This window comes from Lathyrus oleraceus, chromosome 1 (genome assembly GCF_024323335.1).
Source record: "Lathyrus oleraceus cultivar Zhongwan6 chromosome 1, CAAS_Psat_ZW6_1.0, whole genome shotgun sequence".
Classification (NCBI taxonomy): domain Eukaryota; kingdom Viridiplantae; phylum Streptophyta; class Magnoliopsida; order Fabales; family Fabaceae; genus Lathyrus; species Lathyrus oleraceus.
The window spans coordinates 422,784,797-422,856,885 of NC_066579.1; the positions used below are offsets into that span (position 1 = coordinate 422,784,797).

Consider the following 72,089-nt stretch of genomic DNA (forward strand, 5'->3'; position numbering starts at 1 on the left):
TAGAATGATGTGAAATTTTGCATGGATGTTCATTAACATGTTAAGATGCTATGTGTATTTTTCTGGATTTTCCATTGCATTTTCAATTTGATTGCTATTTTTCATCTCTGTTGGTCAAATGTGCAAGCTTGTGTGACATAGGTTGGGATTATCTTTGTGAAATCTTCATGTGGTATTGAATGAATATGAAATTTGGTAGGATGGTTGTAGACACATTGTATGACATCCCTGTTTTGGTCCCATTCATTTCTTTTTTGTTTTCATGAACTTATGAATTTTTGAAGTGAATGCATGTGTTGATGTTGTGATTTGGAGCATGTAATTGTGTCTGTTTTTTGATTTTCATTGACATGGTTCCCTTTGCCCAAATGAGCTAAAATTTGGCATGCTAGACCTAGGATATGTCCTGTTTAGGTGTAATTTATTTGAGATTTTTTGGATTTGTTTTGATATGGATTTGAATGCAATAGTTCTGTTTGGATGTTTGGTGTTCCATTTGAACTAGTTTGACTTGTTTTATGCATAAAATGAACATGATGAATGATATGAACATGGGATTAATTGTGTTGGCTTTTGTTTGACATTAATTTGACTTTGGTTAGAGATCCCTTGCTGTTTAGACATTTTTGTCACCTTTGGACCCTAGGCTTGGCCTAGTGGTCTAGTTGCTAACATTTGATTGAGTTTTCAGGATGAAAAGGTGCAATGCTTATGGAGAATGATCCAAGTCAATTCAATTGATGTTGTTTGATGTTTGTACACTAACCTAACTTTGTTTTGTAGGTTGTGAAGCTTGGGCTTGAGCTCATAGCTTGCTTTGTTGTGAATTAGTTTGCATAGTCTGATTGACTGTTTGCTGTTTATGGTTGTCTGTCTGAGTACTGATGATACTTGATTGATTTCAGGTACATTTAGTTGCTTATAGTTCTTTTAAGAACTTGCTTGCTGCTGCTTGGTTGTGTAAACCACTTGAGGTAGGACTTCTGTTCTTCATGTAGTCTGGAGACCCGGTCTGTTATTTGGCCGGGCAAATAAATGTCTGAAGTCCTCCTTAAGAGGCGATGATTGTGATTGTTTAATTTTGTGCCTAAGCAGGTAAAGTCCTTAATCAAGGCAATTGGTGGAAGGTAGGGATATGCAATCTATCCCCCACTATTCTGTGAGTCGTCCCTCTGCTCACACGGCTGTGTGTTGATGCATTGGGGCACAAACCCAAGATCTTGTGCTGTTGCACAATCGAGTCAGAGTCTTTGAGCGTAGAAGGGTCCCTCCATTCTGGACCCACGCTCCCTTGTCTGAAGCTCTCCCTGGTCAGGGATAAGAGCTGTGAGGTCTGATCCTCACTTCACCTTTTCATCTGCTTCACCTTAGCCTCGTAATGGCAAGGTTAAGAGCGAATAATACCCATGTACAGACGACTTGCTTCGGCAGTCAAACCCATTGTTTGAGCCCACTTGATTGGTTATAGTGTGTGCTTCGTGAATATTTGTTTGACATGGTTGCTTGAATTGATTGATGCCTGTATGCTTGTATGCTTGCTTTCTTCCTGGATAGGAGTAGCTTGCAGTTGTGCAAGTAGGTAGAAACCTGAACGTAGGGTAACGATGCATGACAACACTAGGCTCGAGTCCAGCTCCCTGGTAGTGCGTCTTCCCGTGGTTTCTGGTTAGATTTTCTTTCCCTTTAGGGGGAACTACATCGCCCTGATCCTTGTTTCAGACGAGGTATGTAGGCAGGTGGTCGTGCGAGACCACTCCGGGCAACCTTTTTCTTTTTTGTGTGTGTTTACTTGTTATCTGATTGTGTGTTTGGTTCGGATGCCGACGTAAGTCCAGTAATTGGCTGTCGGGCTCCACGTTTGCCGTGTTGTGTGTGTTTTGGTTCGGATGCCGACGTAAGTCCAATGATTGGCTGTCGGGCTCCACGTTTGCCGTTTTCTGTGTTTTGGTTCGGATGCCGACGTAATTCCATCAAGTGGTTGTCGGGCTCCATGTTTGCCATCTGTTTGTGCGTTTTGTGTTGTTTGGCGTGCGTAAGCCGAACTACAGTGGCTCTGATTCTCGTTCCAGACGAGATATGTAGGCATAGGACGCGATGTCCTATCGAGCTCCCTTCTCCTAACCCCACCTGCGTTCCCTGTGTGTGTGTGATGTTTAGCAACCTATTCTTTATTTTAGAACGTGGATCCCGTCGAGTACGACGGACGTGAGGGGTGCTAATACCTTCCCCTTGCGTAACCGACTCCCTTACCCTTTCTCTTTGGTCGCAAGACCATTTCCTTTCCAGGTTTCTCTGAGCGTTTCCTTTCCCTATCTTGGGATAAATAACGCGCAGTGGCGGCTCTGTGTTGTGTCTTTATTTGAGCTTCGCCGGTTGATTTTCGCGGATGCGACAGCTGGCGACTCTGTTGGGGACTTAGGATGTAGACCTATGCTGGTCCATCGTCCCTAAGCGAGTCTCTCCTAGCGTTCTAGGATTAGTTTAGGTTGCTAGTTGTGTGTTATTTATTGCATTTATTATTCTAACCAGTGTATATGTATTTGCATTAATGTTTGCATGCATCATTCTATCATGTTGTCGTCCTCTGTGCAGGTGGTTCCTCTGTGTTAGGGTGGGTGTTCTGAGTGGGGCTAAAACCCAGGCCCGAGTATACACCTAGGATTAGTGTGGTCTCATGTTGCCTCTTTCATGTTAAGTCAACATGTGCTTGGCAGCATGATGCACCACAAGCCGGACGAGGCTCATTTGATAGTGCTCTTCTCTGTGGATATTCCGCTTTGTTTGAGTCACTTCATTTGAGTTGTTGACTCTGGTGACCGATCTTTCCCGGATCTTTGGTTTAGACGATCTTAAGGGAGCTACAATGGCACACCCGAAAGGGCAAACCCATTGAGTATCTCCGCCCGATTGTCGAGACTATTATCCGCCTTAGGATGACCTGTTTAGAATTTACCTGTGAGGGGAGGGTGGTTCTTTCAGATGCATGTTCAGATGGTGACTCAGATGGTGACTATTTGTTCCGTGGGTCTTATTTATAAGTCGGATTTATGGTCATTTATTGCCGTGACGCCGGAGTGTTGTCCGTGATTTATCAGTGGGGATCCGTTTATTTCAGGATTCCCTGGGCCGAGATGTTTATCAGTGGGGATCCGTTTATTTCTGGATTCCCCGGGCCGTTTCAGATGGTCGCGAATGTCTGCTCAGAGATTGATGATGATGATGATGATGTATCTTTCTTCCGTTTATTTCGGAACCCGTGGGTCAGATTTGTGATGGTACATTCCCCAGATGGTTATGATCAGTTCAGAGATCCGAGCCAGATTCAGTGCAGATGATCAGAGGACTTGGAGGATGGCAATGCATTGCATTCATTCATCTGCATCATTCTCATTTTGCATTCATCTGCACCTAAACCACGTTTAGCCATATGGGGAGTATTATCGATTGAGAATCTGGTTGAGAGACATCCTGATGTCAGAATGTTATTGTCGAAATTTTATCTGTCTCGATGAAGCCAGAATCAAAGGACAAAAGCTTCCTCATATGGATAGACGTTGCATTCATGCATATTAACCTGTTTGCTGTTTTGCAGGAATCATTGCTCGTGCTCGCAGAGCTGTACCTTTGCACTCAACCCGACCTCACAGATATTTCACCAGGCGCAATACTCCCAGACTCATGGATCTTCCGAACACAGATGTTCTCGAGCTGAAAGAGAAAATGAATGAGCTGATCAACATCATGCAGGGTTTTGCAGTTGGTCAGAAAGCTTTGGCTGACAAGGTTGAAAAGCTCGAGCGGGCTTCAGCAGCAAATAGTGGGGTTAACCTGGATGGTGTCTCCAACCAGGGGCTTGGGGGATCCAGAGACGGTGAAAAAAGAGCGACCGTAGGTATGGTGAACAACAATGCTGGTGGGTTCGGCACTGCTACCGGTGGTGGGCCCGGTCTGGGGCATAATCTGAAGGATAGTCTGTTCCCACCATTCTTTGGGGTTGACGATGACAGGGAGGAGGACCGAGAAGCTGATCAGTTCTCGATGCACAACGAGCCATTCGGTCCATATGGTGCTCAGCCACAAAGCAAAGAAATTCAGTTACTGGCAGAGAAGGTAAGGGTTCTGGAAAGCCATGCTACTCCCGGATTTGTCAACATGTCGAATATGGGATTGGTTGAGGGGATTGTGATCCCACAGAAATTCAAAGCGCCCGCATTTGATAAATACAATGGCAATTCCTGCCCAGAAACTCATCTGCAAGCCTTTGTCCGCAAGATCTCTGCATACACAACAGACCAAAAGCTTTGGATGTACTTTTTCCAAGACAGTCTGTCTGGAGGATCCTTGGAATGGTACACTAAGCTGAAATCTTCTGATATCAAGAGCTGGCAAGATCTTGGCGACGCTTTCTTTAAACAGTATCAGTTCAATGCTGATATGGCCCCGAGTCGTACCCAGCTGCAGGGTATGTCTCAGAAGTCAAGTGAGGGGTTTAAAGAATATGCTCAGAGGTGGAGGGAGTTGGCTGCCAGAGTACAACCTCCACTGGTGGATAGAGAGATGTCTGATCTCTTCATGGGTACCCTGCAAGGGGTTTTTGCTGAAAGAATGGTGGGTTGTCCTGTAACCAATTTTGCTGACATTGTGGTGGCAGGGGAGAGAATTGAAAGTTGGCTGAAAATGGGGAAGATACAAGGTAATGCTTCGTCATCAGGATCGAAGAAGCCCTTCGGAAATGGCCAAAGGAAGAATGAGGGTGAATCGAGTGCTGTGTATGCCCAGAGGGGATACAGTAGGGATCATTACTACCAGCACACTGCTGCAGTAACCATCCCTGCTGGTAACCAGTCGGTCCGACAGCAACGTCAGCCACCTCAACAGAGAGCTGGATACCAGGTGAGGGGAAAAGGGGTTGATCGCCATTTTGACAAGCCGCCTGTGACATACGCCGTTCTGTTCAAAAAGTTGATGGATCTTGGGTTGGTACAGCCGAGGGCGATGGTTCCGATGAGATCAGATCAGAGGCCTCCTAATTATGATGAGAACGCCCAGTGTGAATTTCATTCTGGAACACCGGGGCATAACATTGAGGGCTGTAGAGCATTCAAGAATGTTGTCCAGGATCTGGTAGACTCCAAAGCAATCAACTTTGCTCCATCTCCGAATGTTAATGCCAATCCCATGCCGGCACATGGTCAGGCAGTGGTGAGTGCAATTACTGAAGATTCGGATCACGCCTATGCAGTGGGTGAAGAGAATGACAGTAACTGCAAGTTTGATGGTTGGATAAAGTCGGGCGTACCAGGGAACTGGAAGGCCTAAAAAGATCAGCACTGTCACTCGTCCGGAAGAGTAATATTTCTTGTTTTCAGTCTTTATTTGCATGAAAGCCATACGTGTTGCCCGACACGTAATGGTTCATTGTAAGGGCCACCTCATGTTCATAATTTGCAATTCTGCATCATTAATAAATGGATGTTTTTCAGTCAAAAAACGGTGTTCCCTGTTTTTCATTTATTTTTGCAGTTTAAAAACAAATAAAAATGGCAATGTTTATTTTCATTTTCCTTTTTTGATTTGTCTCGTTCCGACTTCAACAATAATTCTCCGGATCTCGTTGATAACAATTTGGTTACATCTCTGTATGACTTCGACGAACCGATCTTATGCCGAAGAAGAAGGTGAAGAAGATTGTGATCTGTTGGAATTAGCCAGGTTGTCGAAACAAGAGGAGAAGGTGATTCAGCCGCACATGAAGCGAGTTGAGGTTGTTATTCCAAGCACCACCGAGGTCAGGAAGGAAATAGGAAAATGAGGCCGCTTCAGAGGCGAATCGAGAGCAACATGGTAGCCTTGTTAAAGGAACATGTGAATACCTTTGCCTGGTCATGTCAGGGTACGCCAGGGACGGATACCGATGCCGTTGTGCACAAGCTGCCATGGAGAGAAGACTGTCCTCTAGAGAAGCAGAACGCCAGTGCCTATATCAGAGAGCCGTGGTGACTTTGTTTCATGATACGATTTATCATGAAATCGAATGCTATGACATGATAGCAAAGTCCCAGACAGAAGAGGGGCATCTGGTTGAGATAATTCAAACTGAGGTTGAATTCAGATAAGTGCACTATCAGAGTGCGGTCCGGTAAGATGTTGGGGTTCATCATAATTGTAAGAGAGGAATCGAGGTTGATCCTGCTAAAAAAAAATAATAATAAATAAATAAATAAAAAACGACGAAAAATGCCTGAACCGAGAATGGAAAGAGAGGTTCGTGGTTTCCTAGATGGATTGAACTACCTGTCATGGTTCACATCTCATCTAACGGCCACGGGCGAACCTATATTCAAGCCATTGAAAAAAATTTAAACGGTCAGGTGAAATAATGATTGCCAAGGGGCATTGAAAAAATAAAAGAAAAGTTGCAGGAACCTCTGATTCTGATACCTTCCGTGGAAGGAGCGACTGTTAATCTGGTACTTGACAAGCCTTCGAGGGGTCTACGAGGTGAAGTGGGTCAGCATGACTAGTCTTGTCGAAAAGAGCATGCAATTTACCTTAGCAAAAAGTTTACCGACTGTGAAACAGTACATTCACTGCTCGAGAAAACTTGATGTACTTTGGCATAGGCTGCTCGCCGACTGAGACAGTATATGCTGATTCATACCACTTTGTGGATTTCGAGATGGATCTGATCAGGTAGATTTCTGAAAGAGCCAGCAATGACCGGACGGGTTGCGAAAGAGCCGATAATTTTGATTGAATGCGATATTCAGTACACCGTTCAGAACATAATCAAGGGGAGTGTATTGTCTGATTACATCGCCCCGCAACCCGCGGAGGATTATCAACCGATGAAGTTTGAATTCCCTGATGAGGACATCTCGAGGTGCTCTAATCGAAAGATTGAGAGTAACCGATCCCGGAGGAGGGGCCTGACCCTGAATCCGAACGGATTCTGATGTCTGATGGGGAGGTTAAGGTGAATGAGCTTTTGTTGCCCGGATAACGTCTGAATGCACCGACGGTGTGGTTGAGCAGAAAATGGTGGTGACCTACGGAGACTGGCATGAGATATTGCTGTTTGCGTTGCATGGGTATCGAACGTCGGTGCGTACATCTACTGGGGCAACACCTTTCTCATTGGTATATGGAATGGAGGCTGTATTACCTGTTGAAGTTCAGATTCCCTCTTTGAGAGTCCTGATGGACGTGAGATTGCAAGAGGCTGAATGGGTAAGGACCCGGTATGAAGAGTTGAGCCTGATTGAAGAAAAGAGGCTGGCAGCCATCTATCATGGGCGGTTATACCAGCAGCGGATGAAGCGTGCTTTTGATCGAAAGGTACGACCTCGGGTATATCACGTGGGTGATATGGTGCTGAAGAGGATCCTTCCTCCTCAAAACGATCGAAGGGGCAAATGGACACCGAATTATGAAGGACCATTCGTGGTTAAGAAGGTTTTCTCTGGTGGAGCCTTGTTGTTAACGACCATGGATGGCGAGGATTTTCCATCCCCTGTGAATGCGGACGCAGTTAAAAAATACTTCGTGTAAATTGACCCGCTGGACGGAAAGAATAAGATAGTCCAGGAAAAAATGGGCATCCCGGCGAACCAAAAACAGAAAGAAAGGTTCGGGCAAAAATTAGGGATAAAAATGAAAATTGTACACCCGGCAAGTCGAAAACCTGAAAAGGCGACTTGGGCAAAAATGGGTATCCCGGTGGACTGAAAACCTGAAAGGGCGGTCCAGGCAAAAGAGGGATTGAAACGAATGACTGCGTCTAGCATGATCGTTTGCGCTTTGGTTAAAGCATCATGGATAATACCCGATAGGGATCAGTTGGAATCGTCTTGTTCAGAAAGCAGAAAGCGTGGAGAGTCTGAGGACATATGGGGTGTAACCGAGTTGGAACTCGATGAGATCATGGGTTTCACATTGCCATTAGGATAGATTTTTCCTTTTGTGCAATTACCTCTTTTCAGGAATTGCTTCCTTTTGTATTGCTCACTTGAGCCACACTTTTCCAATCAATAAAATGCATATTCAGTCAAATAATTTTGTTTTTGTTTTTCACTACCGCTTTGATTGCAAAAACATCCAGATATTTTGATAAAGAATCTTGCATTTTAAAACATACAGGTTTCCTTCCAATGCATGTTTATAAGATTGAAGCTTGAAATATTATTTGGAAGGTTGAGTGACCCAAGTGTTGAAATCTTGACACGCCTGTGGCATGGTTTTATCTGACGGTTTATTTTGCAGGAACTGTTAGATATTTTTCACTCACTTGCAGGTTGTGATGTGGAAGCTTTGTAACAAATCCCCAGGGAGTTCGCTCAGGAACGAATGTATGAAGGGATGACGAGACGACGTCGAGACGTCCGACGACCTTTGGAATTAATCAGGAAGACTCTTCAAAAGTCGAAAGATCGAAATTTCGGTATAACTCCCAGGAGTACGCTCTCTCGTCGAGCGCGGAGTACAAGATGATGGAGCAGAAAAGGTCCAGACGAGTCTGGGAGTTCTCCAAGGTGGAAAGATGACACGAGATTTGGAGGTGGATACCGTGGTTCGACGAGTCGACGGGTGTTCTATACCAACTTTTCTCATTTCCTAGCTAAGTCCCCAAGCAGAATTATAGGACTAGCTCCCCAGCAGATCCAGATCTGGGACTTCCCCAGCCGAGTCAGGATGGTTATACCCGGCAGGTAAAGCGATGTTTCCTCAGCAGCCCGGCCAGAAGGTTGCTATTTCCCCGAGTGGAGCGGGTTTCAATGAAATATATCTCCAGCAGTGTTCATCCTACCAGTGGATGGGATGAGTTTCCATAGCAGACTGATATCTGCATCCCCAGCTGAGTTGATTCTACCTACGGATTGCATGGGTAATCCCCAGCGGAGTAGCATTCGTTTCCCTAGCAGGGTCAAGATGGTTATCCCCCAGCAGGTGTCAGATAGATGCTTCCCCAGTCGTCAAGCCTGGAGATTGCTATTTCCCCAGCGGAGTATCTGCGAGCATTTCCCCAGTGAAGTCGTCAGGTATTTGTGGGGGTTTCCCGAAGCAGAATCGGGATTGGTTTCCCAGCAAGTCAAAGACTGTTATATCCCCACAGAGTGTTGGTGGTGCTTATCCCAGCAGTTTCCCGAGCGGATTGGGTGCAAAGGAGGTTCTTCCCCAGCAAGGGTTGCCTTTTCCCAGCAGCAGTGTTATTCCCCAGCAGGGCGAAATCGGAGTATTGGCGAGTTCCTCAGTAGAGTGTCTCGTGCTCCTCAGCAGAATCCCTTGAAGGGGATACTTTTTATGCATTCATCATGTAAAAATAGCATAGCATCTTGCATAGAAAAAATAATAAATCGCGTAGTATTTCCATAATTATGGAACATTACGTAGAAAAAGATCATGCATCATATTGCAGGCATAGAGCTAGTCTCAAGCCGTGGTGACCGTTTGAGAGGTGGTTTTACCAGAAGTAGAGGTGTTACTCCAAGGAGTTTGGCCTCATGACTTGATCAAAGGTATTTCCCCAGTAGTGCGATACTGGAGGAGTTTTTCCGTCGGGCAGAGATGGAAAGGTTACGCGATCAGCGCGATTCAAGCCGTGGTTATCGCTTGGGATTTGGTTTTGACAGAAGTATGAAGACGACACTCCGAGGAGTTCAGCACTGTGAGTTTGGAGCAACAGTTTTCTCCCAGTCATCAGTAAGTGTCTGGTTGAGTTTTCTTTGATGTCCTGTTAACATCATCGTTCGATGTCCAGTAAACGTCGAGTTATCTCCCAGCCATCAGTAAGTGTCTGGTCGAGTTTTCTCTGGATGTCAGTCAACATCATCGTTCGATGTCCAGTAAACGTCGAGTTTCTCCCAGTCATCAGTAAGTGTCTGGTCGAGCCTTCTTTGGTGTCTGTCAACATCATTGTTCGATGTCAGTCAACATCATTGTTCGATGTCAGTCAACATCATCATTCGATGTCCAGTAAACGTCGAGTTTCTCCCAGTCATCAGTAAGTGTCTGGTCGAGCTTTCTTTGGTGTCTGTCAACATCATCGTTCGATGTCCAGTAAACGTCGAGTTTCTTCCCAGTCATCAGTCAGTGTCTGGTTGAAGGGGTTACTCTGAGGAGTTTAGCATCAGGACGTCAGATCAGCAATGTTCCCCAGTAGTGCGATATTGGAGGAAATGTTTCCGTCGGACAGAGATGGAGATAAAATCAGAAGACGTTACGCGATCAGCGCGATTTCGGGGTTCAAATGGAGAAAAGAAATACTGAGGTATTTTCTGGGGTTCAAATGGAGAAAAGAAATGCTGAGGCATGTTCTGGGGTTCAAATGGAGAAAAGGAGATGTTGCGGCATTTTCTGGAGAACGGGGTTCATATTGGCGATTGCGAGTCATCGTCAGGCGACTGGGGTTCAAATGCAGAGATCTGAGGATCGTTTGCGCAGAGAAAAATTTCGGGGTTCAAGAAAATGAAAAAACAGAGAAAAATTTCGGGGTCCAAGAAAAGCATAAAAAGAAGAGAGAATGATAATCCCGCGTGGATGTGTGGTGATCAGACCATGGTTATCCCTGTGTTACCATTTATTTTGGTACCCAGGTCGACGTTTCAAGATTGTTTCTTCGCCGATTCTGACAGGCGTTGTTAATTATTATCCCATCAGAGTGCAAATTGTTCGTCTGTTCTTGGTATTCAATCACTCTTCATCCTGATCATCTGAAAGTCGAGGCTATTCATATCGACAGGTTCTCATTACTGGTACACTCATGGATACGATGTCCAGCCTGACCACATCTGTAACACTTAGCAGGGGCACTGGAGTCTCCCCCACTAGGCCTCTTCATCCCACTCTGCCTCTGGAAACCTTTTCCAGCTGCATACGGTTTTCCACGATCATTCTGATTCTTGCCTTTCCTATCAACTCTCTGTTGATAGCTGTAACACCTCAAAATTTGCCCTCCTCTCTTGGGACTAGCATTAACATATTGCATATCATTTTTAGGTCATTGGGCATTGCATATTGCATATCATGTGGTTACATTGTGCAAGCTATCCTCCCAAGTCTTGATCAGAGGATGAGAAAATCAAAGTGCAAGCCTAGGGTTTATTGGCTGATCATTGGCCATCTGAGGATTGGGCTATGAATTAGGGTTTCATGATTCTCAATGGATGTTGGTCTTCATCTTGACTACAATGATACATCATCATCATCATGGATTGGATGTCATCAGGAGATTGAAGCTCATTCCTTGAGATTAGGGTTTTGACCACTGGTCAACCCTAACCAGTTGCATTGGGCCAGTCAGGGCTTAATCAGGAGATGGGGTCTATGATGGCTATGGGGTTCATTCTTTGGTTATTTTGATCTAATTGAGGCTAGGGTATCACCTTTGAGCCATTTCATCAGAGAGTTGGAGCTCAATTTGATCTATGCATTGCTAGATTCATCTATCAGCTGAAAAGTCAACTGTGGTCAATTGTACATGATCTGATGGATTTGGAGGTGGAAATGAGTTGGATGCACTTCATTCATGTTGGAACAAGTGTTATTTGACATCTCAAAGCTTAAGAATGGAGAAAATCAAGTCAGGACAAGAATTGCCAAAAATAGAAAGTGACTTGTAATTGAAGTTTCCAAAAATGGAAAGTTTTTGACCTCAAAATAAAATGTCCAAGGAAGCTTCAAATGAAAATTTGTTCAACATGAAAGTTGTAGATCTTGTTCTCACCTTTCCAAAAAGTCCAAGAACTTGAAAATACCATGTATGGTTGGAAAATTATGGCTCAGTGAAATTCAGAAATGACCCATAATCAGGAGGCCATAATTTCCACATGGTTTGTCCAAATTGCAAGTTCTTTATATGCACAAACTCCATTTGACATGTACCTTCATGGTGCATAATTGGATTTTATCAAAAGTGGCCAATGCAAAAAGTCAAATTTCAACTGGACAGTTAAAATGGACCAGGGGCAAAATTGTCCAACTTGTGAAATAATTGGAATTTTTGAGTGGGGATTGTTGCAACACCTCACAAATGGTATTTGAAAGTTGTTGGAATCATCATAACATGGCTAGGCCTTGTGGTTTGGAATTTGACTTGTAAAATGAAATTGCAAAATTGGACACATAACCATTCACATGTGATTTTCCAAAATACACATCCAATGAGAGTGAGACAAGTTGCAACAGCTCACACATGTCATTTAGAGAGTGTGTGAGCTGTCCATGAGGTGGCAATGAGCTGGCATGGGAAATTCCAATTTTGCCCTTACTTGAAATTAACCATTTTCACTAATCATTCCATTTGGCTAATTAGATGGTTTAAGCATGGATTAAGCAATCATATATATTCTTAATCATCATCTAATCATAACAGAATAACACACTTCCCAAAATCAGATCCAAATTCATCAAATTCTCCAAGAACCTCTCAAGAACACATTGAACAAGAATTCATCAAATCTTCTTCAATTCTTGCTCAAATGCGAAAATTCTTGTTGCATTGATCTTCAATCATCATATACTCCAGCTGTTTTTGGATTTCATCATCGAATTCACCCTAATTCGCAGCTGTACAAGATTGCATCCTTCATGGCAAGTCGAGTTTTCAGGTACTAGGAGTGAAGTCAATGGAACCTAAGCCTTGCATCTAACTTCCACAAGCCTCTACTCCATCTGTTTGAGGTCAAAGCACGCAAAGAACAGCAAGAACATCACTGCCATATCAGGTACCTCAAAATTCGAACATCACGGTTCTTCAATTACCTGGATGCGTTTTGTAGAGTGTTGAATGTAGAATCCAATGATGTGTTTGGTTTTGCAAATGGATAACTGTAGCGTGTGAAATCTTGATTTGAAGTTCTGAAACCAAACCCTAACTTGATCGATCCGTGAGATTTAGGAACTTATAGGTTAAATTAGGTTGATATTTGGATTCCTCATGTTGAGACGATTCCAACGACTATTCGTTTGTGAGTTTTGGTGGAGATTTCATGTTCTTCATGTTTTTGCTGTTCCTGGAAAAATTCTGAGTGAAAACGATGAACAAGGCTTGTTTGATCTGGATTTTGGTTTGAAAATTTGAATAGGAGGTTTACCGCTCCCGCGTTTGCCTAATTACGACTATGCCACTGTAAAATCTAATTAATTATATTAATTCAAAAATTGTTAAAAAAATCACAATCATCTTAGAAAATTCACCAAAAATTAATAAAAAATCAGAAAAATATATGGATCGTTTCCTTGACTTCCTAATTGACTGTAGAATTTTATTGACTTATTTTTGGAAGTTGTGCTTGGAGAGATTTTAGTTTGACCTAGGGTTGTTTCACATGTGTGCATTTTTGATACATTCTACCATATCCATTGTGAAATCCTCATGGTTACAAATAAATGCTTGAAAATTTTTGTGGTAATTGTGGACTGGTTGATGGTTATTTACATGTAAATTTCATGAATTTTGGATTCCTGGTGATTGAGTTATGAATTTTGGAATCTAGGTGTGACAATTTGTGTCACACCTCATTATGTCAACTTGCTGGATTTATTTTCATGACCTAGGCTTGTTAGAATGATGTGAAATTTTGCATGGATGTTCATTAACATGTTAAGATGCTATGTGTATTTTTCTGGATTTTTCCATTGCATTTTCAATTTGATTGCTATTTTTCATCTCTGTTGGTCAAATGTGCAAGCTTGTGTGACATAGGTTGGGATTATCTTTGTGAAATCTTCATGTGGTATTGAATGAATATGAAATTTGGTAGGATGGTTGTAGACACATTGTATGACATCCCTGTTTTGGTCCCATTCATTTCTTTTTTGTTTTCATGAACTTATGAATTTTTGAAGTGAATGCATGTGTTGATGTTGTGATTTGGAGCATGTAATTGTGTCAGTTTTTTGATTTTCATTGACATGGTTCCCTTTGCCCAAATGAGCTAAAATTTGGCATGCTAGACCTAGGATATGTCCTGTTTAGGTGTAATTTATTTGAGATTTTTTGGATTTGTTTTGATATGGATTTGAATGCAATAGTTCTGTTTGGATGTTTGGTGTTCCATTTGAACTAGTTTGACTTGTTTTATGCATAAAATGAACATGATGAATGATATGAACATGGGATTAATTGTGTTGGCTTTTGTTTGACATTAATTTGACTTTGGTTAGAGATCCCTTGCTGTTAAGACATTTTTGTCACCTTTGGACCCTAGGCTTGGCCTAGTGGTCTAGTTGCTAACATTTGATTGAGTTTTCAGGATGAAAAGGTGCAATGCTTATGGAGAATGATCCAAGTCAATTCAATTGATGTTGTTTGATGTTTGTACACTAACCTAACTTTGTTTTGTAGGTTGTGAAGCTTGGGCTTGAGCTCATAGCTTGCTTTGTTGTGAATTAGTTTGCATAGTCTGATTGACTGTTTGCTGTTTATGGTTGTCTGTCTGAGTATTGATGATACTTGATTGATTTCAGGTACATTTAGTTGCTTATAGTTCTTTTAAGAACTTGCTTGCTGCTGCTTGGTTGTGTAAACCACTTGAGGTAGGACTTCTGTTCTTCATGTAGTCTGGAGACCCGGTCTGTTATTTGGCCGGGCAAATAAATGTCTGAAGTCCTCCTTAAGAGGCGATGATTGTGATTGTTTAATTTTGTGCCTAAGCAGGTAAAGTCCTTAATCAAGGCAATTGGTGGAAGGTAGGGATATGCAATCTATCCCCCACTATTCTGTGAGTCGTCCCTCTGCTCACACGGCTGTGTGTTGATGCATTGGGGCACAAACCCAAGATCTTGTGCTGTTGCACAATCGAGTCAGAGTCTTTGAGCGTAGAAGGGTCCCTCCATTCTGGACCCACGCTCCCTTGTCTGAAGCTCTCCCTGGTCAGGGATAAGAGCTGTGAGGTCTGATCCTCACTTCACCTTTTCATCTGCTTCACCTTAGCCTCGTAATGGCAAGGTTAAAAGCGAATAATACCCATGTACAGACGACTTGCTTCGGCAGTCAAACCCATTGTTTGAGCCCACTTGATTGGTTATAGTGTGTGCTTCGTGAATATTTGTTTGACATGGTTGCTTGAATTGATTGATGCCTGTATGCTTGTATGCTTGCTTTCTTCCTGGATAGGAGTAGCTTGCAGTTGTGCAAGTAGGTAGAAACCTGAACGTAGGGTAACGATGCATGACAACACTAGGCTCGAGTCCAGCTCCCTGGTAGTGCGTCTTCCCGTGGTTTCTGGTTAGATTTTCTTTCCCTTTAGGGGGAACTACATCGCCCTGATCCTTGTTCCAGACGAGGTATGTAGGCAGGTGGTCGTGCGAGACCACTCCGGGCAACCTTTTTCTTTTTTGTGTGTGTTTACTTGTTATCTGATTGTGTGTTTGGTTCGGATGCCGACGTAAGTCCAGTAATTGGCTGTCGGGCTCCACGTTTGCCGTGTTGTGTGTGTTTTGGTTCGGATGCCGACGTAAGTCCAATGATTGGCTGTCGGGCTCCACGTTTGCCGTTTTCTGTGTTTTGGTTCGGATGCCGACGTAATTCCATCAAGTGGTTGTCGGGCTCCATGTTTGCCATCTGTTTGTGCGTTTTGTGTTGTTTGGCGTGTGTAAGCCGAACTACAGTGGCTCTGATTCTCGTTCCAGACGAGATATGTAGGCATAGGACACGATGTCCTATCGAGCTCCCTTCTCCTAACCCCACCTGCGTTCCCTGTGTGTGTGTGATGTTTAGCAACCTATTATTTATTTTAGAACGTGGATCCCGTCGAGTACGACGGACGTGAGGGGTGCTAATACCTTCCCCTTGCGTAACCGACTCCCTTACCCTTTCTCTTTGGTCGCAAGACCATTTCCTTTCCAAGTTTCTCTGAGCGTTTCCTTTCCCTATCTTGGGATAAATAACGCGCAGTGGCGGCTCTGTGTTGTGTCTTTATTTGAGCTTCGCCGGTTGATTTTCGCGGATGCGACAATAGCTCTCTGCTCTGGCTTTGGAATCCTGTTCAAAAATCCTGCAACAGTCAACCAAGTCAGAAAATACTCTGATCCGCTGATACCCAATAGCCTGCTTGATCTCGGGACGTAACCCGTTCTCAAACTTCACACATTTCGAAAATTCTCCAGCAGCCTCATTATAGGGAGTATAATACTTTGACAGCTCTGTGAACTTAGCAGCATACTCAGTAACAGACTTGTTACCCTGCTTCAATTCCAAGAACTCTATCTCTTTCTTTCCTCTGACATCCTCTGGAAAGTACTTCCTCAGGAATCTCTCTCTGAACACCGCCCAAGTGATCTCAGCATTCCCAGCAGATTCCAACTCAGTGCGGGTAGCAACCCACCAATCATCAGCTTCTTCTGACAGCATATGCGTACCGAACCTGACCTTCTGGTTATCGGCACACTCAGTCACTCGGAAGATCCTCTCTATCTCCTTCAACCACTTCTGAGCGCCATCTGGATCGTATGCTCCCTTGAACATTGGAGGATTGTTCTTCTGGAACTCACTCAGTTGACGAACAGCTCCCATTCCCACAACATTCGGGTTCCCTCCAAGTACTCCAGCCAGCATACCCAGAGCCTCAGCAATCGCAGCATCATCTCTACCTCTTCCAGCCATCTCTATTCTGAAAACCCAACAATTAAAATAATAAGTACTGATAGGGTTACTCAACACCTATCCCGTACAGGGGAACAGAATAATTACGACTCGACTCGACCGACTATGCTCTGATACCACTAATGTAACACCCTTCTAAAATACCCCAAATAATTTAATTAAATATCAAAATACAACATCAGAGTAATTATGCAGTTTAGGGTGTCACATAGTCACTTCACACCATGTTCCAAAATAACAGTCATGCTCTTTATTTAATCAAATAAACATTTGCATAAATCGCAGCGGATATAAATCAAATCAATCAAAACATGTAACACATTACATGTAAAATGGTTCACAACCAACAGTAAAACATTTAAAACATCCCTTCCCGATGTTACATCTATCAGAGCATGACCCACTAAGGAACTACTCTAGACTCCAAGTACTAGCTCTTACTCAATCACTGCTCGTTACCTGAAAACAGTTGTAAGGGTGAGTTCCTCAATCGATATAATAAGTATTATAAAATATCATGTCATGTTAAGTAATTTAACACACTTCATCACCCTAATCCAAACATATATTTAGTAACAGCACATCAACTCAACATAATACTCAACACCAACACAAACACACGTATAACATTGGAATACATCCATTCATATTATACGCCATACATATATTATGCAATGAGACTCCATGCATGCGGTACCGACTATTTGTGAACATATAGTTCAACCTCACCGTCCAAATCCAGGCACGGCTACCAAGCTCACTAGTCCCACTCATTTGAGACATAGTGACTCACTCACTAATTCCTCACCATGGGAATTAGCTACCACCCCAAGGGCTATGCTATGCACGCTAATCACCTAGCATGCAAACATCAACAACAATCAAAATGATTTACTCACTAATTCCTCACCATGGGAATTAGCTACCACCATAAAGGCCACAATATGCATGCTAATCACCTAGCAATGCAACAACAACAACAACTCAAGAATAGACATATGCTCACACTCTAAGCCATAAAACAGTCTATTCACAAATGCATACATAACTGATACATTCATAGCATCATGCATACCATCACACATCATCAACACATTTTATCACAAAAGCATATCATATCATGCCGCATAATCAAACACAGTATTAGCACACTCTACTAATACCTATACTACTCAAAACAACGGTAAATGATCCCTACTATGTCATACATCAGCTAAGTTACATCACTCAGCCTAAACAACCAAAAACTGCACAACCACAGTTCAGAAAAACCACAAGTCTGCCCATACGCGTATTGCCTATGCCCATACGCGTATTGCCCATTCCTGACCAAGTCCATACGCGTATTGCCCACGCCCATACGCGTATGCTACGCGTACCACATCCTCATACGCGTACCAACAGAGACAATTTCACGTTCAAAACATCATCTTTTTCACTCATACGCGTATGGTATACCCCATACGCGTACCACTCATGGGATACGCGCATCACACGCGTATGGCGCGTACCAGCGCCAAAACTCCCTTTTCTAAGCCATCCCATACGCGTATTGCCTAGTGCCATACGCGTATGACCAGAATCCAGTTTTCCAGATCTGCTCTAGGTTTTCTCTGCTACGAGATCTCTACAATCCCAACCTTCTACAGTTCAATTTTCATACATGTTCGTTCGTTTTATCAATTACAGATCATATACATTCGGCTTCCCAAATCGCTAACCTTACTACCTCTAATTCCTACGAATTTTCGTCAATTATCATCCAAATTCGTTCATCAAATATTTCACAATTTCAGCATGCATCATTCAAATCAGAGTCAAAATCCATGGTTTATCACTACCCATTACATGTTATCCCATAAGACCCATCAAACGACGATAAACCCCCTTACCTGAGTCAATTCCGGCAAATCTCTGAGCTCTAAGCTTTTCCTTCCTTCAACCCTTGTTCTCTTGCTCCTTTTTCCACTTTCTGTCTCTTTTCCCTTTTCACGTGAAAATAACCTTTTTACCAAAAATGAGATTTTTCTAAATTCCAACTTATATATTTTCCAATAATTATTATCCCAATAATAATAATAATAATCCAATAATTTAAATTATTTAATTAAATTAATAAATATAATATTAACTTAAATTAAATAATTATCTTATTTTTATCGGGGTGTTACACTTTTCCCTTGGACTTTAGAATCAAGTAATATCAATACACAAATAGCAAGATAAAGAGAAAGGAATCAAATAAAGATAGCCACATCCAAGCTAGCAACTTCATAGTCTTCTTCTTAAGCTCCTATGTATCATATGACATACTGCTTGAATGGCTTAGAATAAGGCATTAGAAACAGGTTCAAAGTAACATTTGCATCAAGACCATGTAACAGATGAACTCAAATGGATCTTCACACTTGCATCAGATAAAAGTTCAATTAACAAGCACTTGGTTTCAAAAATGTTGGCATTGGCCAAGTTCTTTTGCATAGGGAATGTTGCCTAATTCTAAGTCCAAGTCTCAGATCAAATCCAACAGTCCACACAACCATTTTTTAAGAGTTTTTGTTGTTATTATGTACATTAAGGTCAAAAGACCACAAACACAAACAAAATACACAAACAAGTATATACAATCACAATATAATCACAATATATGGCTCAAGTGAGCAAAGTAAAAATTGCATTAAAATAAACAAGTCAAATGGTATGAATAATGGAAAATGATAAAAGACTTGAATTTAAAGTGCATAAAAGTAAATGGCTTGAAATTAGAAGTTAGTCAAATGTTAGTTGATTAGAAGTTAGTGGAGTTTTGCTTTTCAGTTGTTTTAAGTCATTCTTTGGAGAACACTCAACCCTCTATTCACAAGCATGGATCCTTGAACCAAGACATATTTCAAAGGAAGGAAAAAAGGTCAAGTTTCCACACAATACCATGAAAGGGGGGAGACTTACAATCTCACTTACTAGAATGCTATGCTTTTGGGTCAAAATTTAGCTGCTACGTTAAGCAATCGTAATTGGACTTATGTAGAAGTCACAACTATCTAAGGCTGGGCAATAGAAATTTTAGTGTTAATGCATGTTAGAGATGTGGTATAATGAACCACACTCCTAAAACATACCATACTTAAAAAGAAGATGGCAAAAGGGTGAACCTAATCTCATCCATACTTATATTGGTTTATGAACCAGTTAGCCTTAGGATATAGAGATATCATAGGTCAATGGAATGGATGAGATAGAATGGGATTGAAGATGAAGATGGAGGGGAAATGAAATAAACACAAATTGGTCATGAGAGGAAATTTATCAAATTAAAATCATTCATTCATTTTGGGAGATGAAATGTACATTTCATCAATCCCCTAAATTCAATGATTTTAATCCAACAAAAGTCAAATCAACCTTGACCAAGGCCCAAACAACATAGTCAAACTCAACAAGTCAATGGAAATAGCTCAACACAATTTAATCACAATTAAACCAATTAAAAATCAATTTAAAATACATTAAATTAAAATATGTTTGATCAAAAAACCTAAAACCTATTCAAAACACCAAATAAATGGCCAAGAGATTTATCATAGGTCAAACAAGGTCAAAGGACCTTGGAGAAAAATTTTCATTATTTTTGGAAACTTAAAAGTATTTTTAAACAATTAAAAATATGCACAAAACAGATAAATCATGAAAAATATTAATATTGATCCAAAAAATAACTTTAATTCAGAAAATCAAAGAGAAAATTATTTGAATTTTTTTTGGTGAAAGTCCCATATTTTTTGAATCAATATTAAAATTAATATGAATTACTGAAAATAAAGCAATAAAAATGGAAATTCAAAAATTCAAAAATACGTGGACCATCTGATCTCCCTCATTAATTGAGGTGGCAGATCAAATGGTCCACAACGCACATTCCACCATACACCAAGTCAAGCGCGCTGCACGCATGGTAATCACAACCAACGCCCAAGATTAAAGCATTTTAAATGGATCATGTGGCTCATAAGCATGCCAACACATCGCCGGAGCTAGAGTTCCGGTCTTCTTCTCCGGTGGACCTCACCGGATTGGTCCACCTTCAACCATCACAAAAATAAAAAAGCAGAACATGCATTTAAAGAGAAAATGCTCAGGAGCTCGAATCTGGCCTCAATTTTGTCTAACTCCAAGTATATAGGAAGATACATGGAGTTGAATTTTGAGGATCATGATCTGAGTTGCTTCGATTTGACCTCAAAGTAACTCAATCTTCTAGCCTATATTGGTAGGACTTCAGACGACCAAAAATCAACAAGAATAGTGGAGAATTGAGTGAGAATCGAAGAGGTAAAAAATTCTGAAAATCACCTTCAATGTAGCTTCAGATTGGCACGATCTAGCTCTCAATTATGCTTGGCCTTGCTTGAGATGCTTGATGGAATGTGTAAGACCCTAATTTTGACCCTAAGATCCCTCATGGCATCATGTTATTGCACAAGTGCATTGCCTCAAGGATCATAACATGTTTGGCTCCTTAACCCTATGGTTGGGACTTGTGTGAGTGGTTTGAGACCACCAAGCATACTTGTATTGTACATTATCGCTTTTCTTATTTTTGATTACTAACCAAAAGCACAAAAATATGTCACTAACTCTTTTTGTTTTGAAGCTCAAGTGATCATGTGCTCCAATGCTCCTAGGAGGCTCTTAAGCCCAATGCAATGGCTAGATGAAGATGAGAAAAAGCATGACAATGGTCCACAAAGGAATCAGAGTCATCATTTGAGGAATCAGAACCTCCATAAACAGTCTCTGTAAACTCCCAGTCTGCATAGAGTCAATATTTGCATATCATGATCATTCATATATCATGCATAAAATCAAATTCCAATCATGCATGGCCGAAGTGTACTTCGTGCCCATTTGCATTGACCCATGTCTTGTTGATTATTATTCGTTAACCCAAAAGACCAGTGTCACTGGCACATCTATACGTCTAGTTGTCACTATCACTTTTTCCTAAGTCCAATTGTCATTGGAATCTTTTAAAGTACATTTGTCATTGGCGTTACCTAAAATCCAATTGTTATTGGTGTGTCTAAAATCCATCATTTTCAAAAACTCTTTGTAAAACCCAATTGTCATTGGTATCTAAATTCTAGTTGTTACTGGTACCTTGTTTTAAAAATCCAATTTTTATTGGTATCTTTAAGATCCGGTAATCACTGGTATTGTTTTAAAGTCAATTATCATTGGTGTCTCCTAAAGTTCAGTTGTCACTAACGTTATCTTCAAAATCCAGTTGTCACTGGTATCATTCTAAGTCCAGTTGTTACCAACACTCATGTTAAAATTTAATTGTTATTGGTATTCAAAGTCCAATTGTTATTAGTGTGATTACTTAAGTCCAATTGTCAATGGCAGACATTTCATTTTTAAAATCTAATGTGATTGATATTCAAAGTCTAATTGTCATTGGCATCCAAAATCCAGTTGTCACTGGCACCGTCTTCAAAGTCTGGTTATCTTTGTGCATATATTATTGAAGTCCAATTGTTATTGGCGTCATTCCAAAGACCAGTTGTCATTGGCATCCAAATTTCAGTTGTCACTGGTGCTATTTTCTAAGTCTGGTTGTTACCTGCATTATCCTTAACTCCAATTGTCATTGGCATCATTGAAAAGTTCAATTGTTATTAGCACAATTTAAATTTCCGTTGTAACTGATACCAATCCGTTAGAAGTTGGTTGTGACCAATGCTTACGGTCGAAGTCCAACTTTGTTAGCACATACAAAGAGTTTGATTACCCTGTTTTTCTTGATGGTTCCTAAAAAGTCGTGTATGACTCTTCATTTTAAGGAATTCCCAGAAGCTTGGATGTTATTCTTGGTAGAAAACTCCAATGATTTTGCCTCGATTGATTTCTTTATAAAGAATCGTCATAGTCTTTTGTGTGGATGACTTTCTTGTTAGAAAGCTCCCAAGTTTGTCTCGGACGAATTCCTTGTTGGGGATCTCCATTTTGTTTGATTAGATGGTTTTCTTGTTAGAAAACTCCAGAATTTTGTACGGGATAAATTTCTTGTTTGAAATCTCCAAAACTCCTAGGTTCTCATATATTCTAAGGTGTCGCTAGGTCATGTTTGAATCTATTGATAAAACTCAGTTTGTATATTCCCCAATGTCCTTTTCCCTAGCAATTTGTTATTCACCTTATTTGTCTTTGTCATTTTCCTGTGGGCCACTGTTACCATATGTCTCCATTATTCCCCACAGGTCCACCTTTCATTCTCTATCCATCATAAATTATCCAACTAGGATTCATCTCATATCACATCATATCCCTAGCAAAAAAAGAGAATCCTTCTTGCATTCGTAACATATCATCTCATTCATCCGCATTCAGGGATAAAATTTGGGTCTTTAGTATTTAACTATTTCCCACCGCGATCATATGAAGATTAACATTTTTCATATTCTTTGATTGAAGATACTTAAATAGAGGCAAAACAAAAAAACTTCGTAAGGGGGATGTTTTGGCATTCAGGACTCGTAAGTTTTTAAGAATCGTTTATGTTCGTTTGGGGAGGAATTGGTGGCTTGAGTTAGAAGTTGTCTTTTTGGGTTTAAAGTTTATTTGTTTCTTACTTAACTCTGAATATTTTTAAGTTTGTTTTAACTATTGTAATCGTGTGACATTTCTGGGATGTTTAATCTATGTTACATTTTGGTTGTTTTTTGTTGTAGTATAATGCTGACACTTTAATCATATAGCAAATATGATATATATATATATATATATATATATATATATATATATATATATATATATATATATATATATATATATATATATATATATATATATAAAGTTTGTTTTGAATATATATAATGCATTTCTTACAATTTGACAAATAAAAGCGTATGCACATACATATTAGGTCATAAAACCATCACTGTGATGCAATATATATATATATATATATATATATATATATATATATATATATATATATATATATATATATATATATATATATATATATATATATATATATATATATATATATATATATAATTTTCATCTTTTTAATATCTATAATGCTTTTTCTTGCATTTCTTTTAGATATCGAAAACTTAAAGCAATAGTCAGCTACTTGAAAGATAACATTACATCAATGAATTTACGAACTTAAAGCTCAGTAAAACCTAATTTGAGTTTTAAATTAATTTTTAAGTTCATTTATTGAAAGTGCAATGTGTTCATTAAAATCTAAATATGAAATCATATTTAATTATAGTTGATTGTATATTTTATAATGATTAATTGCATGAAATTACAGAACATGTGAAATTATGCTATGTACGATTTTATAATAGAGACAGAATGAGCGTGAGAACTTATCAATAAATACTAACATAGAAAATAAAAGTGAAATATACTAAAAATAACCAATATCTTTTATTTATTTTTTGGTACAATAGTCAATATCTTTTATGGGAATACAAACCACATTTTTAATAACCTTTAATTCTATGCGCTAAAATATATTTTTGATGGTGAACGTAGACAAGATTTGGAAAAGGGCATTGTATATAATACTCCGCCTTATTTGGTTCCAAACACAGTTGTATTTCTACCAACCATTGATCAATACAAATGAGAGAGGGTTTAAACCCTATTTCGCTGAATTCTATGGCATCACTAATTCTTGTATATGAGTAACCATCTCCAGGTACAATTCCTTCGCTTTTCAAAATTGCGGTAAGATTGTGGGCCCGTTTGTTTTGCCTTTATTTAAAAATGATTTTTATAGTGCTATATATTTTAATGTAAAAAAAATTTAAATAAATTTTTTTTATAAAAACTTCAAATGAAAATTTTGTTTGAATAATTATTCTTAAAATGTTATTTTAGGTATTTTATCATTTTATCAAAAAAAAATTGGATATTAAAATTTCAAAAAATCACTTAATTTTGAAGCTATTTTAAATAGTTTTTTTTAAAAATCATTTTTGAGATATAATTTTTTAAAAAAATTGTGATTTTGACTATATTTTGATCTTTAATAATATATATTTATGTTATATAATGAACAATTCAATCTCTTAATTTATAAAAAATAAATTTAAAAAAAATTGTAATATTCAAATCGGGTGAAGTGAAAACACACTCCATGCTTGTTCCATTGATGCTTCCACGTTTGTACATTGTCTTTATGTAAACTCGGCCATGCAGTGGAAAGCTCGGGAACAAGACTAGCAATCTGAAAAAGAAAATAAATATTAAAAGAATGAATACTTTATTGATTACGATGTTAATTAAAATGATAAAAGAATATCTTAAACAAATATATATAAAGATGATGAAAGACACATACTATATTAGAATCGAAAGAAGCAGGTAGGCATTCACTTGGATGAGGTGGTGCTATGTTTGACGGCCATATACCGTGCAATGTAAAATAATTTGGTATAGGTTGCTTGCATGGTGCTAATCCATTTTTCATACATGCAGCATATGGCCATTGATCAGTTCGCGTGAGATGATTGAATGGTGGTGGTGCTATCCATTTCTGCATTTTTACCATATATTAGTTTATTTTTACGGAAAATCATTAATTTAAAAAGAATGTAATTTTTGCAAATTTAAAAAAAAAAGCATAAAGTTACTCATTCATATTTAAAAAAAAGCATAAAGTTGCAAAGATTACCTCCATGGCCAAGTTAAATATGTCAAAACCGCCTTGGAGCCTGTTCATCTCCTCTCTAAGCACAAGAGGAGAACAATGGCAAAAAATGGAGAGGAGAAGAGTCAGGTAAAGTGAAAGCTTCATCTTAGACGAAAGTTAGAAATCTTAGAAAGTTTTCAATTGAATTTATAACACCCTAAATTTGTCTTGTAGTGAAATAATTACCATTAAACAAATTAATTAATTACTCTTTCAGACTCAGACAAATCCTAGTAGTATTTCATATTTTTATTTCCAAATGAATAATAATAATAATAATAATAATAATAATAATAGTAATAGCAACTACTAAAGTCAAAGAATACATGCAATATGCGATGATGAAGTTACCGAGTTATAAAAGATGATGAGCTTTTGTTTTTCACACGAAAGATGAATAGTTCTATATTCTTCCCATGTGAGACTAGTTCCATTTTGCACTAACACATACAATTAATGAGTTAGAGATAGTTTGTTTTATCTTCTTTATAAAATTAATGAGTTAGAGGTAGTTTGTTTTATCTTCTTTATAAAATTAATGAGTTAGAGGTAGTTTGTTTTATCTTCTTTATAAGTATTTCCAACTAGTTCAAAACTCATATATTTTAATTAGATAAATTCTTTTAATTGGTTTTAATAAATTAAAAATTAATTAGTATTTTTGGTAATAGTAGATAAGTAAATTCGATTCAATAATTCATTGAAACAGTTGATTTTAAATCAACATTGAACATTTTAATATTTTAAGGAAAATTTATGTTTTTAGTTAATTTTTGTAAAACAAAAAATTATATAATTTTATGAGAATCCATATCCCCATCCTTTTATTTGAAAATAATTTTATGAGAATATCGAAAATTATGAGAAGATATTTTTTAAAAATCTTTATACTCAGAAATAATTATTTCAATCTTGTAATAAACATAAATATACTCATTTCTTATTCGTATATTCCTAGGATCTCATTTCTAAACTTAAAACAAATAAGTCATATTGTTTATCAAAATGAACGTGGATACAAAGATATTTAAATTAACATATGATATCTACATAAAAAAAATGGTTATGAATAAGAAAAAAAATGTTAATGTAACTTAGTGCTCCCCATCTAATTTTTTTTAAAAATATGATTATAATAATTATAAAAAAATATCAAAAATACATATATATATATATATATATATATATATATATATATATATATATATATATATATATATATATATATATATATATATATATATATATATATATATATATATTACTCTTTCGGACTCAGACAAATGCTAATAGTATTTCACATTTTTGTTTCCAAATAAAGACGAATAATAATAATAATAATAGTAGTAGCAACTAGCAAAATCAAAGAAGACATGCAACATGCGATGATGAAGTTACCGAGTTATAAAAGATGATGAGCTTTTGTTTTTCACACGAAAGATGAATAGTTCTATATTCTTCCCATGTGAGACTAGTTCCATTTTGCACTAACACATACAATTAATGAGTTGCAGAGGTAGTTTGTTTTATCTTCTTTATAAGTATTTCCAACTAGTTCATAACTCATACATTTTAATTAGATAAATTCTTTTAATTGGTTTTAATAAATTAAAAATTAATTAGTATTTTTGGTAATAGTAGATGAGTAAATTCGATTCAATAATTAATTGAAACAGTTGATTTTAAATTAACATTTATATAGTTTATTTCACGAAATTAAAGTTTATTTTCAGGTCTAGGAAAATAAAGATAGAAAATTTATTCTAAGGAATTATTCTCTAAACTTGTCTGGTAAACATTTTAATATTTTAAGGAAATTTTATGTTTTTAGTTAATTTTTGTAAAAGAAAAAATTATATAATTTTATGAGATTCCATATCCCCATCCTTTTATTTGAAAATAATTTTATGAGAATATCGAAAATTATGAGAAGATATTTTTTAAAAATCTTTATACTCAGAAATAATTATTTCAATATTGTAATAAACATAAATATACTCATTTTGTATTCGTATATTCCTAGGATCTCATTTCTAAACTTAAAACAAATAAGTCATATTGTTTATCAAAATGAACGTGGATACAAAGATATTTAAATTAACATATGATATCTATATAAAAAAAATGGTTATGAATAAGAAAAAAAATGTTAATGTAACTTAGTGCTCCCCGTCTAATTTTTTTTTAAATATGACTATAATAATTATAAAAAAATATCAAAAATATCAAAAATAAAGTGCGCGCATATATATATATATGATTGAATGGTGGTGGTGCTATCCATTTCTGCATTTTTACCATATATTAGTTTATTTTTACGGAAAATCATTAATTTAAAAAGAATGTAATTTTTGCAAATTTAAAAAAAAAAGCATAAAGTTACTCATTCATATTTAAAAAAAAGCATAAAGTTGCAAAGATTACCTCCATGGCCAAGTTAAATATGTCAAAACCGCCTTGGAGCCTGTTCATCTCCTCTCTAAGCACAAGAGGAGAACAATGGCAAAAAATGGAGAGGAGAAGAGTCAGGTAAAGTGAAAGCTTCATCTTAGACGAAAGTTAGAAATCTTAGAAAGTTTTCAATTGAATTTATAACACCCTAAATTTGTTTTGTAGTGAAATAATTACCATTAAACAAATTAATTAATTACTCTTTCAGACTCAGACAAATCCTAGTAGTATTTCATATTTTTATTTCCAAATGAATAATAATAATAATAATAATAATAATAATAATAATAATAATAATAATAATAATAATAATAATAGTAATAGCAACTACTAAAGTCAAAGAATACATGCAATATGCGATGATGAAGTTACCGAGTTATAAAAGATGATGAGCTTTTGTTTTTCACAGGAAAGATGAATAGTTCTATATTCTTCCCATGTGAGACTAGTTCCATTTTGCACTAACACATACAATTAATGAGTTAGAGGTAGTTTGTTTTATCTTCTTTATAAAATTAATGAGTTAGAGGTAGTTTGTTTTATCTTCTTTATAAAATTAATGAGTTAGAGGTAGTTTGTTTTATCTTCTTTATAAGTATTTCCAACTAGTTCAAAACTCATATATTTTAATTAGATAAATTCTTTTAATTGGTTTTAATAAATTAAAAATTAATTAGTATTTTTGGTAATAGTAGATAAGTAAATTCGATTCAATAATTCATTGAAACAGTTGATTTTAAATCAACATTGAACATTTTAATATTTTAAGGAAAATTTATGTTTTTAGTTAATTTTTGTAAAACAAAAAATTATATAATTTTATGAGAATCCATATCCCCATCCTTTTATTTGAAAATAATTTTATGAGAATATCGAAAATTATGAGAAGATATTTTTTAAAAATCTTTATACTCAGAAATAATTATTTCAATCTTGTAATAAACATAAATATACCCATTTCTTATTCGTATATTCCTAGGATCTCATTTCTAAACTTAAAACAAATAAGTCATATTGTTTATCAAAATGAACGTGGATACAAAGATATTTAAATTAACATATGATATCTACATAAAAAAAATGGTTATGAATAAGAAAAAAAATGTTAATATAACTTAGTGCTCCCCATCTAATTTTTTTTAAAAATATGATTATAATAATTATAAAAAAATATCAAAAATACATATACATATATATATATATATATATATATATATATATATATATATATATATATATATATATATATATATATATATATATATATAATATATATATATATATATATATATATATATATATATATATATATATATAATATATATATATATATATATATATATATATATATATATATATATTACTCTTTCGGACTCAGACAAATGCTAATAGTATTTCACATTTTTGTTTCCAAATAAAGACGAATAATAATAATAATAATAGTAGTAGCAACTAGCAAAATCAAAGAAGACATGCAACATGCGATGATGAAGTTACCGAGTTATAAAAGATGATGAGCTTTTGTTTTTCACACGAAAGATGAATAGTTCTATATTCTTCCCATGTGAGACTAGTTCCATTTTGCACTAACACATACAATTAATGAGTTGCAGAGGTAGTTTGTTTTATCTTCTTTATAAGTATTTCCAACTAGTTCATAACTCATACATTTTAATTAGATAAATTCTTTTAATTGGTTTTAATAAATTAAAAATTAATTAGTATTTTTGGTAATAGTAGATGAGTAAATTCGATTCAATAATTAATTGAAACAGTTGATTTTAAATTAACATTTATATAGTTTATTTCACGAAATTAAAGTTTATTTTCAGGTCTAGGAAAATAAAGATAGAAAATTTATTCTAAGGAATTATTCTCTAAACTTGTCTGGTAAACATTTTAATATTTTAAGGAAATTTTATGTTTTTAGTTAATTTTTGTAAAAGAAAAAATTATATAATTTTATGAGATTCCATATCCCCATCCTTTTATTTGAAAATAATTTTATGAGAATATCGAAAATTATGAGAAGATATTTTTTAAAAATCTTTATACTCAGAAATAATTATTTCAATATTGTAATAAACATAAATATACTCATTTTGTATTCGTATATTCCTAGGATCTCATTTCTAAACTTAAAACAAATAAGTCATATTGTTTATCAAAATGAACGTGGATACAAAGATATTTAAATTAACATATGATATCTATATAAAAAAATGGTTATGAATAAGAAAAAAAATGTTAATGTAACTTAGTGCTCCCCGTCTAATTTTTTTTTAAATATGATTATAATAATTATAAAAAAATATCAAAAATATCAAAAATAAACGCGCGCGCACGCGCGCATATATATATATATATATATATATATATATATATATATATATATATATATATATATATATATATATATATATATATATATATATATATATTATATATATAATATATATATATATATATATATATATATATATATATATATATATATATATATATATAATATATATATATATATATATATATATATATATATATATATATATATATATATATTCTGGACTGGGCCATGACCCTTGGCACGGCACGGCCCAATGCTCGCCAAGCCCACGTCCAAACGGCCATATCCACACGACCACGAGGACACGTCAGGTGGACGACCGTCCGCCCGACGAACGTCTCCCCGGCTCCTTAAATACGTGTCGGACAACGAGCGGGTCCTCCTCATATGATCTCCATCCACTCATCGTCGACCCACGTCGCGGACACCTAAGTTGTGTCGGGCAGAGCCATAACGGCATCTCACTCACCACGTCACCCAACTCCCCTATATTGTCTCCTTAGGGATAGGGGCAGTTGGACCAGGGGGCAGACCTTGGTCTAGGTCTTAACGCTTCTTACGCGTCCCCTGGCAGCTCCTCCTTGGGCCTAGCTAATCCAGCCCATTAGGAGCCTTGGCCCAGCGCTGGGGGCTCAATATAAATACCCCTTTCATGGCAAAGGGGCAGGTATTCTAACTCACACTCTGATAATCTCATTCTGTACCTTTTCTGACTTAAGCGTTGGAGCACCTTGCAGGTACACCCCCCTCTCATTTCATTCTCCGGCCCATTCACCAAGACCTTGGAAGGCCCTCCTGATCAGGTGAGATCAGTGGCGCCGTCTGTGGGAACTAGCTATCCCCATCTTCATCAAACGAGGATCAAAAGCTCATTTGTTTCTGTCCTTCCAACATGGCCGGAGAACAACATAGCGATCACAGCCGTCCCCTCGTCAACTACAATATGGACGACGGCCCGCCATCCCATGAAGCGGACATTCGGGACGGTCATCCATCCACCCCGTCTCCAGAGCCCCAAAACAACGGAGATGCCTCTCACGCCCACAATTCAGGGGCAGAGACATTTCATCCCATTCCCGTTCCCGCTGAAGGAGACGCCGTAATGATTGCCATGGTGAATGCCCTCAATCAGGCCGGTTCTATGCTCCACCAGCAGCACGAACGAATCATGGCCCTCGAAGCCGAACGACAAGAGGCCCGGCCCCAGCCGGTGAGTAGGATACAACAACGTTCGGAGCCGACGAAGAAGCGAGGACGTCGCTCCCCCGAACCCCACGCCAGCAGGGCACGCGCCCGTCGTGACGGTGGTCGAGCGAGAACATCACCAAGGCGCGGGCACAGCCCCGACAACAACGAACTGTCTCCCTTAAGGAGCGACGAGGAAGATTTGCACTGCCCCCTATCTCGGGCAATAATGGAAGCCCCGCTCCCCAAAGGCATGGAGAAACCGCCAAATCTAGCTGTGTACGACGGGACTACAGATCCCGACGATCACGTCGACAACGTCAACGCGATGCTCGACTACCGCAATGATATAACCGGGCACCTCAAATGCCGACTGTTCTCAACGACCCTCAGGAAAGGGGCCATGGCCTGGTACAAAAGCTTGGCCCCTGAGTCCATTACGTCATGGAGAGTCATGAGGTCCATGTTCACCCGGCACTTTACAGCTTCCCGTCGTCACCCCAAGACTGAGGCGACCCTTGAAGCCATAGTGCAGAAGAAGAATGAAACACTGCGCTCATACATCGAGCGATTCAACCAGGAAGCCGTCGAGGTAGATACCACCGAGCACATGAAGAAGTATCTCCTCGAGAGAGGTCTCTTGCCCGGCAGTGAACTTAGCAGAGCCGTAGGGATCGAGCCTCCCCGCACCTTAAACGAGCTCCTGCATAAAGCCCAAGCCTACATCAGATACGAGGAAAAGCAGGTGGCACACAATGCCCGCAGCGGACGTAACGCTGGGGAGACCGAGCACTCAAAACGCGAGGACACGAGCATTTCCCGTCGCAACGGAGACAAACGAAGAGAAGAAAGACCTCGCGAGCTCCGGGAAGGAAGAGGCCCCGCGGGCAGATATAGCGAGTACACCTTACTGACAGCTCCTCGAGAGCGTATCCTCGCAGAATGTATCAACTCTGAATTTAAGCAGGGCAGGGTCAGGTTCCCAAAACCGTCTGCACCAAAGCCCCACACCGACAAATCAAAGTACTGCCGGTTCCACAGAAGTCACGGGCACGTGACCGAAGACTGCGTCCACCTGAAAGATGCGATTGAAATTTTAATCCAAGAAGGGCACCTGAAGCAGTACACGAGGAAGAACGAAGCTCCCAGACACGACGAGCCAGAGAAGAAGAGACCCCGGGAAAACACACCCCCTGACAACTCTCCCTATCAAGTGGCCCTCTGCGTGTCACGACCGGAAGATTTCTTCCTCCCCGAACCATTGCCCGAGGGCAAGATCACTGCACTCAGCCCCTGGGAAGACTTCCCTACCACACTGGTGATATCAGGAGGAGGAACTAACGGGGAATCCGCGGCCCTCTCCGTCAAACGTAAGTTCGACGAACTCCTACTGACTGCCCCCGAGCAGAAAGCGACATTGACAAAATACCGGGGAAAATCCAACCCAATATCCTTCTTCCTGGAGGAACTCCCGGGCGGATCCCCCAACTCGGCCATCCCACTATTGATAAGAGCAAAGATGGCCCGATTCGACGTACGACGCATCCTGGTCGACGAAGGCAGCTCAGTGGATATCATGTACGTCCACCTCTTCAAGACTCTGAAGCTAGACAAGACCAACTTAGCCCCCTACGTCGGATCAGATCTCCAAGGATTCAACGGAGCAACAACCAGACCGTGGGGATATGTTGAGCTCCTCGTCACCTTCGGCGAACAAGAAACGGCCAGGGAAGTCAAAATCCAATTCCTGGTCGTAGACTGTCCGTCTCTCTACAATTGCATCTTTGGACGCCCGACACTGGCCGAACTCACTGCGGTCCCATCCACCGTCCACCTGAAGATGAAATACTACACCAAATTGGGACGTGTGGTCACCATCCATGGTGACATCGAAGCAGCCCGACGATGCTACGACGCCGCAGTAAAAGGACAGGCCGTAGTCAGCACGAAGAGCAACTGCAACAACAAAAAACTCAAGACCGAGGATCCTGCCCGAGGAGTCAACGCCATCGACCTCGACTGTCGCATCGGGCTGGACGAGACCGAAGAGGGGAGGTTCCCCAAGGAACGCTCTCTCGAACACCCGGTCCGACCAATCCCCGACGGGGAGTTCGAACTCATTCCTCTTGGGGACGATCCGGAAAGGACGGTGAAGATAGGTAAGGGACTACCCGAGGGAACAAGAGAAGAGCTAGTAGCATGCCTCAAAGAGAACTCCGACCTCTTCGCGTGGAATGCCGCAGAAATGCCCGGGCTGGACCCCGAGATCGCGTGTCATAAGCTAGCTGTAGACCGGGCAGCCAAGCCCATAGCACAGCGTAGACGCAAGCAATCGCCCGAAAAGGCAGAGGCTGCCGAGCGAGCTGTAAAAGACCTCTTAGAGGCAAATTTTATTTCTGAAGCCCAGTACACAACCTGGCTCTCTAATGTAGTCCTCGTTAAGAAAAATAATGGAAAATGGCGTATGTGTGTTGATTATACTGATCTTAATAGGGCTTGCCCGAAAGATGCTTTCCCCCTCCCTAATATAGACTCGCTCGTTGACAACTCTGCAGGTTTTAAACTCTTGTCCTTCATGGACGCATATAGTGGATACAACCAGATCCCTATGTCGCCCGCAGACAAGAAACACACAGCGTTCATGACCCCAACGGGCAATTACTATTACAACGTGATGCCGTTCGGGCTCAAGAACGCTGGCGCTACATACCAACGCATGATGAACAAAGTCTTCAAGGACGAAATAGGGGACATGCTCGAAGTATACATGGACGACATGATCGTCAAATCACACGAGGAGATAACCCATGCTCGACACCTTACGAAGGTATTCGAGCAGGCGAGACAGTGTAAAATGAGGTTCAACCCCGAGAAATGCACGTTCGGAGTCCGGGCAGGCAAGTTCCTCGGTTTCTATCTCACCGAAAGAGGGATCGAGGCCAACCCCGACAAATGCCGGGCATTCTCGGAGTTTCCGACCCCGAAAACCAAAAAATCGATCCAGTCACTCAATGGAGTGCTCGCCTCACTCTCCCGTTTCATCGCCAAGTCCGCCCAGCACGCATTGCCATTCTTCAGACTCCTTCGCAAAGAGGCTACCTTCGACTGGACCGATGAATGCGAGCAAGCGCTACGCCATCTAAAGAAGGTTCTGTCCCAACCCCCGGTCTTATCACGGCCATCAGAAAAGGAAACCCTATACTTATACCTATCCGTGGCGACCGAGGCCGTCAGCGCCGTTCTAATAAGAGAAACCGACGAAGGACAAAAGCCCATCTATTTTACGAGTAAAGCACTCCAAGGTCCCGAGCTCCGATATCAGCAAATCGAAAAGGTCGCCCTGGCCCTCATCAACACAGCGAGGAGACTACGATATTACTTCCTCGCACACACGATAAAGGTGAGGACCGACCAGCCAATCAAACAGCTGCTCGGGCGCCCGGATATGGCCGGGAGGATGCTCAAGTGGTCACTAGAACTCTCCGAATTCGACATACAATACGAAAGTAGGAAAGCCTTGAAAGCTCAGGCGCTGGCCGACTTCGTCGCGGAGATGACCCACTGCCCGACTCCAGCAGAAAGCGCCCACAAATGGACGATCTTCGTCGATGGCGCCTCTAGCACATCAGGCAGCGGGGCCGGGATCATCCTCGAAAATGAAGAAGGGATCCTGATAGAGGTATCGTTAGCGCTAGCGTTCCCAACATCAAACAACCAAGCCGAATACGAAGCCTTCCTCGCAGGCCTGAGGTTAGCCGAGGACTTGGGAGCAAAAGAGGTAAAAATATCCACCGACTCCCAGCTCGTGGCCTCACAAGTGCGAGGAGAATACCAAACCAAGAACGACAACCTCCTCGAGTACTTGTCCCTCGTCAAAGAAAAACTTGATAGATTTGAAAAATGGGAAGTCCAACACATACCCCGCGAGCACAACACACGGGCAGACGTTCTCTCGAAACTAGCCAGCACGAGGAAAAAGGGTGGGAATAAATCAGTAATCCAAGAAATTCTCCCTCGGCCCAGCATCGACAAACTACCGCCTCCACTCGAGGTCAACGCTATTGGAGATGCCCACTGTTGGATGACACCCATCTACAATTACCTCGCACGAGACGAACTCCCGGCTGACCCGAAAGAGGCGACCACTGTCAAACGACGCGCATGCTCGTACGTACTCCTCGAAGGCAAACTCTACCGGAGAGGATTCTCCATCCCACTACTCAAATGCGTCGAGGAAGAGAAAGTCCCCGAAATACTGGGAGAGATACACCGGGGAATTAACGCTCAACACCTCGGCGGACGGTCGCTCGCACGAAAAGCCCTTCGAGCAGGCTACTACTGGCCGACCATGCAAAACGATTCGAAAGAGCACGTCAAAAGATGTGACAAATGCCAACGGCATGCCGACATGCACCTCGCGCCCCCGAACGACCTCAAATCATTGTCTTCCCCATGGCCCTTCGCGTGGTGGGGCATGGACATCCTCGGACCCTTCGTCACCGGATCATATCAGAATAAATACCTCATCGTCGGGGTGGATTACTTCACCAAATGGATCGAGGCGGAGGCACTGGCTAAAATAACCGCGCAGAACATTCTCCGGTTCTTCAAACGCAACATCCTCGCTCGGTTCGGTATACCCCTGGCACTTGTCACAGACAACGGGACACAATTCACGGACGGAGGATTCCAGGACTTCATCGCCAGCCTGGGCACCACACAGCATTTCACGTCTGTCGAGCATCCGCAGACGAACGGGCAAGCAGAGGCGGCCAACAGGGTAATCTTACGTGGCCTCAAACGCAGACTCGGTGAGGCAAAGAGGGCATGGGTCGAGGAGCTACATAGCGTGCTATGGGCCTACCGCACGACACCACATTCTACCACCGGCGAAACCCCGTTCCGACTAACTTACGGCACCGAGGCAGTCATCCCGGTGGAGATACGGGCGCCAACGAGGAGGACGGAGGAGCCCCTAGACGAGGAAATGAACGATGAAACCCTTAGAGCCGAGCTCGACCTAGTCGAGGAGATACGTTCCGAAGCAGCTCTCCGGGAAACAACCCTCAAACAAAAGATAGCACTACGCCATGACGCGAAAGTCATAAAAAGAGAGTTCCAGGTCGGCACCCTGGTCCTCAGAAGAAACCAGAAAAACCCGAGAGAGGGCAAACTGGCGGCCAACTGGGAAGGCCCTTACCGCGGCCGCGACAAGACGAGCAACGGGGCCTATTACCTAGAAAACCTACAAGGAGAACAACTCGCTCGACCATGGAACGCAGAAAAACTTAGACAATATTACAGCTAAATACACCACGGGGAGACGTGGCAGGTACGACCACGCTCTTCGTCCCCAAAACCCCAGGGAGGAACCACGAGACCCGGGAACGATCCGGGGTCACATAACAAACACAACCCTCCCCGACGGTTGGGATCTTGACCAAGGCTCAACGTCGAAGTACCAAGACTGGCAGGGCACCCAGCTCGCGATGGGAGGACCCAAGCCTCGGGACCAGGGTTCGAACAACGGACCCGGGCTTCGATACTCACGGGCACAAAGCCCGACACTTCGTCGGTTCCCTAAACCGAGGAGTTTAACAAAGTCGAGCAGAGTACGAATTCATACAAACAAGTATCAGACACAAACGAGCACAATGAATGATAACGAAAATATTCATACATTAAAAACGATAACAGTAGCCGAAGCCAAGTACGCCCGAAGGCCATATTACAACGCCCGAAGGCCAAAATACATAAGGCACGCAGGCCATGATAACTAGAATCAAAGAAAAACAGATAAACTAAGACTCCGCTCGGAGCACCTCTTCATCCTCTTCTTCTTCTTCTTCTTCTCCCCCCAGCTCCTCCTCCACTTCAAACGGGCAGACAATCTCACCATCCCGGACGCAGTAGTTATAGGCCGACCCTGCTGTCACCAACTCAGGGTTCAGAAGCCCGAGCTGCTCGACAGCATTGTCGAAACCCTCTTTGAAGCAGGCCACGAGATCTTGGTTGAGAGTCCGAATATGCCCTAGCAACTCACCGCGCGAACCAAGGGCGCGTTCCTCCTCGGTCTCATCTGCCAGAGGACGGACCTTTCCCTCGAGAGACGCAACCTGAGCCCGTAGGCCAGCGTTGTCCTCGGTCAGCTTCTGATGGTCGGCCACCTGCTCTTCCAAGCTCGCCATCGCAGCCTTCAACTGGTCCCTCTCCTTCTCCACCTCCTCCAGCTTCCGGCTCAGCCCTTCCTGCAGCTGATGCTCCTCTTTGTAGTCCGACAGATCTTTAGATAATTTTTCCTTCTCCGCCCGGACCTGCAAAAGGGCACCCTCCAGCGAGGCAGTGGAGACCGAAGTGTCGGTCAAAACCATGGCCGTCTCCATCACCCGGATGACTGCAGCAATATCCCTGGCCAGATCTTTTCTCCGAGCAGCAGCATCCTGGTCCAGAATAGCCTTGGCCTCAGGCGCGGGCACAACAATCGACTCCTCGGCCTTGAAGAACGACCGTTCCACATAGCAGGGAGGTAGAAGATAGCTCCCCGATCCGTTCGGACTTCCTGGAGACGACCTGGTAAGGGCCCCAGCCGGACGCTTCCGTTTACGGAGGGGAGAAGCCGCTGGCGACGGACTGCTATCAGGAATGTTGATCGGGTTAGACCGAGGAGGAGAGGAAGGAATCACGCTCGCCGCCTGCGAGGGACCGACCCCGGCATCGCCAGCAGTCTCCGAGACACGGGCCACATTTTTCTTCTTCTTCTTGGGCACCCGGTCAGGAGCGCCGACCTGATTCGCTAGCTTCAGCACCCGATCACGAGCATTGGGCATGGCACCTGCAAATAAATTACACACAAACATTAGCGATCGAAGTCATAAACAGAAATAAAAAGCTAAACAAAGTCTGCCTACTCAATAACGCCAGAGCTTCCTCCTCGGTATCACACTCGAGCAGAGCCTTCGTATTGATATAACGCGTCTCGGTGATTAGCTCCCCGGCCTCATCCAGGTAGGGCACGCCCTGTCGATTCACCCAGAACGCCAAGCTGAAGCTCTGCACGTAATCGACCAGCTTCTTGTACGCGAGCCTATCCTCCTCGCCGAGCATCGCGTACTTGACCCGGTAATGCGCCGTGGAGAGATCGAAATGATCACGCTGCCACCTCAGCGGTATCTTCGACATCAGCGTCTCCTCCCCGTTGGGTTCCCGTTGATAGTAGTATAGAGAGTGAAGGGCAGCCCGGGTAATCGGCATCACCACGTACCACCGGGTTTTGAAATGGCGAACAGAATCCTCGTACGTCTTGAACAGACGCACGGGCTGCTTGAAAGAAACCCAACTGTGGCGACCACGGGAACCGGACCTCTGGAGATGGAAAACATGGAAGAAGAGAGCCCGGGTGCAACCGATGCCGAGGAACTGGCAAACTAACTCGAATGCCCGCATAAATGCGAGGGCATTAGGATGTAGTTGGGACGGCGCCAGCCGGAGCCACTTGAAGACCGACATCTGGAAGGAGTTGAAGGGCAGTCTAATCCCCGCCTCACGAAAAGCAAATTCATACATGGTGAACTGCTTCCCCGGGAAATGATGACAAATGCGGTCTTCTTCCTTGGGGGCGCAGCAATACCAGTTTGGTGGGTCCTCCCGGCTTATGGTCTCGACCATAGCGTGAGCAGTGATGGCTTCGTCACAGAAGTCTGATTCCTCCTCCAAGGGCTCGTCCGCAACCCATGAGAAGTCGACCTGCCCGGAAGAGGAGGCGTGTTCGGTACCATCTCGGACACTCCCATCCCCGACAGGGAGACGAGCGATTGTCGCGTCTTCGGTGGAGGACCCAGAATCTTCCTTCCTCGGTCGTAAGCGCCCGGTAGCACCTGAAACGCAGACAGAAAGAGTGAATTCGACGTCATATCAAATCCACCCTTCCACCGCAGGTCAAGTGAAAGGGCGTAGCGGCGACGGGCACTAACCGCGCTCAACTCGGTGGCGCGCGCATTCTATGGAGACCGGGCATAAACTTCATACAGCCTATGCAAGTATTGCCCAGCATATGAAGTTTATGCCCGGTACAGTAGGATCCCAACCCTATTTTCTACCATCTAATATACACCTACAGTCCACTACACTGTTCCCAAGTTAAACCTAACCACATTTCTACAAAAATAGCATGCGTTTGACAGAAAACAACAAGGAAAAAGAATGGGTCACAGTGGAAAATCATACCTGACATAGTTAAGTTGAAAGGGGTACGGTGGTATCTGAGCAGAAGACGGTGGTTCTGATAGGAGGACGGGCGGAGACGGCGGTCCAGACGGTTGAGCAAGCAAACGAGAGAGAAGGTGGAGAACTCCGGTGAACGTATGAGCGAGAAAAAAAGGTAGAAATGAAATTACTCAACCCCTTTTTATAGGGCTTGGCACGTAGACCAACACGCTAGGTCATCATTGCCTAGCCTGCCTACGCCGTCTTTGCGCGCGAAACGAAGCGACGCCACTAATCGTGAGACACGTCTATCAAAGATAAGAAACTGAAACGACCCGAGCGCCTATCCGTCTCCTCGACTCACCAAGACGCCACCTCCCCGCGTCGTACCCACGTTTACTACAAGGAAGGTACAGACCAACCGATCACCTCCATCCCCGACATTCCCGGAGAAAATGTCAGGCATGAATAGGTCTGTTACGACCTCACCTGTCTAACGCTCAAGCTTCCCCATCGTCTCGAGGGACCCTCAGTTGAAACATAAGTCATCTCTCTGGCTCAGAGACTCAACTTGGGGGGCTCCTGTTCTGGACTGGGCCATGACCCTTGGCACGGCACGGCCCAATGCTCGCCAAACCCACGTCCAAACGGCCATATCCACACGACCACGAGGACACGTCAGGTGGACGACCGTCCGCCCGACGAACGTCTCCCCGGCTCCTTAAATACGTGTCGGACAACGAGCGGGTCCTCCTCATATGATCTCCATCCACTCATCGTCGACCCACGTCGCGGACACCTAAGTTGTGTCGGGCAGAGCCATAACGGCATCTCACTCACCACGTCACCCAACTCCCCTATATTGTCTCCTTAGGGATAGGGGCAGTTGGACCAGGGGGCAGACCTTGGTCTAGGTCTTAACGCTTCTTACGCGTCCCCTGGCAGCTCCTCCTTGGGCCTAGCTAATCCAGCCCATTAGGAGCCTTGGCCCAGCGCTGGGGGCTCAATATAAATACCCCTTTCATGGCAAAGGGGCAGGTATTCTAACTCACACTCTGATAATCTCATTCTGTACCTTTTCTGACTTAAGCGTTGGAGCACCTTGCAGGTACACCCCCCTCTCATTTCATTCTCCGGCCCATTCACCAAGACCTTGGAAGGCCCTCCTGATCAGGTGAGATCAATATATATATATATATATATATATATATATATATATATATATATATATATATATTACTCTTTCGGACTCAGACAAATGCTAATAGTATTTCACATTTTTGTTTCCAAATGAAGATGAATAATAATAATAATAATAATAATAATAATAGTAGTAGCAACTAGACAAGTCAAAGAAGACATGCAATATGCGATGATCAAGTTACCGAGTTATAAAAGATGATGAGCTTTTGTTTTTCACAAGAAAGATGAATACTTTTATATTCTTCCCATGTGAGACTAGTTCCATTTTGCACTAACACATACAATTAATGAGTTGCAGAGGTAATTTGTTTTATCTTCTTTATAAGTATTTCCAACTAGTTCAAAACTCATACATTTTAATTAGATAAATTCTTTTAATTGGTTTTAATAAATTAAAAATTAATTAGTATTTTTGGTAATAGTAGATGAGTAAATTCGATTCAATAATTCATTGAAACAGTTGATTTTAAATTAACATTTATATAGTTTATTTCACGAAATTAAAGTTTATTTTCAGGCCTAGGAAAATAAAGATAGAAAATTTATTTTAAGGAATTATTCTGTAAACTTGTCTGGTGAACATTTTAATATTTTAAGGAAATTTTATGTTTTTAGTTAATTTTTTTAAAAGAAAAAATTATATAATTTTATGAGAATCCATATCCCCATCCTTTTATTTGAAAATAATTTTATGAGAATATCGAAAATTATGAAAAGATATTTTTTAAAAATCTTTATACTCAGAAATAATTATTTCAATCTTGTAATAAACATAAATATACTCATTTCTTATTCGTATATTCCTAGGATCTCATTTCTAAACTTAAAACAAATAAGTCATATTGTTTATCAAAATGAACGTGGATACAAATATATTTAAATTAACATGTGATATCCACATAAAAAAAATGGTTATGAATAAGAAAAAAAATGTTAATGTAAGTTAGTGCTACCCGTCTAATTTTTTTTTAAATACAATTATAATAATTATAAAAAAATATCAAAACTACAATTATGCGATGATGATTATAATAATTATAAAAAATATCAAAAATATCAAAATACACACATATATATATATATATATATATATATATATATATATATATATATATATATATATATATATATATATATATATATATATATATATATATATATATATATATATATATATACTATATATATTACTCTTTCGGACTCAGACAAATACTAATAGTATTTCACATTTTTGTTTCCAAATTAAGACGAATAATAATAATAATAGTAGTAGTAACTAGACAAGTCAAAGAAGACATGCAATATACGATGATGAAGTTATCGAGTTATAAAAGATGATGAGCTTTTGTTTTTGACAAGAAAGATGAATAGTTTTATATTCTTCTTTATAAGTACAATTAATGAGTTGCAGAGGTAATTTGTTTTATCTTCTTTATAAGTATTTCCAACTAGTTCAAAACTCATACATTTTAATTAGATAAATTCTTTTAATTTGTTTTAATAAATTAAAAGTTATTTAGTATTTTTGGTAATAGTAGATGAGTAAATTCGATTCAATAATTCATTGAAACAATTGATTTTAAATTAACATTTATATAGTTTATTTCACGAAATTAAAATTTATTTTCAGGCATAAAGATAGAAAATTTATTCTAAGGAATTATTCTGTAAACTTGTCTGGTGAACATTTTAATATTTTAAGGAAATTTTATGTTTTTAGTTAATTTTTTTAAAAGAAAAAATTATATAATTTTATGAGAATCCATATCCCCATCCTTTTATTTGAAAATAATTTTATGAGAATATCGAAAATTATGAGAAGATATTTTTTAAAAATCTTTATACTCAGAAATAATTATTTCAATCTTGTAATAAACATAAATATACTCATTTCTTATTCGTATATTCCTAGGATCTCATTTCTAAACTTAAAACAAATAAGTCATATTGTTTATCAAAATGAACGTGGATACAAAGATATTTAAATTAACATGTGATATCTACATAAAAAAATGGTTTTGAATAAGTAAAAAAATGTTAATGTAACTTAGTGCTCCCCGTCTATTTTTTTTTTAAAATACGATTATAATAATTATAAAAAAATATCAAAAATACAATTATGCGATGATGATTATAATAATTATAAAAAAATATCAAAAATATCAAAAATACACACACATATATATATATATATATATATATATATATATATATATATATATATATATATATATATATATATATATATATATATATATATATATATATATATATATATATATATATATATATATTATATTACTCTTTCGGACTCAGACAAATACTAATAGTATTTCACATTTTTGTTTCCAAATGAAGACGAATAATAATAATAATAATAGTAGTAGCAACTAGACAAGTCAAAGAAGATGACATGCAATATGCGATGATGAAGTTACCGAGTTATAAAAGATAATGAGCTTTTGTTTTTCACAAGAAAGATGAATAGTTTTATATTCTTCCCATGTGAGACTAGTTCCATTTTGCACTAACACATACAATTAATGAGTTGCAGAGGTAATTTGTTTTATCTTCTTTATAAGTATTTCCAACTATTTCAAAACTCATACATTTTAATTAGATAAATTCTTTTAATTGGTTTTAATAAATTAAAAATTAATTAGTATTTTTGTAATAGTAGATGAGTAAATTCAATTCAATAATTTATTGAAACAATTGATTTTAAATTAACATTTATATAGTTTATTTCACGAAATTAAAGTTTATTTTCAGGCCTAGGAAAATAAAGATAGAAAATTTATTCTAAGGAATTATTCTGTAAACTTGTCTGGTGAACATTTTAATATTTTAAGGAAAATTTATGTTTTTAGTTAATTTTTGTAAAAGAAAAAATTATATAATTTAATGAGAATCCATATCCCCATCCTTTTATTTGAAAATAATTTTATGAGAATATCGAAAATTATGAGAAGATATTTTTTAAAAATCTTTATACTCAGAAATAATTATTTCAATCTTGTAATAAACATAAATATACTCATTTCTTATCCGTATATTCCTAGGATCTCATTTCTAAACTTAAAATAAATAAGTTATATTGTTTATCAAAATGAACGAGGATACAAAGATATTTAAATTAACATATGATATCTACATAAAAAAAATGGTTATGAATAAGAAAAAAAGTGTTAATGTAACTTAGTGCTCCCCATCTAATTTTTTTTTAAAATACGATTATAATAATTATAAAAAATATCAAAAATACAATTATGCGATGATGATTATAATAATTATAAAAAAATATCAAAAGTATCAAAAATACACATATATATATATATATATATATATATATATATATATATATATATATATATATATATATATATATATATATATTACTCTTTCAGATTCAGACAAATGCTAATAGTATTTCACATTTTTGTTTCCAAATGAAGACGAATAATAATAATAATAGTAGTAGTAGCAACTAGCAAAGTCAAAGAAGACATGCAATATGCGATGATGAAGTTACCTAGTTATAAAAGATGATGAGCTTTTGTTTTTCACACGAAAGATGAATAGTTCTATATTCTTCCCATGTGAGACTAGTTCCATTTTGCACTAACTCATACAATTAATGAGTTGCAGAGGTAGTTTGTTTTATCTTCTTTATAAGTATTTCCAACTAGTTCAAAACTCATACATTTTAATTAGATAAATTCTTTTAATAGGTTTTAATAAATTAAAAATTAATTAGTATTTTTGGTAATAGTAGATAAGTAAATTCGATTTAATAATTCATTGAAACAATTGATTTTAAATTAACATTTTATTTGAAAATAATTTCACGAGAATATCGAAAATTATTAAGTTATTTTGTTTAAATCTTTATACTTAGAAATAATTATTTCAATCTTGTAATAAATATAAATATACTCATTTCTTATTCGTATATTCCTAGGATCTCATTTCTAAACTTGAAACAAATAACTCATTGTTAATCAAAATGAATGTGAATACAAGGATTTTTAAATTAACATATGGATATCTACATAAATATGGTTATGAAAATGAAAAAAAAGTAAGGTTACTTGTGGTCTTGGGCACAAGTTAATAATTAAATATGAAAACGTTTTCTTGAGACAAGTGTTTGTGTCTAGATCAACAACAAGATCATCTACCACACGAGTGTTGGTGCCTAGATCGACAACGGGATCACCTCTAGCACGAGATTTGGTGTATAGATCAACACAAGATTATCTATAACATGGGTGTTGGTTCCTAAATCGACGATAGGATTATCTCCAACATGATTGTTTGTGCTTAAATCGACAACATGATCATCTCCAACGTGAGTGTTGGTTCTTAGATCGACAACAAAATCATCTCTAACACAAGTGTTGGTGCCTAGATCGACAACAAGATCATCTCCAACATTAGTGTTGGTAACTAGATCGACAACAAGATTATCCCCAACACGAGTGTTGGTGCCTAGTTTTAGATAGTTAAAAGACTCTTGGGAATATCCAATGGAAATTTATCAAGAAAGTTATAAGGGAGACTCGTCAGGGATTAACTGAGGAAGGTCCACTGAGGAATACTTTAAAGAGAAACTCACTGGGGAGAACACTTCCTGGGGAGAAAACTTCAGGGGACCCTTTGCGAGGAGTTTTACTAGGGATAAAACTAATTTGGTAAGTTGTGAAGGGATTCAATGGGGAAGGGACTTATTGGGAAAAAAATAAAGGTAAATGGTCGATGAGCTTCTTGAGGAGCTTCACGAGGATTCCAAGGTCAGATGATTGATGCAAATGATGATTGGGCTTTGAGGTGTTTGATTTTTGCTTGTTAGTACAAGACTTTCAGGTCTTTCACATACGTGTTATTCCAGATATTTTCGGGATACATCATGATAAATAAGATGAGATGCATGGTTTGATGCAAGAGCGATGTGAACATGGTTGATGCAAGAGCGATGTGAACATGGTTGTTACAAAGCAGATGCATGATAACTATTTGAATAACACCTCATTTATTCATGCGGGAACTTGGATGCTTAAAAAAAAGCACATATGGTATACAATGGATAAATGAAATCAACACACAATTTTTTTGCATAAAATTTTTCGTCCATAGAAAATGTGCACGTCAAGATATTGTGCTAGCTTAATCTCCAAGTGCTTATTTTGAACTCATATAAATCAATGGTAGTTGATATGTCATGAGATTTGACATAACACCTTGAGATATGGAAAGACTTTCCTCCATCATTCATGCAGATTATCTTATCATAGGTTATTGAGACCGAAAGCGGCTTACCCCCTAATCTACTGAGTCTTGAAGCAATTTGCCCTTGATGTGACCACTTATGAATAATCAAGTTCCATAATTGATTGTTCATTTTTGGAATTTCCTTGATGTTAAATGCTAACTTGCAAATAAATTTTTTCCTTCAAGATGGTAACTCTAATGCAATGTCCATGCAAGTTTTGAAACCAAAAGTTGTTATTGAGGCAACATTTTGAGGTTCAGTGAAAGGATCAATGGTTAGAACACAATCTTGGTCTAGATATTCAAAGTAAAATGGTAATGCGAGAGCATGATATAATGGAAGATGATTAGCAAGTATCTTTGGAGTCATTTTATTCTATCATAATTTTGCCATAGTATGATTTATGCTTCAATTAAGTATTTTAAGGGTTGTAACGTGGGTTGTTTCATACTTTTTTTGAAAGAAAAAAAACTTATAAGGCTCAATTTTCAATTTAGACCCCTCATTTATCCTTCTAGTTATCTCCATTCCAATATTCAATTAATTCAACACATGCATTCAATTTTTAAGAGAATTTAGAAGTGGTAAAGATGAAAGTATAATGGCTCAAGGACTAATGAAATTTGTTTTTGAGATGGAGGTCACCTTTTTGTTCTCTTTATTTTTGTTAAGGACTTTGATAACCTCTTTTTTTTTGCTTTTTCTTTCCTTCGGTTTTTCACATCTCATTTTCCCCCTCTTTTTGGCATAATTTTTCTATGAACTTTGTTCTTTTTGTTTAATTTTTTTCGAAAGGATCGTGATAGTCATGATAATGGTTAGTGAGGAATAACCACTATAGAATTTTGGATTTTCACGACTTCTTTGACACTATATGATGAGTGTGATGAAAAAGATATGGTTGGACATTTTATTAAGAGGTGTTTGGAGAGTATTAATGGAATGATTCTCTTGAAATTTGAATGCATAGCCAAACTAATTGAAAAAATGCCTTGCTCCAGATCAAGATTAAAAGTTTAATACAGAAAGAAACTCAACTTCCATGCTCAAAAGGAGGAACCAATGTAATTTTTAGTATTTTTTAGTGGAAGACAAGGAGTCGACCTTAAAAAAGGTGTACACCTTGCGTCAGATTACTCGAGGACGAAGCAAGTGTACATCCGATTACCCTTTTTTAATCCAAGGTAAAGTTTATTCATATAAAAATACAAAATGAAACACAGAGTAACGAAACGAAGCGTAACAAAAGGAAAATAACATAATGTAAAGAGACTAAAAAAATGAGACAACACCTAATGAATACGAAACATATAGAGACCGGACGTAATGAAGAGTAAAGTAAGCATAACAAAAAATAAGACAATGAAATGAAATAAAACTCAACGCATATGAAGCCTAAAGAGATGAAACCTAACGAAAAGTAAAGTAAACGTAACAAAAAGTAAAGTAAGTGTAACGAGACACGAAGAAACGCAACGTAAAGCAACGAAAGTGTAACGTAATGACGCAAAACATGACGTAACATAACGAAAATGACACAACAGAATTGCACGCAAACATTTGACAAAATACAATGGGATGCTAATGCGAAACACGTTTATCACAATCGAATAAAAACACAAAAAACATATAACATGCATATTTGAAACAAACAACCAAAACGGAATGCAAGCATACACAATAACCATGAAAAAGGATGAAACAATAATGAACTTACAGAAATACACGACAAATTTCCAACATTATTTCCGGAAAAAACAAACAAAAATTCAATTATAAAATACTTGAAAATAACATAATCGCATCTTCGAACCATTATACCTTGTGTAATCGAACTTGAAGAACTTGTTGAATCAACAAGCTGAACTTTTTCTCCTCAATCGATTTTGAAATCCAGGAGAAAGGGGAGGCAACCAATTTTAAAGGTTGTAACGAAGATTTCTTTTAGGGTGAAAGCGCGACCGATTGGGTTAGATCAATTTGATTTTTCGATAATGCTTATGTGCGTAGAGATAGAAGGCGGTGGACGTGCACCAGACGCGAGAGGAACAGCGAATCGGTTCACGGTGGTGCTCAAATTCACGCAGTGGCAAGTTTAAGTGTTGTTCCCAATCTGGTGGTTTGTGGATGCGTCGAAAAGGGAGATGGTGACAATTATTGATTTGAATAATGGAAGAGGAAGAATGAAGTAGTGAGTTCGATGGTTATGAAGGTTGAAGGAGGATGAGCTTGAATAAGTCTTATGAATATTATTTTAAAAAATTAAAAGAACAATAAAACAATCATTAATTTAAAAATTAATGTCACACATTTTTTTTTGAATTTTTTTCTAATTAACGGTTAAAACAAATAAATCTCTTAATTTATTTATTTTCTGTTTTTTTCATGCAAGATAAAAATCAAATCCATATTTAAGGATAATTTTTATCCCCAGACAAAATTGGGGTGCTACACCGATCGTTTGAGGCTTTGGGCTATTTTTGGAGTTATAACATTTCGAAGGCTAATTCTTTTTGGTTACTCCTATTCACCCAGTGGCTCACACAAATTTTTATGTTGTTGGGAACAGAATGAAGTGTAAATGTGTTGAGATATTCCCCAAGTATTGGACTGAAAGTCATTTCCTCATGGGAAACATAGTATGTGTAGATAAAGAGGAAGATCTTTCTTTGAAAGATTTGTATTAGAAGAAGCGGCTAATGAGTTTCACCAATGATCTACGTTATTTATATACACAAACAATAATGTCACATAGGCAAAAATGCTAACCGACACTGGCTAGGTTAAGCTTAACAAAACTAATACTACTACTGAATATGGATTACCTATAACATCATTCCTTGATTCATATTCAGATAATCAAAACTAACAACACCAATTACATCCCTCAAGTGGAGAAATTGATCAGTCTTGATCGCTTTCGTTAGAACATCTGCTAGTTGTTTATGGGTGCTACAGTGCATAACTTCTAGAAATCCACTTTGAACCTGACTTCTGAGAAAGTGATACTTGTCTCAATATACTTACCTCTTCCATGCATACTTATGGCAAGATTGATTGTAGACTTATTATCAATCATCAGCTTCAGAGGTTTTTTTACCTTGATCTTTAGATCCTTCAGTAAATTTAGAAGGCAAATAACTTGACATGCAGCCAAAGCACCTGCAATGTATTCAACTTCACAGGTTGACAAAGCAACAACTGGTTGCTTCTTGGAACACCAAGAAATAGGACCTCCTAGATACTTAAACAAATATCAATAAGTACTTCTTTTGTCAACTCTGTCTCCACACCAATCAGAGTCTGAGTAACACATCAGATATGAAATAGATTTTTCACCAGAAGAGAACAACACTCCATACTTCATAGTCCCCTTAATATACCTCAGAATCTTGACAACGGCATGGTAATGAGACCACTTCGGTTTACTCATGAACCTACTAACCATTCAAACTGCATAGAAAATATCAGGTCTGGTATTACACAAATACCCAACTGCTAGAAAGTTGTAGCATCTACATTATCACCCTAAGGATCAGAATCCAATTTGTGATTTGTTTCTGAAGGTGTGACAACATCCTTACAATTCAACAACTCAAAACTCTTCAGAAGCGCAAGTTCATACTTTAGCTGATGCAAAGTTATACCTTTCTTAGAGTACATAATATCCATCCCTAGAAAATATGTCATATTTCTTATATCAATCATCTCAAACTCATTCATCACTACCTTCTTGAACTTAGCTATCTCATGTTCACAACTCCCTATTAGCAAGATGTCATCAACATACAAACATACCAGAATCATATTGCCTTCAGAAGTATGTTGAGCATAAACGCCATATTGCATCTCACACTTTCTGGATCCTTGGAGCTTGAAAAATGAATCAATTTTCAGATTCCAAGCTCTAGGAGCTTATTTCAGTCCATACAACGCTTTATGTAACCTGTACACCATCCCTTCCTGATTCTTTTTTACAAATCCAGGAGTTTGTGACACATATACCTCTTCTTGCATTTGACCGTTTAGAAATGCAAATTTCACATCCAGATGCATCAGAGGCCAATTCCTATTAGCAGCTATCGCAATCACCAATATGATTGTCTCATATCTCGCTACAGGAGCAAACGCCTCAAAGTAGTCTAACCCAGGTTTATGTTGAAAACCTCTTGCCACTAACCTTGATTTGTGTTTTCCAATCGATCCATATTTCTTCAATTTCACCTTGAAAACCCATATGGAGCTAATGGCTTTCTTGGAAGCTCATTCAACTTCCAGGTCTTGTTTCTTTCTATAGCCTCAAGCTCTTCTTCCATGGCTTTCAGCCATACTTTCTTGTTGAGTGTTTCTTCAGTATTAGCTGGTTCAAAGTTTACTAACATGACACACTTAATGAATTCTCACTCAGAGTTTTATCTTAGTATCTTGTAACATGTCAAACTCTGCAAATCTCCTTTCTATGCTTCTGATTCTTTATGGCCTCTACACATGTTCATAATCTTCTTCAGACGCTGGAACAATATCAGATATTGGAACCCCAAAAAGTACCACCTTTAGAGTTATGACCACCTTTAGAGTCTAGAATATTCCCAAAGTCTGGATCACCACCAGAGTCTGAATCACCATCAGAATTTGGATCAAAATTAGATTCACCTTCAGTGTCAGACTCGTCTTCAGTATCAGAGTCACTTTCAGACTCTGACTCATCTTCAGACTCCGAATCTCCTTCAGAGGCAGATTCTTCTTGAGAATCTGAAATATCTTCAGAAGTTAACTTAGGTATTAACACTGCACCAGAGTTGGGTTGACACTTTTTCTAATCCCACACTTCTGATTCCTTCATAATGACGTATATGCTAACTTTAACCTTGGTAGTGACTGGATAATAGAGCTTATAAGCACTTGTACTGTGGTACCCTACTAGAAACATGACTATGCTTTTGTCATCCAACTTCCTTCTTTTAGCATCTAGGACATGTTTGTAACAAAAAAAACCAAACACCTTCAGATGGTTCACACTTTTCTTATCTCCAGTCCGCTTATCTAAAGGAACAATTTCCTTCAGCTTCTTGGTTGGAACCTTATTGAGCACATTGTAGTTGTGCATTCGTGACTGTCGCATTACGCGAAAAACCGGCGGGAAAACGAAACAACAGAGCCGCCACCGTGCGTTATTTATCCCAAAAGAGGGAAAGGAAACGCTCAGAGTAAACCTGGAAAAAGCATGGTCTCGCGACCAAAGAGAATGGGATCGGGAGTCGGTTATGCGAAGGGAAGGTATTAGCACCCCTACGCATCCGTCGTACTCGACGGGATCCACGCACAATAGGAAGGGAAATGGTTGCTAAAACACTGCTCAAATAAACATATACTGGCTGAAAGAGACACAGGAAAACAGACAAGACTGACTCGGCAGGATATCGCATCCGGGGCCTACTTAGTCTATCAGGCATAGACATCAGAGTCGAAGTAGTTCGGACTGGGGAAACGACACATGCTCGCTAGGATATCGCATCCTATGCATACGTATCTCCTTTGGACGAAGGAGAATCAGAGCATTCGTAGCTCGGCTAACACGCACACAAACAAACACAGGCAAAGGCAAACGTGGAGCCTGAATGCCAATCACTGGGCTTACATCAGCATCCGAACCAAAAACGCACTCAAAAGGGCAAACATGGAGCCCGACAACCAATTGATGGAATTACGTCGGCATCCGAACCCACAACACACTCAAAAGGGCAAACATGGAGCCCGACAACCAATTGATGGAATTATGTCAGCATCCGAACCCAAAACACACAACAGCATGCAACAAGAAGAAGGGTCTCGATTGCAACTAGGGCAAGAGAAGGGGGAGGTCTCAATCGCAACAAGGGCGAGAGAAAAGAATTAGTGTTAGTTGTTAGTCAAACTCGGCAAGACATCGCATCTCGTGCCTACGTATCTCATCTGGACATGAGAATCAGAGTTGCCGTAGTTCGGCTAAACTATTCCTGTTGGTTTGTGTTTTTTAAGTGGACAACGTCACTACGCAATCTACCTGATGCTCGACCTTTGGAGACTTACTCACCTGTAGTAGAAGGAGTTGACGTATCCTTAAGAAGGGATAATGTTTGTTTGTGTTTTAGGAAAGCTCAAGCAAGAAAGGAAGTCCTATACGAAGGAACCGTGCTACCTTAATTGTCATGCAAACGAGACTACGCGGAGTCTAGCAAACCTAGGGGATACAACCACACCACACAAACATATACAGCATGAAATAAACACACCAACAAGGGGCTCAAACATCAGGGCTAGGCTTTAGTCGAGGGGTCATATCAACCTCAACAAACAAGCCTCTGTATCGGGGTCAGGTTAGCTCTTAACCTTGCCATTGAGGGGCTAAGGTGAAGCTAGATGAAAGGTGATGAGGGGTGTGCCTCATTGCTTCTATCTCAAGTCAGAGAGAGCATCGGACAAGGGAGCGTGGGTCCAGAATGGGGGGACCCTTCTACGCTCAAGACATAGACTCGACTGTACAATGTACAAGATCTTGGGCTTGGATCTCAATGCTACAACCATGTAATGGGAGCAAGGAGAAGACTCACAGAATAGTGGGGGATAGATTGCTTATCCCTACCTTCCACCAATTGCCTCAAATGAGGACTTTTCCTGCTTAGGACAAATATAAACATACACAAGCATTGCCTCTTAAGGAGGACTTCAGACAATGTGCCCGGCCCGGTAACAGCCGGGTCTCCAGACTACATGAAGAAAAAAGTTCTATACCTCAATGCCAATTGCTTATAAGCAAAGCAATGCAAGTTCTTAAGAGAACTGAGCAACTAAGTGTACCTGTACAAAAGTCAAACAGAATCAGTTAAACTGTATAGACAAACAACCAACAGTCAATATTAAACAGACAGACAAAGCCTCATCAGACAATGAGCAAGGCACAAGCACAAGTGAATTTGTTCTCAAAGCCTACAAAACAACACAATGTTAGCCAACATCAACCAATAATCAGGCTTTAATGAATGAGGCACTCCAATCATGGCAATGTGCCTTTGAACCTGAAATCCATAATCCAAACAGTGAGTCCAAACCACTAGGTCAAAGCCCAGGGTCAAAAGAGGGAAAAAATCCAGAACAGAAACTGATACTCCACATGAAATTCATTTACTCAAGTGATAACATGTCCTAAAATTAAGGGAGCATGCAAGATTGAATTATTTCTAAGCCCAGGGTAGAATAGTCATTTCACAGTTAGGGAGTAATTTTGAATTAAATTTCTATTTATGGAAGTAAGTTCTATTTAAAGTCAATTAAAATCTAAGCTAGATTTAATATTTCTAAACTATTTCTAATATTTCTTTTTAATATTTTGTACTTAACTCTAAAGTCCTAAAACTATTGTTTCTAAAATTCTAAGCTAATATCCTAATTAACTTTTTCTAATTATTAACAGTAACTAAACAAGTAACCTACTAATCACATCTAATTATTTCTAAAAACTCTATTAGACTATTCTAAACATTATGCTAAATCAACAAATTCTAATTCTAATTTGACAAATAACTGAAATAGTTTCCAAATTCTAAAATTAATTTCTAAGTCAACATAATATCCTAGCTCTAAAAATTAATCCAACATTACTAATTCTATTCACTAATTCTGAAATCAAATTTTTTTTTTATATTTCCGCAATTAATCTCTAATCCTAAAGTCATTTGAATCCTAGCATTTCTAAAATTAATTCTAAAATTATTTCTAATTCTAACAGTATCTCTAAAGATATTCTAATCCTAATTTATCTCTAATCATATTCTAATCCTAATTATTTCTAGAGATGCTTATAATAATATCTAATTAAAGTCTCTATCTAATTAACTCTAATTACCTAGACTAATCTTAATCATTACCTAAGCGTTCTTAATCATCTAGACTAGTTTTAGTTACTGTTAACACACCCCTATTGATCTACCAATACCTCCCTAATCAAAAACAATGTCAATGCACCGAAGAAAATAGCAACACGGGCCTCATATGGACTGGGGGTGCAGGCCCGGATTGGAGGGTGTGTGCAAAGCAGCCAAGCCTTCGGGCCTGAAATGTGAAGGCAAGGCCCAAGCAGATTGGACAAGTAGCGGAGACTCCATCTCCTTCACCTTCCTCGGTCAATTTCAACAGACACAGGGAGAACCACATCTCCAAGACCTCCCTAGATGCGCCGGCCTAAACCAACGGCGGCGACCGCAAAATCATACCTCACACCGCCACGCGCCTCTTGACCGACAAGAGGAACGAAGCTCCGCCTAATCGACCGGAGCTACCGCGATGGTTCTCTCACGAAGCGAAGCAAACATCGGCAATGGCGAAAGAAAAATCGCTACGAAAGGACAAGAGATCTTACCGGCAATGGCGAAAGAGGATCCGTCGGTGAAGCCGTATTCGGAACTCAGGTATCACGAAACTCTGATTCTCCGATCCTCCTCTCCCGTTCTGTTGCGAATTGCTTCTATCGCGATCTTGATTCGCGGCGATTAATTCGACTATCCACTTACGCTCAGGCTCTGTGCTGATTTTCGTTGCGATTTTTGCAGAGAGGATAATGAAGTGGAGTGATACTACATGCGAGAGTGATGAAGAAGAACGTGGAGGTTGTGGTTTGATGAAGGTTTGGAAGGGATTTCAGCGATGACGATGGGAAGGCGTTGGTAAAGGTTTCCGGTTGTTGGCGGTGGATACGATGCGGTTAGAGAATGAGATGAAAACCGAAGATTGGCTGAAGCGGTGTTGGTGATGCCGGTGAGAGTTAGTTTGTGAGGGTTCTGTTATGGAAGGGAAGAAGAATCTGGAAAGATTATAGAGAGGTGAAGGTTTTGATGAAGAATCTGGAAGTGGATTCTTCGCTTCTTCAATTTCGTTTACCACTTTTTCTTCTTCTGTTTTGTTTCTGTTATGCTGTTTCTGCAAATTTCAGGGATTTGGTTACCGTGAGAGTTGTTCTTGGGAGGTTGAGGGTGAACGGTGTTTGGAGGTGGTAGAAGGAACTGGTGAATTGTTGAATTATGGGAAAGGTTGCGAATTCGCAATGGTGAAGGTTCTGGTTATGGAGTTTGGTGAAGGAATTGAAGAGAGAAAGAAACCGAATTTGAGAGAGGGAAGGAGAATTTATAGAGATGAGTTTTTTTGGTTATAGTTTGTTAGTTAGTTGTGAATGAAAAATTCTGTTATTTCATTGTTGCAGGCTTTGCGGTTGGTGTCAATGCATTACCGTTGGATTTGGCTTATGTATTCACTGGAGCTTTGCTTATTCACCTGCGTTTTGCACCTTTTGCAGCTGGATCACAAGTCGTGGCTTACGCATTGGCTTGCGTTTGTTGCCGCGGTTTTAGCTTTGGCTTTGAGCTGCGTTTTTGAATGAGCTATTGTGAACGACTTTGTGCTCTGCAGGTTGGAGCTTGGAAGTAGCTTTAGAAGCTTGGCTTGAAGCTTTGCACCGCTTGGTGAAGCTTGCTGCTTGTGTTTGGTTTTGGCTCAACAGCTTTTTGGTGCATTTTATGCAGAATTTCCACATGCCTATTATGCAGAATTTTTTGATGTGTTCTGAATTTTTAATGCAGATTTTTTATGATGCAGAATTTTGTTTTAAATTATGCAGAATTTTATAATGCAGATGCAGAATTTTTATGATGCAATGCAGAATTTGGTTTATGCAATGCAGAATTTTTGTTATATTGTAAATGCAGAATTTTTTTTATGAACGCAGAATTTGGTTTATGCAATGCAGAATTTTGGTTTTGTACAAATGGCTATGGGTACGATTGGATAATGGCAATTGGTTTTAAACGGATAAACTAAATTGGATATGATTCGTGTTGAGTATTGGATAAAATGGATTATGGTAAAAAAATGGATATGAAATTGGATAATGATTAAATTGGAATAAAAGTGGTTTTGAGGGATATGGAATTCGGATAGCCGTAAAAAAATGGTTAAATGGATTTGAAAAAAAGAATTAAATGGTCACATGGATTGTTTTAGAAATTAGGAATTAGTAAAATGAAATATTGATTTGGAAAGAGGATTTGGATTACTAGTGGATTTTTATTGTGAAAAATGGATTAAAAAAAAAAGTTATGGACATGCAAATGGGTTATTGAAAATAATGGATCAAATGGATATTAGGAATTGGATTTGAATGGATATCTGGTTTATGGACATTTGGTTTTAAAATGCGGATATGGGTTGGCGATATGGACAAGGATGGTATATGGATATTTGGTTAGACGGTTGACTTTTATGGGCCTCAGTCGACTTGGTTACGCATTGTGGACTCCTGAACCCCCAACTTTGGCCAACTTGCTACAACATGAGCCTTAATTCACATGAGCTTTCTAGAACGACCATAGGACCTTTTCCAACATGAAAATCCCTTGCTCTCTTGCACGGATGGATTCCCCTGATCAGTTTTGACTGATGAAATACAATGCACTATGCAATGTGAATGCAATGTTTATGCAATGTTAATGTGATGTTAGTGACCTAAAAAATGAAATGAATGTACAAATGGGAGGGTGCAAATTTGAGGTGCTACAGCTGCCCCTATTCAATCAACTGGGAACCCGAATGGATGAGAGCAACGGCTGTCAGACTTTCAGGGTAAACAGGGATTGAATACCAAGAACCGTAGAAATTTGCACACTGCTGGGAATTTTTTCTTGTTTTCTTCTTTTTGTTTTTTTTTTCTTCTGTCTTCTCTTTAAAAGCACAAGCACATCCAGACAATCGGACGACAATGACCGGGATCCGAAATCTCAGCTAGATGTCAACGGACAACTAGGAAAAACTCAACGTTTACCAAGACCAACGGAGAGGTAAATCAACTCTACTGGGGATGACCAGGAAAGGATGCAACCATACGTCAGCGGACGTAATGGGAAAAACTCAACGTTTACCAAAACCAACGGAGAGGTAACCAATCATCATCGGATGAATGGAAAGAGATATACAACCATACGTCAGCGGACGAAATGGGAAAAACTCAACGTTTACCAAGACCAACGGAGAGGTAACCAGACATCATAGGATGAATGGGAAGACTCGACCAGACGTCATAGGACGAAAGGGAGAAGCTCGACGTTTATCGACACCAACGGAGAAGGAGGAAACTCAACCAGACGTCATAGGACGAAAGGGAAGCTCGACGTTTATCGACACCAACGGAGAAGGAGGAAACTCAACCAGACGTCATAGGACGAAAGGGAGACTCGACGTTTATCGACACCAACGGAGAAGGAGAAAACTCAACCAGACGTCATAGGACGAAAGGGAGACTCAACGTTTATCGACACCAACGGAGAAGGAGAAAACTCAGCCAGACGTCATAGGACGAAAGGGAGACTCAACCGGACACCAAATAGGACGTCTACTGGGGATTCTGGCTGGGAAATCAACCAGACATTAATGAATGAACTGGGAATAGGGTATACAATCAGACGTTCATGGACGAATGAGAAAAACACAACGTTTATCGAAACCAACGGGGAGGTAGATCCACTTGGGGAAGGGTACAACTAGACGTCATAGGACGAATAGGAAAAACTCGACGTTTATCGACACCAACGGAGAGGAGGAATATTCTGAGGGGAATCATCTGGTATTACCAAATGATCTGCGGGGAACAATCAACTATACGTCATAGGACGCACAGGAAAAACTCGACGTTTATCGACACCAACGGAGAGGAGAAAACTTCTGGGGACGACCCTGTGGGGAAAGATATCAACTATACGCCAACGGACGCATAGGAAAAACTCGACGTTTATCGACACCAACGGAGAGGAGGACTCTTCTGGGGAGAGTGAACACAACCAAATCATCAACGGATGATTGGGAAAAACTCGACGTTTATCGACACCAACGGAGAGGAGGAACTTCACTAGGGAAGGGACGACGTTATGAACATCGAAAGATGATGTTTACAGACACCAAAGAATACCAGACACTACGCATGACTGGGAAAGCACCGAAAGATGGTGTTTACCGACACCAAGGAAACAACACACGCGGGTGCTGACAGGATACTGACATCTACAAGATGACAGGGCAAGGCCACATACTGGCAGGGGGTCTCACTGGGGAGAAACATGCTTTCTTTTCACCAACGGATGAGGAAATAAACCTCTGTGGGGATTATCCTGAATGCCATCAGGAGCAACTGTAGCAAACATGCTGTACAAGTTAAACGAACATCCGCCTCTGCCGGGGATACGGTCTGGCAGGTTTTGGAACACATGAATGCATATGTTTGAATTTTTCTATGGCGTAATGCTCCACACTGAATGGAAATGCTACGCGTTTTGAGGATGCCATGATTACTACATGCAAAATGCAAATGCACCCTGGCTACGGAGCCAAAAGATCGGGTACTCCAACTCTGTGGGGAGACTCTGCCTGAGGGATACTCTGCGGGGAGAGCCTTCATCTGGGGATGCCTTGCGGAGAAAGCACCGACTTCTCACCCATGCTAGAGAACCAAAACTGTTGCCGGGAATAAGATAGACTTCGCTGGGGGTATCCTTCACAGGATCCAATCCACTCGGGGACTCCACTTGGGAAGCAAATAAACAATACTCCGCTGGGGAAGTAGACCAAGCAACTCTTCGGGTATGGTACTCGCCAGGGAATAACAAGACATCTTTACCAGAGATTGATAAAGCGACTTCACTGGGGAAGATTCCACCAAACCTTAGGTAGAACAGCTCTGCTTCGGGGAATAACCTCTACTCCCCTGGGGACGATCCACCCAATCCACAGGTAGACTAAGCTCAGTTGGGGATGCCAATACTGATCCGCCACGAAAACTCGTCCAATCCACAAGTAGGATGAACTCTGCTTTGGGAAACAAATACTACTCCGCTGGGGAAGCTCATCTAATCCACAGGTAGATACACTCAGCTGAGGATGCAACCATCAATCTGTTACGGAAGCCCGTCCAATCCACAGGTAGGATGAACTCTGCCGGAGAAATATTTCATTGAAACCCGCTCCGCTCGGGGAACTTGCTGAGGGACAAACCCACACCACTCTGCTGAGGAGAAAAATTCTGGTGGGGATGATAACACATTATATCATACTGGAGATAGACCTTCACAACCCTGCTGGGGAGAAGCACTCACGGCCATGCTGGGGATAACGTATCACAAACCCAACTGCTGGGGAACAACATTCTCATGACAAACTCCGCCGGGGGAATTCCTGGGGAAACGTCCGCCAGGAACTCAACGGGGATTTTAGCTGGGGAACCTGCCAACACAAGCCTGCTGGAGGTAGGCAATCCTTAGATCTGCTGGGGAAAGAAGATACTATCCACAGGCGCCTCTGCAGGGGAACACAACTCTGACAGCTCTCAAACTTGCTCGGAAAAATACTGCTGGGGAGATGATCGCAGAAGACGACCTGTAAAGCAGCACAACACAATGCCCCAGGGGTTCATGGACAAGATATGCTCAAGTGTCCTCAACATTCAAAATGATTTTCAAATGTTTTATCCTTCTGCAAGTTATTGTTAAGCCTTCATGTTTTATTATATGCAATGTTTATCAAAAATTCGGACGTTTTTGCAAACAAAACATTAAAAATGAAAACAAGAGAGCTATTTATCTGAATAACGACTTTTATTGATGAAAAATGTGCCCGAAAAGGCGAATACATTGGGAAGCAATCCCTAGAAAGAGGTAATTGCGCACAAAAGGAAAATAAACTATCCTAATGGCAATGTGAATACGGCATCCACTATTTCCCAATTCTGTTATAACTCACAGATCATCAGTTTTCCTCCCAACTCCTTGCTTTCTGAGAAGAATGACTGGACCGATCACATCTTTCAAGATGGCAGCTGACGAAGCGCAATGAAGTACAAATAACTCAGACTGTAGTCTTCGCTTTAATCCCTCTTTTGGCTGGATCGCCCTTTCGGGTTTTCAATCCACCGGGATACCCATTTTTGCCTAAATCGCCCTTGCGGGTTTTCGACTTACCGGGTGTACAAATTCTTTTCATTTATATCCCTAATTTTTGCCCGAACCTTTTCTTTCTGTTTTTGGTTCGCCGGGACGCCCTTTTTTGCCTGGACTCTTTTGTTCTTTTTGTCCAGCGGGTCAATTTACGCGAAGTATTTTTTGACTACATCTGAGTTAACAGGGGACGGAAAATCTTCACCGTCCATTGTTGTAAGCATCAAGGCTCCACCGGAGAAAACCTTCTTCACAACATATGGACCTTCATAATTAGGAGTCCACTTGCCCCTGTTATCTGTACCGGGAGGAAGGATCCTCTTCAAAACTAGATCACCAGTTTGAAATGTCCGAGGACGCACTTTCTGATCAAAGGCTCGCTTCATCCTTCTCTGATATAACTGCCCATGGCACACAGCTGCTAGCCGTCTCTCTTCGATAAGGCTTAACTCATTAAACCTTGTACGAATCCACTCGGCTTCGTCCAGCTTGACATCCAATAACACCCTCAGAGAAGGGATCTCCACTTCAACTGGTAGGACTGCTTCCATACCATACACAAGGGAGTACGGGGTTGCCCCGGTCGACGTACGTACTGAAGTACGGTGCCCATGCAAAGCGAAAGGCAACATCTCATGCCAATCCTTGTACGTCACGACCATCTTTTGCACAATCTTCTTGATATTCTTGTTAGCTGCCTCTACAGCACCATTCATCTTTGGTCTGTAAGGAGAAGAATTGTGATGTTCGATCTTGAAATCTCTGCAAAGCTCTTTCATCATCTTGTTATTGAGATTCGAACCATTGTCAGTAATGATTCTCTCGGGAACCCCATAACGACAGATGATTTCCTTCTTGATGAACCGGGCAACCACTTGTTTGGTAACATTGGCATAGGAAGCTGCCTCCACCCATTTGGTGAAGTAATCAATCGCAACCAAGATGAAGCGATGTCCATTCGAAGCAGTTGGTTCAATCTTCCCAATCATGTCAATGCCCCACATGGCAAACGGCCAAGGCGAGTTCATGACATTCAACGGGCTTGGTGGTACATGCACCTTATCAGCATATATCTGGCACTTATGGCATTTCCGAGCGTACTTGAAGCAATCGGATTCCATAGTCATCCAGTAATAGCCGGCTCTCAACAATTTCTTTGACATTGCATGACCACCAGCATGGGTACCAAACGAACCCTCGTGCACTTCCTGCATCAACATGTCTGCTTCGTGTCTATCCACGCATCTGAGCAAGACCATGTCAAAGTTCCGCTTGTACAGCACATCATCCTGATTCAAGTAAAAGCTTCCAGCCAGCCTTCTCAGGGTTTTCTTGTCATTCTTCGATGCACCTTCAGGATACTCTTGAGTCTTGAGGAAGTTCTTGATGTCATAATACCACGGTTTCTCATCAATCGCAACAACAGACTCGGCTGCAAACACATACGCAGGCCTCTCGAGTCGATTCACAGCAATGTGTGGCACATGATTCCACCAATGAACTTTTATCATGGAAGATAAAGTAGCCAAAGCGTCAGCCATCTGATTCTCATCCCGGGGGACATGATACAATTTCACCTTCTTGAAGAACGTCAGTATTCTTCTGGTGTAATCTCTATACGGAATCAAATGCGGCTGGTTCGTATTCTAATCTCCATTGACCTGATTGATCACTAGAGCGGAATCTCCAAATATGTCAAGCGTTTTGATTCTCAAATCAATGGCTTCTTCTATCCCCATGATACAAGCCTCATACTCAGCTTCGTTGTTGGTGACATCAAACGTCAATCTGGCAGAAAAAGGCATATGAGCACCTTTAGGATTGATCAACACTGCACCAACACCATTACCATTCACATTGACAGCCCCGTCAAACATCAGGGTCCACTTGTCGTCCGGATCTGGTCCTTCCTCGACAAGAGGCTCGTCACAATCTTTCATCTTCAGATACATGATGTCCTCATCAGGGAATTCAAACATCATAGGCTGATAGTCGTCGATCGGTTGTTCGGCGAGATAATCTGACAAAACACTACCTTTGATAGCCTTTTGAGACGTGTACTGAATATCATACTCAGTTAAAATCATTTGCCAACGGGCAACACGTCCAGTGAGAGCCGGCTTCTCAAAGATGTATTTGACTGGATCCATCTTAGAAATCATCAAGGTAGTATGGTTCAGCATATACTGCCTCAGTCGGCGAGCAACCCAGGCCAAAGCACAGCAAGTTTTCTCAAGCTGTGAATATTTGATTTCACAGTCGGTAAACTTTTTGCTAAGGTAGTATATGGCGTGCTCTTTTCGACCAGACTCGTCATGCTGTCCCAATACACACCCCATCGAAGTCTCGGTAACTGACAGGTACATTATCAATGGTCTCCCTGGAACTGGAGGGATCAGGATTGGAGGTTTCTGTAAATACTCTTTAATCTTGTCAAAAGCTTTCTGACAATCATCATTCCACTTGATGGCCTGATTCTTTCTAAGCAATTTGAATATAGGTTCACACGTGGCAGTTAGGTGAGATACGAACCTTGCGATGTAATTCAATCTCCCTAAAAACCCACGAACCTGCTTCTCTGTTCTCGGTTCAGGCATCTCCTGAATAGCTTTGACTTTTGCTGGATCAACCTCAATCCCTTTCTCACTGACAATGAAGCCTAACAACTTCCCTGATCTCACACCAAACGTACACTTGTTTGGATTCAGCCTCAGTTTGAACTTGACCAACCTGTCAAACAACTTCTGCAGAGTTACCAGGTGCTCCTCTTCTGTCTGCGACTTCGCAATCATATCATCCACGTACACTTCAATCTCTTTGTGCATCATGTCATGAAAGAGAGTCGTCATTGCCCTCTGATAGGTAGCACCGACATTCTTCAGCCCAAATGGCATCACCTTATAGCAGAACGTGCCCCAAGGTGTAATGAATGTCGTCTTTTCCATGTCCTCTGGCGCCATCTTAATCTGATTATAGCCCGAGAAACCGTCCATGAAAGAGAATACCGAGGATTGAGCCGTATTATCAACCAATACATCGATGTGAGGTAATGGGAAATCATCTTTCGGACTCGCCCTATTCAAATCCCGGTAATCGACACACATCCTGACTTTGCCATCCTTCTTCGGCACCGGAACGATGTTGGCTACCCACGGAGGGTAAGTTGTCACCGACAAGAACCCAGCATCGAACTGCTTCTGAACCTCTTCCTTGATTTTCACTGCCATATCAGGACTTGTTCTACGAAGCTTCTGTTTGACCGAAGGACAATCATCTCTGAGAGGTAGTCTATGAACCACAATATCAGTATTCAGCCCAGGCATATCTTGATAAGACCAGGCGAATATTTCCATGTACTCTCTCAGCATCTCAATCAACCTGCTCTTGACCTCAGGTTTCAAAGCGGCCCCAATTTTGATCTCTCTTCTGGCGTCCTCAGTACCAAGATTCACAATCTCCAATTCCTCCTGATGAGGTTGGATGACCCTTTCCTCCTGCTTCAACAATCTAGCCAATTCTTTCGGGAGTTCACTGTCTTCATCACTCTCCTCTTCAGCTTGGTAGATGGGATTGTCGAAATCATACTGAGCCATAACAGATTTGTTCATAGTGGATGCCATAAGATCAATTCTGCATGTTGATGTTTTATTTTAGAAAAAGAGTTCAAGAAAGTCACAAAAACAAAAACATTGCCATTTTTATTTTTTTGAAAAATGAAAAACAAAATAGAAAGACAGGGATCACAAAATTGTTTGCAAAACGTCCTTTATTAGTGATAAACAATGAAAACATGTGGCCCTACAATGAACCACTACGTCTTGGGCAGAACGTAGGGTTATGTGCAGAATGAAAAAACAAAAGAAAATTACTCTGTCTGAAGAGTAACTTGGACTATATCCTCTGTCGTCCAGTTGTTAATCACTTCCCCTGGCGCACTCGGGCGAACCCAGCAGTCGAGATCATAATCGCTGTCGACATCTTCACCCTCAGTAACAAAGACATCACCATGATTCATCAGCCCAGCGCTGGTGAAGGTACTCGGACCTGTTGCCCCCTGCTCTGCTCGTAGAGGCTCATAACCGATGCCAAACTTATCTTCTTTGACAGGCAAGTCCACCATCTTGCCCCAGCCTTCGGCCTTACCCGAGTCCACAACCTCCTTAGCTTGCTTGTAGGAAGTGATAGAGGCACCTGGCTTCTTCTGCTCAGCGTAGGCCACCTTCTCAATAGCCACCGTCTCGAACGCCTGGCACAATGTTTCGTGGATCTCGCCATCCACCTCAACATATTTGAATGAGGACAGATGACTCACCAGAATGTCCTCTTCGCCACACACGGTCACAATCTGACCGTTCCAGACGTATTTGAGCTTCTGGTGGAGAGTCGACGAGACCGCTCCTGCTGCATGTATCCATGGACGTCCCAGAAGACAACTGTAAGCAGGCTGGATGTCCATGACATAGAAGACAATGTCAAACTCCTCCGGACCTATCCTTATAGGCAAAGTGATTTCACCAAAGACAGAACGCTTGGATCCATCAAATGCACGAACCACTAGGTCACTTGGCGTCAGTACAACCCCTTCAACCGGTATCTTCTTCAGGATTTGCTTCGGCAGCACGTTCAGCGAAGAACCGGTGTCCACCAGGACATGAGACAGCACAGCCCCTTTGCACTCCATGGTGATGTGCAAGGCCTTGTTGTGATTCCGCCCCTCAGGTGTCAAATCAAGATCTGTGAACCCTACACCGTGTCGGGTAGTCACGTTAGCAATTACACCTTCAAGCTGATTGACAGAAATCTCCTGAGGTACATACGCCATATTTAACATCTTCAGCAAGGCGTCTCTATGTGCCTCAGAACACAACAGCAGAGAAAGGATAGAGATTTTGGAGGGAGTTTGATTGAGCTGATCTACAATTTTGTAGTCACTCTTCTTTATTATCCTCATGAATTCCTCCACGTCCTTCTCAAACGAGCCACCAGGCACATTTGTTTGAGCAGGAACTTCATCAACAACGGCCTGTTTGCCCTTAGCTTTAACAGATGCCTCAGCATTGGCATCCCTCAATTGTTGAGGCGCAAACAGCCTACCGCTACGGGTAAAGCCTCCGGGTCCACCCACATTGTCCACAGCAGGACTCGCAACGACCGGAGCTTTACTAGCAGGTGTATAAATTGTCACGGGCGCTTGATTCGAAGGCTTAACCCTGTTCTCAGCCCTCCTGTTGCTTCGGTAGGCATTGTCATACCTCCAAGGCACAGCATTATTATTCTCGGCCCTTCTAACCGGAGCGACGATTGTTGTCGGAATATTGGTGGAAACTGGTGTGGAGATGGTAACTGGATTACCACTGGTTGTAGGCGCACGCCCTTCAGCTGGCTTGAAGAAAATAGTGACAGTAGACACTGCCCCATGATCTCTGTTATCAGCCCTACCAAACTGAACACGGCCCTGATCCATCAAACCCTGGATACTAGCCCTCAGTAATTCACACCCATCCTCTGACTCTTCACAGCCCAAACAGTCTCTATCACAGCCCGGATGAACTCCACTATTCAGCAGACGGTCTTTAATTACCAACAGAGAGGTCTGAATCTCATCCACACTGATTACCAGATCTTCAGATTCAACCCCTTCAATACAGTTTACCCGGTGAGCGCCATGCGCGGGCATGGGATTGTTCACAACATTCGGCACAGGGGAGAAATTGATCGTCTTAGAATCGATCAGATCTTGGACTTTATGCTGAAAAGCCCGACATTTCTCAATATGATGTCCTGGTGCCCCTGAATGGAAATCGCACCGAACATTTGCATCGTACCCAGGTGGCAAAACGGTTGGTGGAGCCATGGTTCTCAACTCCACGAAACCCAATCTGAGCAACTCAGGTAGAAGCTCAGCATATGACATAGGTAGCGGGTCAAACCTTCTATCCGGTTGCAGCCTCTGCCTCGACTGATACGGACGTTGTTGCTGTTGTTGTTGTTGTCTTGGTTGTTGAGGAGGTGGACGTTGTTGCGGTGCAGGGATGGTCACTGCAGCAACCTGTCTATACTGATGCTGATTTCTGTTCGGCCCTCGGCGGTGCTGAACAGCGCTAGTTTCACCTTCTCTACGGCGAGGTGCCCCAGAGAAAGGTTTCTTTGATGAAGAGGAACCCACATCATTAATCTTCCCGGCCTTGATCAAGCTCTCGGTTCTTTCACCGCAGATTACCACATCAGAGAAGCTTCCGAATGGGCAACTCCCCATTCGGTCCATGAACACTCCCTGCAGTGTGCCAATGAACATATCAGTCAACTCCCTTTCCAGCATAGGGGGTTGGACTCTGGCAGCAAGCTCACGCCACCTCTGGGCGTATTCTTTGAAGCTTTCATTATTCTTCTGGCACAGACTCTGCAGCTGAGTCCTGCTCGGTGCCATATCCATATTGTGTTTGTATTGTCTGAGAAAAGCTTCTCCCAGATCCCTCCAGCATCGGATAGAGTCTCGTTTGAGTTCCATGTACCAATCCAGAGATGCCCCAGATAGGCTATCTTGAAAGAAGTACATCCACATTTTCTCGTCATCTGTATATGCCGAGATCTTCCGATAGTAGGCCTGCACATGAGTGCGAGGGCAAGAAGTACCGTTGTACTTGTCAAAGGTGGGCGCTTTGAATTTGTGGGGAATCCTCAGACCTTCGACCAACCCCATATTCGCGACATCGAACCCAAGAGAGTTCTGGCATTCCATCGCCCGAATCTTTTCAGCCAGGGCATCGACCTTACGATCTCTATCTTCCATTCTAGCAACATCACCATCGTCCTCTCCCATCATTGTGAACATGTCCTCTTGTCTATCAACAAAAGGAGCTGGATGACGCGCCGGAGCCCTGGTAGCTCTGGCATTAACCTCTGCAGCAAGAGGCTGACCATCAACCCTTATACCCCTGAGTTCTTCTCCAGTGGCGTAACCATAAACAGGAGCAGCAGCAACGTTGGCATTTTCGAAACCAGGTGGAGCAATAGGCGAACCATGGTTAGACGCCTGAATAACCGTTTCCTGTCTCTGAACCAAAGCATGGAGCTCCTCCTGACCCTGAGCAACCCCTTGCATCATCGTCAAAAATTGGGCCATGTTCGCCCTCATCTCCGCCATCTCAGCCTGAACCTGATCCATGCTTCTCTGATGATTCGATCTTGTAGAATACCGGTGCGGTCTCTGATCAGCTATCCTGCCTGACACAGGAACCAGAGTGAGAAGTCCGAACCAGAACACCTGTTATGCAACATGTTATGATTATGATGCTAATGCATATGATGCACATGATAATGATCATTTCTCAGGCCTTCAAAGAGTCTGATTCATCTTCGAAAAAAAACAATCTGCAGCAACGGCACAGTATACAAGAGCAATGAGTACCGAGTGAAACCAACAATTTCATCTGTAAATGATCACCCGGATCTATCAGTGCACAGACTCTGGAATGTACCTGAGAAATGATATGCATGCAGAGATCATTTTCTTTCTCTTTTTTTTTTCAAATTTTTTATTGATTCTTTTTTTTGTTGATTGCGTTTCTTTTGAAAAATAAACATGCTATGATGCACATGATGCAGACACGACTGGCAAGCTGTGCATCTCTGAACACAGGATCGAAGCTTCGGCTCGAATTCTGATCACAATCATCTGAAACCCCAAAGTCAACTGGTCAACTGTCATCTGAGCCCACTCTGAAGAACCAAACCTACATCTGTGCAACCTCAAACTCAGCCCAGGGATCCGAAATAAACGGAACCCTCTGATACTGGCCAAGGTCAAACCTCCGGCGTCCAAAAATAGAGATCCATAAATCCGACTTATAAATATGACTCTGATCAACGAAACCACAAGTCACCATCAAAATCACCATCAGAACATGCATCTGTAAGAATCACCCTCCCCTCACAGGTAAATTCTAATCAGGTCACCCTAAGGCGGATAATAGTCTCAACAATCGGGCAGAGATACTCAATGGGTTTGCCCTTTCGGGTGTGCCATTGTAGCTCTCCTGAGATCGTCTAGACCAAAGATCCGGGAAATGATCGGTCACCAGAGTCAACAGCCCAAAAGAGATAACCCAACCAAAGTGGAAAATCCCACTGGAAGAGCATTTCTCAGATGAACCTCGTCCGGCTTGTGGTATGTCACGTCGCAACATCATGCCCAACCGACATGTGAGCGACGCGAGACCACGCTAATCCTAGGTGTATACTCGGGCCTGGGTTTTAGCCCCACTCAGAGCACCCACCCCAAACAGAGGAACCACCTGCACAGAGAACAGCTCAATGATAGTATGATGCATGCAAACATAAATGCAAACAATAGATGCAAACAATAAATGAAATGAATGCAATAAATAACAGCAAAAAGCAACCGAGGCCCTAACCTAGAGAGCGCTAGGAGAGACTCGCTTAGGGAAGAAGGACCAGCACAGGTCAACTTCTCTAGTATCCCCAGCAGAGTCGCCAGCTGTCGCATTACGCGAAAAACCGGCGGGAAAACGAAACAACAGAGCCGCCACCGTGCGTTATTTATCCCAAAAGAGGGAAAGGAAACGCTCAGAGTAAACCTGGAAAAAGCATGGTCTCGCGACCAAAGAGAATGGGATCGGGAGTCGGTTATGCGAAGGGAAGGTATTAGCACCCCTACGCATCCGTCGTACTCGACGGGATCCACGCACAATAGGAAGGGAAATGGTTGCTAAAACACTGCTCAAATAAACATATACTGGCTGAAAGAGACACAGGAAAACAGACAAGACTGACTCGGCAGGATATCGCATCCGGGGCCTACTTAGTCTATCAGGCATAGACATCAGAGTCGAAGTAGTTCGGACTGGGGAAACGACACATGCTCGCTAGGATATCGCATCCTATGCATACGTATCTCCTTTGGACGAAGGAGAATCAGAGCATTCGTAGCTCGGCTAACACGCACACAAACAAACACAGGCAAAGGCAAACGTGGAGCCTGAATGCCAATCACTGGGCTTACATCAGCATCCGAACCAAAAACGCACTCAAAAGGGCAAACATGGAGCCCGACAACCAATTGATGGAATTACGTCGGCATCCGAACCCACAACACACTCAAAAGGGCAAACATGGAGCCCGACAACCAATTGATGGAATTATGTCAGCATCCGAACCCAAAACACACAACAGCATGCAACAAGAAGAAGGGTCTCGATTGCAACTAGGGCAAGAGAAGGGGGAGGTCTCAATCGCAACAAGGGCGAGAGAAAAGAATTAGTGTTAGTTGTTAGTCAAACTCGGCAAGACATCGCATCTCGTGCCTACGTATCTCATCTGGACATGAGAATCAGAGTTGCCGTAGTTCGGCTAAACTATTCCTGTTGGTTTGTGTTTTTTAAGTGGACAACGTCACTACGCAATCTACCTGATGCTCGACCTTTGGAGACTTACTCACCTGTAGTAGAAGGAGTTGACGTATCCTTAAGAAGGGATAATGTTTGTTTGTGTTTTAGGAAAGCTCAAGCAAGAAAGGAAGTCCTATACGAAGGAACCGTGCTACCTTAATTGTCATGCAAACGAGACTACGCGGAGTCTAGCAAACCTAGGGGATACAACCACACCACACAAACATATACAGCATGAAATAAACACACCAACAAGGGGCTCAAACATCAGGGCTAGGCTTTAGTCGAGGGGTCATATCAACCTCAACAAACAAGCCTCTATATCGGGGTCAGGTTAGCTCTTAACCTTGCCATTGAGGGGCTAAGGTGAAGCTAGATGAAAGGTGATGAGGGGTGTGCCTCATTGCTTCTATCTCAAGTCAGAGAGAGCATCGGACAAGGGAGCGTGGGTCCAGAATGGGGGGACCCTTCTACGCTCAAGACATAGACTCGACTGTACAATGTACAAGATCTTGGGCTTGGATCTCAATGCTACAACCATGTAATGGGAGCAAGGAGAAGACTCACAGAATAGTGGGGGATATTTTGCTTATCCCTACCTTCCACCAATTGCCTCAAATGAGGACTTTTCCTGCTTAGGACAAATATAAACATACACAAGCATTGCCTCTTAAGGAGGACTTCAGACAATGTGCCCGGCCCGGTAACAGCCGGGTCTCCAGACTACATGAAGAAAAAAGTTCTATACCTCAATGCCAATTGCTTATAAGCAAAGCAATGCAAGTTCTTAAGAGAACTGAGCAACTAAGTGTACCTGTACAAAAGTCAAACAGAATCAGTTAAACTGTATAGACAAACAACCAACAGTCAATATTAAACAGACAGACAAAGCCTCATCAGACAATGAGCAAGGCACAAGCACAAGTGAATTTGTTCTCAAAGCCTACAAAACAACACAATGTTAGCCAACATCAACCAATAATCAGGCTTTAATGAATGAGGCACTCCAATCATGGCAATGTGCCTTTGAACCTGAAATCCATAATCCAAACAGTGAGTCCAAACCACTAGGTCAAAGCCCAGGGTCAAAAGAGGGAAAAAATCCAGAACAGAAACTGATACTCCACATGAAATTCATTTACTCAAGTGATAACATGTCCTAAAATTAAGGGAGCATGCAAGATTGAATTATTTCTAAGCCCAGGGGTAGAATAGTCATTTCACAGTTAGGGAGTAATTTTGAATTAAATTTCTATTTATGGAAGTAAGTTCTATTTAAAGTCAATTAAAATCTAAGCTAGATTTAATATTTCTAAACTATTTCTAATATTTCTTTTTAATATTTTGTACTTAACTCTAAAGTCCTAAAACTATTGTTTCTAAAATTCTAAGCTAATATCCTAATTAACTTTTTCTAATTATTAACAGTAACTAAACAAGTAACCTACTAATCACATCTAATTATTTCTAAAAACTCTATTAGACTATTCTAAACATTATGCTAAATCAACAAATTCTAATTCTAATTTGACAAATAACTGAAATAGTTTCCAAATTCTAAAATTAATTTCTAAGTCAACATAATATCCTAGCTCTAAAAATTAATCCAACATTACTAATTCTATTCACTAATTCTGAAATCAAATTTTTTTTTTTATATTTCCGCAATTAATCTCTAATCCTAAAGTCATTTGAATCCTAGCATTTCTAAAATTAATTCTAAAATTATTTCTAATTCTAACAGTATCTCTAAAGATATTCTAATCCTAATTTATCTCTAATCATATTCTAATCCTAATTATTTCTAGAGATGCTTATAATAATATCTAATTAAAGTCTCTATCTAATTAACTCTAATTACCTAGACTAATCTTAATCATTACCTAAGCGTTCTTAATCATCTAGACTAGTTTTAGTTACTGTTAACACACCCCTATTGATCTACCAATACCTCCCTAATCAAAAACAATGTCAATGCACCGAAGAAAATAGCAACACGGGCCTCATATGGACTGGGGGTGCAGGCCCGGATTGGAGGGTGTGTGCAAAGCAGCCAAGCCTTCGGGCCTGAAATGTGAAGGCAAGGCCCAAGCAGATTGGACAAGTAGCGGAGACTCCATCCTTCACCTTCCTCGGTCAATTTCAACAGACACAGGGAGAACCACATCTCCAAGACCTCCCTAGATGCGCCGGCCTAAACCAACGGCGGCGACCGCAAAATCATACCTCACACCGCCACGCGCCTCTTGACCGACAAGAGGAACGAAGCTCCGCCTAATCGACCGGAGCTACCGCGATGGTTCTCTCACGAAGCGAAGCAAACATCGGCAATGGCGAAAGAAAAATCGCTACGAAAGGACAAGAGATCTTACCGGCAATGGCGAAAGAGGATCCGTCGGTGAAGCCGTATTCGGAACTCAGGTATCACGAAACTCTGATTCTCCGATCCTCCTCTCCCGTTCTGTTGCGAATTGCTTCTATCGCGATCTTGATTCGCGGCGATTAATTCGACTATCCACTTACGCTCAGGCTCTGTGCTGATTTTCGTTGCGATTTTTGCAGAGAGGATAATGAAGTGGAGTGATACTACATGCGAGAGTGATGAAGAAGAACGTGGAGGTTGTGGTTTGATGAAGGTTTGGAAGGGATTTCAGCGATGACGATGGGAAGGCGTTGGTAAAGGTTTCCGGTTGTTGGCGG

At 40.4% G+C, this 72,089-nt stretch overlaps 2 protein-coding genes and 1 long non-coding RNA gene across 3 annotated transcripts; 2 read left to right on the forward strand and 1 right to left on the reverse strand.

Annotated features, from left to right (window-relative positions):
* Nucleotides 1–24,716: 24,716 nt before the first annotated feature.
* Nucleotides 24,717–25,424, reverse strand: LOC127113623 (ribonuclease S-4-like). Its single transcript, XM_051046500.1, has 3 exons — nucleotides 25,302–25,424; nucleotides 24,969–25,163; nucleotides 24,717–24,854 (listed from the first exon to the last, which is right to left on the reverse strand). Exons 1-3 carry the CDS (start codon nucleotides 25,422–25,424, stop codon nucleotides 24,717–24,719), a joined length of 456 nt encoding a protein of 151 aa, XP_050902457.1.
* A 5,585-nt stretch (nucleotides 25,425–31,009) lies between these two features.
* On the forward strand, nucleotides 31,010–36,610 carry LOC127113640 (uncharacterized). Its single transcript, XM_051046501.1, has 2 exons — nucleotides 31,010–33,764; nucleotides 35,961–36,610. Exons 1-2 carry the CDS (start codon nucleotides 31,010–31,012, stop codon nucleotides 36,608–36,610), a joined length of 3,405 nt encoding a protein of 1,134 aa, XP_050902458.1.
* A 17,316-nt stretch (nucleotides 36,611–53,926) lies between these two features.
* On the forward strand, nucleotides 53,927–55,683 carry LOC127078641 (uncharacterized). Its single transcript, XR_007787864.1, has 2 exons — nucleotides 53,927–54,423; nucleotides 54,565–55,683. It is a non-coding gene; the product is annotated as an uncharacterized LOC127078641 (long non-coding RNA).
* The last annotated feature ends 16,406 nt before the right edge of the window (nucleotides 55,684–72,089 follow it).

What these genes read in the sequence shown, in the direction of transcription:
- LOC127113640 (XM_051046501.1), top strand. Translation starts at nt 31,010, where the DNA reads ATGGCCGGAGAACAACATAGCGATCACAGCCGTCCCCTCGTCAACTAC. An exon ending in GAAAAATAATGGAAAATGGC is followed by an intron (nt 33,765 to 35,960) that starts GTATGTGTGTTG and finishes CACTTGTCACAG; the next exon opens with ACAACGGGACACAATTCACG.
- LOC127113623 (XM_051046500.1), bottom strand. Translation starts at nt 25,424, where the DNA reads ATGAAGCTTTCACTTTACCTGACTCTTCTCCTCTCCATTTTTTGCCAT. An exon ending in TATTTAACTTGGCCATGGAG is followed by an intron (nt 25,164 to 25,301) that starts GTAATCTTTGCA and finishes GTAAAAATGCAG; the next exon opens with AAATGGATAGCACCACCACC. An exon ending in CTTCTTTCGATTCTAATATA is followed by an intron (nt 24,855 to 24,968) that starts GTATGTGTCTTT and finishes TTTCTTTTTCAG; the next exon opens with ATTGCTAGTCTTGTTCCCGA.